The sequence below is a fragment of the Salmo trutta genome, chromosome 26 (assembly GCF_901001165.1).
Source record: "Salmo trutta chromosome 26, fSalTru1.1, whole genome shotgun sequence".
NCBI lineage: Eukaryota > Metazoa > Chordata > Actinopteri > Salmoniformes > Salmonidae > Salmo > Salmo trutta.
The window spans coordinates 39,554,300-39,623,621 of record NC_042982.1 but is presented as its reverse complement, the minus strand read 5'-3'; the positions used below and the strand labels follow the sequence as shown (position 1 = coordinate 39,623,621).

The 69,322-nt window shown below is 45.5% G+C and overlaps 1 protein-coding gene and 1 long non-coding RNA gene across 2 annotated transcripts; both read left to right on the top strand.

Moving 5' to 3' along the window:
- Positions 1 to 17,555: 17,555 nt before the first annotated feature.
- Positions 17,556 to 44,692, top strand: LOC115163751 (protein mono-ADP-ribosyltransferase TIPARP). Its single transcript, XM_029715910.1, has 7 exons — positions 17,556 to 17,884; positions 18,857 to 19,893; positions 34,649 to 34,835; positions 36,382 to 36,569; positions 40,914 to 41,195; positions 42,153 to 42,410; positions 43,801 to 44,692. Exons 2-7 carry the CDS (start codon positions 18,890 to 18,892, stop codon positions 43,988 to 43,990), a joined length of 2,109 nt encoding a protein of 702 aa, XP_029571770.1. The 5' UTR covers positions 17,556 to 17,884; positions 18,857 to 18,889; the 3' UTR covers positions 43,991 to 44,692.
- Positions 44,693 to 53,637: 8,945 nt separating this feature from the next.
- Positions 53,638 to 53,985, top strand: LOC115163992 (uncharacterized). The gene is made up of 2 exons (XR_003869856.1): positions 53,638 to 53,678; positions 53,713 to 53,985. It is a non-coding gene; the product is annotated as an uncharacterized LOC115163992 (long non-coding RNA).
- Positions 53,986 to 69,322: the final 15,337 nt, after the last annotated feature.

Below are 69,322 nucleotides of genomic sequence, written 5' to 3'. Positions count from 1 at the left end.
TTTCCCTCGATCCTGACTAGTCTCCCAGTCCCTCCTGCTGAAAAACATTCCCAAAGCATGATGCTGCCACCACCATGTTTCACTGTAGGGATAATGCCAGGTTTCCTCCAGACGTGACACTTGGCATTCAGGGCAAAGACTTCAATCTTGGTTTCATCAGACCAGAGAATCTTGTTTCTCATGGTCTGAGAGTCCTTTAGGTGCCTTTTGCCAAATTTCAAGTGGGCTGTCGTGCTTTTTACTGAGGAGTGGCTTCCATCTGGCCACTCTACCATAAAGGCCTGATTGGTGGAGTGCTGCAGAGATGGTTGTCCTTCTGGAAGGTTCTCCCATCTCCACAGAGAAACTCTGGAGCACTGTCAGAGTGACCATCGGGTTCCTAGTCACCTCCCTGACCAATGCCTTTCTCCCCGGATTGCTCAGTTTGGCCAGGTGGCCAGCTCTAGGAAGGGTCTTGGTTGTTCCAAACTTTTTCCAATTAAGAATGACGGAGGCCATTGTGTTCTTGTGGACCTTCAATGATGCAGAAATGTTTTGGTACCCTTCCCTAGATCTGTGCCTTGACACAATCCTGTCTCGGAGCTCTACGGATAATTCAAACTCATGGCTTGATATTTTCTCTGACATGCACTGTCAACTGTGGGACCTTATATAGACAAGTCATACATAGTCAACTGAATTTACCACAGGTGGACTCCAATCAAGTTGTAGAACCCATCTGAAATATGATCATTGGAAACAGGATGCACCTGAGTTCAATTTTGAGTCTCATAGCAAAGGGTCTGAATACTTATGTAAATAAGGAATTTCTTTCAGTTTTCAAAAAGTAAAAAAAAAGTTATTTCCTCTTCTGGCGCACAGCTTCAGGGTATTCCTTGTTGAGGAAGATATACGTTCCTCTCAAGTTCTTGGCTCTTTCCAGAACAGCTACCTTGTCCTTGAACCTCAGGAACTTGACCACTATCGGCCTGGGCCTATCACCTGGGCCAGTGGTGGGTTTTCCAGTCCTGTTGGCTCGCTCCACCTCAATCTTCCTGTGGTCCATCTTCAATTTCTCAGAGATCATTTCCCTCACTTTGTCCTCAGACTCCGTCCAGATCTCATGTGGAGATTCTGCAATTCCGTCCACAACCATGTTGTTCTGCCTTGATTGTCCCTTGAAATGTATTTATCCGTCATTGTTATTATGGATTCACTCACAGAACCGATGTCCTCTCTCAATGGCTTACAGATTGCTGTCATCTTGCCGTTCTCTTGTTTCAACTCATCAATCTGACCCTGGGAGAACTGCAAACTGTTCTTCAGGTCCTGGACCTCTCTGGTCAGATCATCCATTGTTTTATTAGTTGAATCCACCAGTATTTGGACAAAACACTTGAAGCAATTATTTTTGTTGTTGTAACAACTGCTTGTAGAACTATTTTTGTTTGTTTAAAATATCCTTCACGTGTGATAGAGAGACATCACTGTCCCCAACGGTACCTCCCCAGCTTTGGTCTTTGTCATGGTAACTAGCAATGTAGGTTATGCTGTTACTCCTCGCAGTTCCAGACAGGGCAGGTCATCAGGAAGATTCCAGACAGGGCAGGTCATCAGGAAGATTCCAGACAGGGCAGGTCATCAGGAAGATTCCAGACAGGGCAGGTCATCAGGAAGATTCCAGACAGGGCAGGTCATCAGGAGGATTCCAGACAGGGCAGGTCATCAGGAAGATTCCAGACAGGGCAGGTCATCAGGAAGATTCCAGACAGGGCAGGTCATCAGGAAGATTACAGACAGGGCAGGTTATCAGGAAGATTGAAAACAACAAACAGCAGGTATCTAGACAGCCATAAACCCGGGACAATCCGCGATGGGAGCCACAATGGCTAACTGCGACACGGGCTGTGTTCAAGCCCTAAAGAAAACCCTGCTAGCTTAACCTGTCTGGGAACGTGGGACGCTTGCGTCCCACCCTAGTCAACAGCCAGTGGAATTGCGTTGCGCGAAATACAAATACCTCTATATGCTATAACTTCAATTTCTCAAACATATGACTATTTTACACCATTTTATAGATACACCTCTCCTGAATCGAACCACGTTGTCCGATTTCAAAAAGGCTTTACAGCAAAAGCAAAACATTAGATTATGTTAGAAGAGTACCCTGCCCAAAAAAATCACACTGCCATTTTCAAAGCAACTAGCATGCATCACAAATACCCAAAACACAGCTAAATACAACACTAACCTTTGACAATCTTCATCAGATGACACTCCTAGGACATCATGTTACACAATACATGAATTTTTTGTTCGATAAAGTTCATATTTATATATAAAAACAGCATTTTACATCGGCGCGTGATGTTCAGAAAATATTTTCCCTCAAATGCTTCCGGTGAAACAGCACTACAATTTACAAAATTACTATTCGAAAACATTGTTAAAATGTAATATTGTCATTCAAAGAATTATAGATTAACATCTCGTGAATGCAACCGCATTGCCAGATTTAAAAATAACTTTACTGGGAAATCACACTTTGCAATAAACGACGTGGTATGCTCAGAAAAATAGGCTAGGCGATACATGTTAGCGCCATCTTGGAACCATCTAAAATCAAATATACTATTGTAAATATTCCCTTACCTTTGATTATCTTCATCAGAAGGCACTTCCAGGGATCCCAGGTCCACAACAAATGTAGTTTTGTTCGAAAAAGTTTAAAAGTTCAAAAATAATTTATGTCCCAATAGTTCCTTCTTATTAGCGCTTTCCAAAGGCTACTCATAATGTACGAGGCGTGCGGGACTTGTCGTCACGAATGTGCAAAAAATATATATTTACGTTCGTTCAAACATGTCAAACGTTGTATAACATAAATCTTTAGGGCCTTTTTCAACCAGAGCTTCAATAATATTCAAGGCGGACAATTTCATTGTCTTACTAAACGTTTCGGAACAAAAGGGTTCCCATGGGCGCCCACGTCATAGTAGTAATGGCCCTCCCCCTGTGACCAACTTCCCAAGCCTCTCTTTGGGTCAGTTTCTACCATAGAAGACTCAAACCACTTTGTAAAGACTGTTGACATCTAGTGAAAGCCTTAGGAAGTGCTAAATGATTAATAAGTCCCTGTGTGTTTCAATGGCAAGGCTTGAAAGTGATTCCACTTCCTGTTAGGATTTGTCTCAGGGTTTTGACTGCCATATGAGTTCTGTTATACTCACAGACACCATTCAAACAGTTCTAGAAACTTTAGAGTGTTTTCTATCCAAATCTACCAATTATATGCATATTCTAGTTACTGGGCAGGAGTAGTAAGCAGATTAAATCGGGTACGTTTTTTATCCGGCCGTGCAAATACTGCCCCCTATCCCCAACAGGTTTTAATAGACAGCTAGTTAGCAACTAGGCTAGCTACTACACCAAATAGCTCCTCAGACCTGGTCTTGGTCGGCAGGATCACTGGACATAGAATAGCAGTCCCAGTAACTGATGCCAACTGCGTCGCGGGATCCAAACTAAAAAGTTAGCTAGCTACTAAAAAACGTTCCAATACACTTTCAAAACAACAAACTTTTCAAAACAACAAACCAAGCTCTCCCTCGTTCCGCGTTCAACAGGAAGTGTTACACGTATGTATGAATGCATGCATATGCTATATGTGTTCCATGAGGGAATGCCAGCGGTGTATACGCGTGTGTCCCGATGACTGCGTGGTAATCAGAAGCGTGTTGCATGTGTGTGTGAGTGCTGGTGTGTGTGCCGCTGTTGGCCAGTGTTAAACAAGTGGTGCTTGTGATTGCAAGTGTGTGTGTGTGGGAAGAATGGAGCGTAGATGTTAGTGACTTAAGGCCTAGATGCTGAGTGGAAGACAGTAGCAGAGGAGGAGGGATTCTGGTGGCTGTCCTGTGTGTGACGGTGGTAAAGCTCTCTGAGTCATCTCCCACTGGTCACATACTGGGTTGAATCAAAGTTGTTTCCACGTCATTTAAATGAAATGACGTTGAACCAATGTGGACTAGACGTTGGATTGAAGTCTGTTCCCAGTGGGCTCTGACCTGCCGTTCTCCACACGGCTCACATCCACCGTGTGGTAGTAGCAGGGAAATGCTGGTGTGGAAATCAGGGGGCTGAAACAGGAGCTGTTCTCTACAGCTGTCAATCCCCCAGCACCACACAGCCCTGCCAGCTCTCCAGGGAGAGGAGGGAGAGACAGGCCTCAGCATGGCACGCAGCATGAGACTAGGTGCCCCCAGCACCACACAGCCCTGCCAGCTCTCCAGGGAGAGGAGGGAGAGACAGGCCTCAGCATGGCACGCAGCATGAGACTAGGTGCCCCCAGCACCACACAGCCCTGCCAGCTCTCCAGGGAGAGGAGGGAGAGACAGGCCTCAGCATGGCACGCAGCATGAGACTAGGTGCCCCCAGCACCACACAGCCCTGCCAGCTCTCCAGGGAGAGGAGGGAGAGACAGGCCTCAGCATGGCACGCAGCATGAGACTAGGTGCCCCCAGCACCACACAGCCCTGCCAGCTCTCCAGGGAGAGGAGGGAGAGACAGGCCTCAGCATGGCACGCAGCATGAGACTAGGTGCCCCCAGCACCACACAGCCCTGCCAGCTCTCCAGGGAGAGGAGGGAGAGACAGGCCTCAGCATGGCACGCAGCATGAGACTAGGTGCCCCCAGCACCACACAGCCCTGCCAGCTCTCCAGGGAGAGGAGGGAGAGACAGGCCTCAGCATGGCACGCAGCATGAGACTAGGTGCCCCCAGCACCACACAGCCCTGCCAGCTCTCCAGGGAGAGGAGGGAGAGACAGGCCTCAGCATGGCACGCAGCATGAGACTAGGTGCCCCCAGCACCACACAGCCCTGCCAGCTCTCCAGGGAGAGGAGGGAGAGACAGGCCTCAGCATGGCACGCAGCATGAGACTAGGTGCCCCCAGCACCACACAGCCCTGCCAGCTCTCCAGGGAGAGGAGGGAGAGACAGGCCTCAGCATGGCACGCAGCATGAGACTAGGACAAAGTGGGAAAGATTGGGACAGAGGGGGTCAGACTGGGACAGAGTGGGACAGACTGGGTGAGAGTGGGACGGACTGGGGGAGAGTGGGACGGACTGGTGGAAAGTGGGACGGACTGGGTCAGACTGGGGGAGAGTGGATGGACTGAGGCAGACTGGGTGAGAGTGGGACAGACTGGGACAGACTGGGACAGACTGGGGGAGAGTGGGACGGACTGGTGGAAAGTGGGACGGACTGGGTCAGACTGGGGGAGAGTGGATGGACTGGGGCAGACTGGGTGAGAGTGGGACGGACTGGGTCAGACTGGGGGAGAGTGGGACAGACTGGGACAGACTGGGGGAGAATGGATGGACTGGGTCAGACTGGGGGAGAGTGGATGGACTGGGTAATAGTGGGACAGACTGGGACAGAAGTGAGCAGAGAGAGAGACAGATAGATCAGCATTCAGCAGACATTTACCCAGCCCAAACCACGACTGACACCCATTGTAGAATGTGTCATGAAAATTATATCGTGTGTGTGTGTGTGTGTGTGTTTAATGGTAGTGGTCATTGGGATGGTCCGTATCACAGTGCTTTGAGTCATGTAGATTGATAGGAGACCCATTCAGAGAAGGACAGAGAGAAGGAACGAGAGAAGGAACGAGAGAAGGAACGAGAGAAGGAACGAGAGAAGGAACGAGAGAAGGAACGAGAGAAGGACAGAGAGAAGGACAGAGAGAAGGAACGAGAGAAGGAACGAGAGAAGGAACGAGAGAAGGAACGAGAGAAGGAACGAGAGAAGGACAGAGAGACGGACAGAGAGAAGGAACGAGAGAAGGAACGAGAGAAGGACAGAGAGAAGGAACGAGAGAAGGACAGAGAGAAGGAACGAGAGAAGGACAGAGAGAAGGACAGAGAGAAGGAACGAGAGAAGGAACGAGAGAAGGACAGAGAGAAGGAACGAGAGAAGGAACGAGAGAAGGAACGAGAGAAGGAACGAGAGAAGGACAGAGAGAAGAACAGAGAGAAGGAACGAGAGAAGGAACGAGAGAAGGACAGAGAGAAGGAACGAGAGAAGGAACGAGAGAAGGAACGAGAGAAGGAACGAGAGAAGGACAGAGAGAAGGACAGAGAGAAGGAACAGAGAGAAGGACAGAGAGAAGGAACGAGAGAAGGACAGAGAGAAGGAACGAGAGAAGGAACGAGAGAAGGACAGAGAGAAGGACAGAGAGAAGGACAGAGAGAAGGAACGAGAGAAGGAACGAGAGAAAGACAGAGAGAAGGACAGAGAGAAGGACAGAGAGAAGGACAGAGAGAAGGAACGAGAGAAGGACAGAGAGAAGGAACGAGAGAAGGAACGAGAGAAGGACAGAGAGAAGGACAGAGAGAAGGACAGAGAGAAGGACAAAGAGAAGGACAGAGAGAAGGAACGAGAGAAGGAACGAGAGAAGGAACGAGAGAAGGACAGAGAGAAGGAACGAGAGAAGGAACGAGAGAAGGAACAGAGAGAAGGACAGAGAGAAGGACAGAGAGAAGGACAGAGAGACGTAAGAAGAATGTGAATGTACAGGAAGGAGAGAAGAGAGTGCCAATTAAACCATTCTCTTCCGATATAAATCCATCAACATGACTGGATTCCAGACCAGTCCCGGAAATTCCTGGGATGACAAGTGGGCTGGTGAAATGCAGGACTACGGGTCTTAACGCAGACTGAAGGGAAACCGCATGCTAGTGAGGCTACCAAGAATTTAGACAGACACACACTGCCTTTTGCTCACACACACACACACACACACACACACACACACACACACACACACACACACACACACACAAAAACACATTCAAAAACCCTCTCTCACAGAACACACATGGTACACACACACACACACACACACAAAAACACATTCAAAAACCCTCTCTCACGGAACACACATGGTACACACACACACACACACACACCTACAGCTGTGCTCCAGATGGGTTAGTGACATAATAGTGGGGCGTGAGATCCTTCATGCCAGAGTGTAAGTGTTGTACAGTGTCTAACACAGCAGAAGCAGAAAGAGATCATGTTTTTTATTACCGCCTCCTCAAACGGGCGTGAAGCTACCCGCTTGTGTGTGTGATGTGTAATGTGTGTGTGTTATGTCCACTTGTTCTAATAACAGAAAACCGTGCAGCATCTATGTTCATGTCTAAAGATACATCACTTGATGAAATGATTGAATGACTTCCACATAAACCATTCTATCAAGCTCAGACTCTCTCCTCTTTACATTTGTCTGTTTCTTCCCTGAATATGGCACCACTGTTACTGTAACTACATCAGATCTCTGTATTTGCTTTCACAATGTCATACAGTGCCAGCAGGTGGGGCTGTTGTTTGATTTTATGGACTCTCCTCCTAATCATTTTGTTGTTGTATTTAACCAGGCAAGTCAGTTAAGAACAAATTCTTATTTACAATGATGGCCTACTGGGGAACAGTGGGTTAACTGCCTTGTTCAAGGGCAGAATGACAGATTTTTACCTTGTCAGCTCAGGGATTTGATCCAGCAACCTTTCAGTTACTGGCCCAACTCTCAAACCACTAGGCTACCTGCTGCCCCAATAAGAAGAAAGGACGAGGTAGACACTTGTCATTCATTATACATTTCACACCATTCATCCTGTTTCTCCTTGTTCTACTTATCGTTATAGGGTTCTGTGTTCCACTCAGGAAACAGTTCTACTCATCATTATAAGGTTCTGTGTTCCACTCAGGAACAGAAGGAGTTCTATTCATCATTATAAGGTTCTGTGTTCCACTCAGGAACAGAAGGAGTTCTACTCATCATTATAAGGTTCTGTGTTCCACTCAGGAACAGGAGTTCTACTCATCATTATAAGGTTCTGTGTTCCACTCAGGAAACAGAAGGAGTTCTATTCATCATTATAAGGTTCTGTGTTCCACTCAGGAAACAGAAGGAGTTCTACTCATCATTATAAGGTTCTGTGTTCCACTCAGGAACAGGAGTTCTACTCATCATTATAAGGTTCTGTGTTCCACTCATTAAACAGAAGGAGTTCTACTCATCATTATAAGGTTCTGTGTTCCACTCATTAAACAGATGGAGTTCTACTCATCATTATAAGGTTCTGTGTTCCACTCAGGAAACAGAAGGAGTTCTACTCATCATTATAAGGTTCTGTGTTCCACTCATTAAACAGAAGGAGTTCTACTCATCATTATAAGGTTCTGTGTTCCACTCAGGAAACAGAAGGAGTTCTACTCATCATTATAAGGTTCTGTGTTCCACTCAGGAAACAGAAGGAGTTCTACTCATCATTATAAGGTTCTGTGTTCCACTCAGGAAACAGAAGGAGTTCTACTCATCATTATAAGGTTCTGTGTTCCACTCAGGAAACAGAAGGAGTTCTACTCATCATTATAAGGTTCTGTGTTCCACTCAGGAACAGGAGTTCTACTCATCATTATAAGGTTCTGTGTTCCACTCAGGAACAGGAGTTCTACTCATCATTATAAGGTTCTGTGTTCCACTCAGGAAACAGAAGGAGTTCTACTCATCATTATAAGGTTCTGTGTTCCACTCAGGAACAGGAGTTCTACTCATCATTATAAGGTTCTGTGTTCCACTCAGGAAACAGAAGGAGTTCTATTCATCATTATAAGGTTCTGTGTTCCACTCAGGAAACAGAAGGAGTTCTATTCATCATTATAAGGTTCTGTGTTCCACTCAGGAAACAGAAGGAGTTCAACTCATCATTATAAGGTTCTGTGTTCCACTCAGGAACAGGAGTTCTACTCATCATTATAAGGTTCTGTGTTCCACTCAGGAACAGGAGTTCTACTCATCATTATAAGGTTCTGTGTTCCACTCATTAAACAGAAGGAGTTCTACTCATCATTATAAGGTTCTGTGTTCCACTCAGGAAACAGAAGGAGTTCTACTCATCATTATAAGGTTCTGTGTTCCACTCAGGAACAGGAGTTCTACTCATCATTATAAGGTTCTGTGTTCCACTCATTAAACAGAATGAGTTCTACTCATCATTATAAGGTTCTGTGTTCCACTCAGGAACAGAAGGAGTTATATTCATCATTATAAGGTTCTGTGTTCCACTCTGGAACAGAAGGAGTTCTACTCATCATTATAAGGTTCTGTGTTCCACTCAGGAACAGAAGGAGTTCTATTCATCATTATAAGGTTCTGTGTTCCACTCAGGAAACAGAAGGAGTTCTATTCATCATTATAAGGTTCTGTGTTCCACTCAGGAAACAGAAGGAGTTCTACTCATCATTATAAGGTTCTGTGTTCCACTCAGGAAACAGAAGGAGTTCTATTCATCATTATAAGGTTCTGTGTTCCACTCAGGAACAGAAGGAGTTCTATTCATCATTATAAGGTTCTGTGTTCCACTCAGGAAACAGAAGGAGTTCTATTCATCATTATAAGGTTCTGTGTTCCACTCAGGAAACAGAAGGAGTTCTACTCATCATTATAAGGTTCTGTGTTCCACTCAGGAACAGAAGGAGTTCTACTCATCATTATAAGGTTCTGTGTTCCACTCAGGAAACAGAAGGAGTTCTACTCATCATTATAAGGTTCTGTGTTCCACTCAGGAAACAGAAGGAGTTCTACTCATCATTATAAGGTTCTGTGTTCCACTCAGGAACAGAAGGAGTTCTATTCATCATTATAAGGTTCTGTGTTCCACTCAGGAAACAGAAGGAGTTCTATTCATCATTATAAGGTTCTGTGTTCCACTCAGGAACAGAAGGAGTTCTATTCATCATTATAAGGTTCTGTGTTCCACTCAGGAAACAGAAGGAGTTCTATTCATCATTATAAGGTTCTGTGTTCCACTCAGGAAACAGAAGGAGTTCTACTCATCATTATAAGGTTCTGTGTTCCACTCAGGAACAGAAGGAGTTCTACTCATCATTATAAGGTTCTGTGTTCCACTCAGGAAACAGAAGGAGTTCTACTCATCATTATAAGGTTCTGTGTTCCACTCAGGAAACAGAAGGAGTTCTACTCATCATTATAAGGTTCTGTGTTCCACTCAGGAAACAGAAGGAGTTCTACTCATCATTATAAGGTTCTGTGTTCCACTCAGGAACAGAAGGAGTTCTATTCATCATCATAAGGTTCTGTGTTCCACTCAGGAAACAGAAGGAGTTCTACTCATCATTATAAGGTTCTGTGTTCCACTCAGGAACAGAAGGAGTTCTATTCATCATCATAAGGTTCTGTGTTCCACTCAGGAAACAGAAGGAGTTCTACTCATCATTATAAGGTTCTGTGTTCCACTCAGGAACAGAAGGAGTTCTATTCATCATCATAAGGTTCTGTGTTCCACTCAGGAAACAGAAGGAGTGTTGTCATTCTATCTTTTGTCTACCCCTCCCTCCTTCTTTCCCTCTCTCTTTTTTCTTTGACTGTACCTGCTATCTATAAACTCATCCACCCCATCTCTCTCTCTCCCTCCTTTCCTTTCAGAGAAAACCCTTGTAAGCCTGAGAGACATCTGTTCTCTTTGTGTATCCTTCCTTTGAGGTTGACGGGGCGACAGCAAGAAATGAGAAGGAAACAGAGAAACCAAGAAATAGAAAGGGAGAAGAGTCTAACAGGTTGTCAGTCAGATATATATATATATATATAGAGAGAGAGAGAGAGAGACAGAGAGAGCGAGAGAGAGAGAGAGAGAGAGAGAGAGAGAGAGAGAGAGAGAGAGAGACAGAGAGAGACAGAGAGAGAGAGAGAGAGAGAGAGAGAGACAGACAGAGAGAGACAGAGAGAGAGAGAGAGAGAGAGAGAGAGAGAGAGAGAGAGACAGACAGAGAGAGACAGAGAGAGAGAGAGAGAGAGAGAGAGAGAGAGAGAGAGAGAGAGAGAGAGAGAGAGAGAGAGAGAGAGAGAGAGAGAGAGAGAGAGAGAGAGAGAGAGACAGAGAGAGAGAGACAGAGAGAGAGAGAGCGAGAGAGAGAGAGAGACAGAGAGAGAGAGAGAGAGAGAGAGAGAGAGAGAGAGCGAGAGAGCAGGTCAGTTTGATGACATGACATGTAAATGCAACTGTTCTTTCCTTTTCAGAGTGTGCTTCCTGGGAATCTCAATTTCCTGCTCAGTAAAGGTCCTAAGACAAGGGCGGAGTCTGTCTCCATAGTGATGATGTCATCCCGCCCTTCCCTTCGGTCATGGTTAACCCCACTGTGAACAGCACCCTGTAACTCAATTCCTCATTGTTTTAAAAAATCCCAGAATGGCCTGTGGTACTGTAATAACCCTCTGACTCCCCCCCGCAAGTGCTTTTGTAAACATTGCCGTGACAGGTTGGATTGAACCAGAGGAGAGCAGAGAGACTTGTCCCCTGATCTGCTGTGAGGTAACAGAGAGAGAGGGGGGGGAGAGAGAGAGAGAGAGAGAGAGTTGCCAAAAGAAAAAGGCAACCAGTGAAGAACAAACACCATTGTAAATAATATTTTCCCTTTTGCACTTTAACTATTTGCACATCAATATAACACTGTACATATCCATAATATGATATTTAAAATGTCTATATTCCTTTGAAACTTCGTGTAATGTTTTCTGTTAATTTGTGGTTGTTTTTTTCACTTTTGTTTATTATCTAGTTCACTTGCTTTGGCAACGTAAACATATGTTTCCTATGCCAATAAAGCCCTTTGAATTCAATTAAATTGACACAGAGAGAGAGAGAGAGAGAGAGAGAGAGAGAGAGAGAGAGAGAGAGAGAATCCCTTCCCTTGGCCCAGCAGAGCAGCCCAGAGAGGAGAAGTGGTGTATGTGGCATTCTGCTGTTCTCTGAGACCTGCTGGGCTGGTTTTTGTGGGGTCATTAAAATTCCAGCTCCCTTCTGCACCTTCACCTTCAGCACAGCTACAGCTCACAGCTACATGTTGGCTCTTGTCCACGAGCCGCCTCTCTCTGCTTCTGTCTCTCTCTCTCCCTCCCTCTTTCAAAGCTCAGCTCACTTTCTATGTATAATCCCACTCTCTCACTCTCTTTCTCTCAAATTCAATTTAGCTTTCTCCCTGTTTGTCTTTCACTCTCTTTGTCACTTTTCTGTTAATCTCTCTCATTTCCTGACCCATGTCTCTCTCTGCCCAACTCTATCTCTCTTTCCCCCTACCTAGTCTTTATCTCTTTCTCTCTATTCCCCAAACTAGTCTTTATCTTTCTCTCTCTCTCTCTCTCACAATCTTGTCTTTATCTCACACTTTCTTTTTCTCTCTTTTCTTGTTCTCCACTGAGGCATGTTCTCTGCTCTCTACAGATGTCACCTTCATTCAAATATCTGAGAAACAAACAGAAAAAAGTCAAACCTGCCTGTACTCCTCACAACACCATTTTACTAAACAACAACATCCCTCTGCAGGCAGCAATGGCTACGTGAAGTCTCTGTAGCTAGTAGAGTGGAGAGGAATGGTTGGTTGGCTTTGAAGAGGTCTTGAATGACCCTTTTATCAGCACATTCACCCAGTGTGTGTGTGTGTGTGTGTGTGTGTGTGTGTGTGTGTGTGTGTGTGTGTGTGTGTGTGTGTGTGTGTTCTAGTTCAAGAGCAGGACATTGTTCCTTACTTCCTGCCCTCTTAAGCCTTGTCCTTTTGTTTAGGGTGACCCTCATCCCCCACCTCCCCCTCACTCACCCCTTTAACCTTTCTACCCCCACCCCCCTCTACCCCCCTTTCTCTCCTTCTCTCTCTCTCTCTCTCTCTCTCTGTCTCCTCTCCTCTCCTCTCTCTCTCTCTCTCTCTCTCTCTATCTCTCTCTCTCTCTCAAATCAAAGGGCTTTATTGGCATGGGAAACATATGTTAACATTGCCAAAGCAAGTTAAATAGATAATAAACAAAAGTGAAATAAACAATCAGAAATTAACAGTAAACATTACACTCACAAAAGGTTCAAAGGAATAAAGACATTTCAAATGTCATATTGTGTCTATATACTGAGTTGTAATGATGTGTAAATACATACAAAAGGGAAAATAAATAAATATGGGTTGTATTTACAATGGTGTTTGTTCTTCACTGGTTGCCCTTTTCTTGTGGCAACAGGTCACACTGTGGTATTTCACCCAATAGATATGGGAGTTTATGAAAATTGGATTTGTTTTCGAATTCTTTGTGGGTCTGTGTAATCTGGGGGAATATGTGTCTCTAATATGGTCATACATTTGGCAGGAGGTTAGGAAGTGCTGGAAACGGCAGATTTTTTTGTGTAATATCTACATAGGTGTACAGACGCCCATTATCAGCAACCATCAGTCCTTTGTTCCAATGGCACGTTGTGTTAGCTAATACAAGTTTATCATTTTAAAAGGCTAATTGATCATTAGAAAACCCTTTTGCAATTATGTTAGCACAGCTGAAAACTGTAGTTCTGATTAAAGAAGCAATAAAATTGGCCTTCTTTAGACTAGTTGAGTATCTGGAGCATCAGCATTTGTGGGTTCGATTACAGGTTCAAAATGTCCAGAAACAAATAACTTTCTTCCGAAACTCGTCAGTTTATTCTTATTCTGAGAAATGAAGGCTATTCCATGAGAGAAATTGTCAAGAAACTGAAGATCTCGTACAACGCTGTGTACTACTCCCTTCCTAAACTGGCAGCTTCATTAAATAGTACCCGCAAAACACCAGTCTCAACGTCAACAGTGAAGAGGCGAATCCGAGATGCTGGCCTTCTAGGCAGAGTTCCTCTGTCCAGTGTCTGTGTACTTTTGCCCATCTTAATGTTTTATTTTTATTGGCCAGTCTGAGATATGGCTTTTTCATAGCAACTCTGCTTTTTCAACCATTGCTTTATTGCTCACAACCTGCGTGACAAAGTTCAGAATGACTCGAGGTAAGATAATGTTACCACCTGCCATGGCTGTTACTAGTGTAAACACTGTCGAAACAAACCGTAGCATCCTGGGTCAGACAAGGACACCTAAAGAGTTATGGACTACCGCATGAAACTTTAGACTTCTCAAATCAGATTATACCAAGGTAGGCTGTGCGAAGGGAAATTACAGTGCATTATAACAAAAGTGTTTCATCTTAATGATAGCAAGACTTCCACACCAATCGAAAACACATTAACCCAATAACAGTGTATTCGTTCTGGATAAGAGCATCAGTGCCTTCGGAAAGAATTCAGACCAGTTAACTTTTTCCACATTTTGTTGGTTTTGGTTACAGCCTTATTCTAAAATGTATTATTTTCCTCATAAATCAACACACAATACTCCATAATGACAAAGCAAAAAAAAAAATGTTTTGTAATGTTTGCTAATTTAAATTTAAAAAATAATGACTGAAATATCACATTTACATAAGTATTCAGACCCTTTACTCAGTACTTTGTTGAAGCACCTTTGGCAGCGATTACAGTCTTGAGTATTCTTGGGTATGACGCTACAAGCTTGGCACACAAGTATTTGTGGAGTTTTTCCCATTCTTCTCTGCAGATCCTCTCAAGCTCTGTCAGGTTGGATGGGGAGCGTTGCTGCACAGCTATTTTCAGGTCTCTCCAGAGATGTTCGATCGGGTTCAAGTCCGGGCTCTGGCTGGGCCACTCAGGGACATTCAGAGACTTGTCCTGAAACCACTCCTGCGTTGTCTTGGCAGTGTGCTTAGGGTCGTGGTCCTATTGGAAGGTGAACCTTCGCCCCAGTCTGTCCTGAACGCTCTGGAGGTTTTCATCAAGGATCTCTCTCTACTTTGCTCTGTTCATCTTTGCCTCAATCCTGACTAGTCTCCCAGTCCCTCCAAGCAGGCTGTCATGTGACTTTTACTGAGGAGTGGCTTCCGTCTGGTCACTCTACCATAAATGCCTGATTGGTGGAGTGCTGCAGAGATGGTTGTCCTTCTGGAAGTTTCTCCCATCTCCACAGTGGAACTCTACAGCTCTGTCAGAGTGACCATTGGGTTCTTGGTCACCTCCCTGACAAAGGCCCTTCTCCCCCGATTGCTCAGTTTGGCCAGGCAGCCAGCTCTAGAAAGAGTCTTGGTGGTTCCAAACTTCTTCCATTTAAGAATGATGGAGGCCACTGTGTTCTTGGGGACCTTCAATGCTGCAGAAATGTTTTGGTACCCCCTTTCCCAGATCTGTGCCTCGACACAATCCTGTCTCAGAGCTCTACTGACAATTCCTTCTACCTCAAGGCTTGTTTTTTGCTTTGACATGCACTGTCAACTGTGGGACCTTATATAGACAGGTGTGTGACTTTCCAAATCATGTCCAATCAATTGAATTGACCACAGGTGGACTCTAATCAAGTTGTAGAAACATCTCAAGGATGATCAATGGAAACAGGATGCACCTGAGCTCAATGTCAAGTCTCATAGTAAAGGGTCTGAATACTTATGTAAATAAGGTATTTCTGTTTTGAATTTTTAATACATTTGCAAAATTGTAAAAAAAAAAAACAACTGTTTTCGCTTTGTGATTATGGGGTATTGTGTGTAGATTGCTGAAGAATGTTTTTTATTTAATCCATTTTAGAATAAGGCTGTAACGTAACAAAATGTGGAAAAAATCAAGGGGTCTGAATAGGCCTTCCCTGTGGCTCAGTTGGTAGAGCATGGTGTTTGCAACGCCAGGGTTGTGGGTTCAATTCCCATGGGGGGCCAAGTACAAAAAAAAAAAATAATAAATAAATTATGAAATGTATGCATTTACTACTGTAAGTTGCTCTGGATAAGAGTGTCTGCGAAATGACTAAAATGTACTTTCCGAAAGCACTGTGTATATGTAAAAATGTACTTTCCAAAAGCACTGTATATGTAAAAATGTAAGTTGGGTGGGAGTTAGATGATCCCAGACCTGCTCATGAAAGGGAACACCTGGTATGTCAGATGTGTAGGCTGTCTATATAGAAATCATATCTGCATGTTATTTTTTTCATAAGCCTCATATAGACATGTCAGAACATGAACAATGGGAGGTTACGCATGTTGGTTTGGGTGGAATGCTGGAAACGTGCATGCCTAGGTGTGTAACCAGCCAATCATTCACTTGCGTCAGCTCCACGCAGTTAAAAGTTGAGACAGAGCTGTAATTTATGTATTATGGAATCTGTTGAAAGCATTGAAGGCATCGTTTATCTGGGCGGTTGTTTTACACGCTCTGTTAATTGTTGCCCTGTTCAGTGCAAGGTCGATGAATTCCAGTCTGAAGTGTGTGTGTAGTGTGTGTGTGAGAGAGAGTGAGAGAGAGAGAGTGAGAGAGAGACAGACGGACGGACGGACGGACAGACAGAGACAGCAAGAGAGACAGACAGAGAGAGGGACAGACAGAGCGTGTGTCTGTAGTATGTGTGTGGAAGGGGGGAGGAGTTAAGCTGTGGCGTGTGTGTGGCGTTTGGAGTAAACAAGGTTCACATTTTTTTTAAATATGTGGCAAGCATCAAAGCCAGGATTGCCCTTTCACCCTTTGTCATTTATGTTTACCAGGGCACTGGGGTGCAAACGATCACATCCCATCATTACCACGGCACAGTCCAGGAAGTTCAGCCATCAATGGACACGGGACTTCCACATGATAAAACATTGATTGTGTAGATAAAAGGCCATAGGCCTACAGACATCTACTGCTTTACTGGCCTATAGACTTACCTCTGAATGTGTGTTACATAAACAACCAATGTTTTACCTATTAGGCTATTATTGTATTTCTGTGTAATACTTCTATAGGCAACCTGTAGGTTTCGGCAGGATCATGGTGACTGTGTAGGGGCACTAAGTATGTGAATATGGTTTGGGGTTGGTCTGGAGAGGGGGCTAGAATTTAGCATTTTTCAAGCACCTGAAACAGCTTTTTTTCCTGTAATCTAGAGCCATAAATATTATGCTTATTTCTATGTAAAAAAAATATGTTTCTAGTTTTGCATATCTAAGTATATCTCTTCAGATGTCTGTATCCTCCTGATTGGTGGTTATATTGTTAAATAAACTAAATATGCTTCTCTGCATCTCTGCTCAAATCTGAGTAAAAGATTGAAAGTAATGTGACTTATTCAGTACATTTAGTAATTTCTTGATTTTCTAAAGTCTATCGACCTTGCCAGCATGCATGCCTGCTAAAATAGTTAGGCAAGATAGCTACTCTAACTTCATTAATAGCCTGAAATGTATTCTGGGTAGTTAGTTATGAGGTTGGGAGATTGGAAAGCTTTCTGGGCAAGCTAAAGCCTACTTCATAAAGTTGCTAGGTAGCTAGTAGTATTACAGAAGAAGAAAAAAATATAGTTAGTTTCATAGTTATTTTTTTTAAAAACAGGACAAATCTGAGGGGGCACGTCCCCCCTACTGGCTTGATGCCTCTGACTCTGTGTCCTGTCACAGGCCTATTTACTGCGTGTGTTTGTCCTACCATAATCCCCTTCGTCCTGTAGGTCTACTGGAAATGCTGTTTGAATATGCTAACAACCAGAAACCTTTCCAGTCAGTCAGTATCACAAAAACAAGGAGGGGGGAGACCACCCAAATCCCTGCACTTAGTAGACATATTTCTACTACTGGTCAGGCGCCTGACGAACACAGCAGAACTTCCTGCTTCCCCTCCCCCTATGACACACCAGTTTCGTTTTTTCCTCCTCTCTCTCTCTCTTCTCCTTTGATGCCAAATCCCATCCCTCGACCGGGTGAGGAGCGCCGTGAGTGGCTGAGCGGTCCTTGCAACAGCTGCGAGTTGCCTCTATCCAACACGGGAGTTGGCGGAATTGAGCTCAGTGCAGAACGACGAACAGCGGCTTTGTCACGCATTGCCCCAGCCCCGGACCAGCAGCCCAAACGCACATCGACATATCGCTACATTCATGACCGGACAGGGATTAAGTGGCGAAGGAGACCATTTCACAGAAGAGATTGAACGGATTTTACGCAGGTAGGAATATGATACGTGTGTGTCTGGACGCTTTGTATTCTAAACGGGCTCTGTGAAAGCAACGCTATAATAAATCACCCAGCCGGGACGTCTATGCAGCAGTATGTGTTGGAGATCGACTATATTGTAGCCTAGTTCTTTTGCGCAGCCCACCAGATCTTCATGGTTGCTGGAAGGGAATTTTTACATTTTATAAATGATATAGCAGTCTACTACGTTCTGTAGATCGGCTTTAGTGTAGTTCATCTCAAACATCCACCGTGTTTTCGCGGATAAAACCTACCGAAATGCGGGTATTAACATCGTATGCTAGGACCTATACGATTTATATAGATGTAGGCTTTTTGATGTGCGTTACAATTGGAAAATGCAGTGTCAGCATCGAGTCTTTGTGCTGTTCGACGCAGTCCCCCTCGTCTCTGTGTGTATCTGTAGGCCTACGTGCAAACTTGCTCGAGCAGCGATTTGTACCTGGCACGTATACCGTAGACCCCGTATATCTACCTCCGGTGATCAACATACTCTCTCGGGAACGTTTTGTTATCGTGCGACAATGATTGTATCGCGCTGTACAGTAGCTTATACGCACTGTAATTGCATCATGACGCTCGTCATTGACAGGAAAATAATATAATAAAACTGTTTCTAAGTTTGGGAGACTTTTCCCTATCTACTCAATCTTCTAGTTTGAAGAGTTATCAATGGTAAACATGATGAGTTTCCGTTTCACCAATTTTATCAGTTTAACATTACCCAGGAAAGTAAACGATGGGATTACGCATATTGTTTTACACCCAATAAAATGCAATGCTTATTGACTCTGTCAAGGGGCTGACTAACAGTTGATCTAATGACACATACCCAGGACCTTGGAAACCTATGAGGCATACATTTTAGGTATTATTTTCCATCTATGCTTATTTCTCTCACAAACTGTCTGTCTCTCATATCATTTCTCTATCTATCTTTCAGGACTGTCGGGTTTTAGGAGTGCCCCTGGTGACCATGGATAAAGCTTTGCATATTCTACAGAAACCGACAGACTCAACCGACAAGGTCCTTGGTGGTGGAACGGGAATACCTCTGGATATGAGTTTAGGGGACCGGGTATTCACGGAACAATCTATTAGACTTAGCAATAAAATCCCCTTAGTGAAGCCCTATTTCAAAAAGAAACACGGACAGAGGAAACTGGACTCAAAATGCCTCCGTTCGCGTCAGGACCCAATCCTGACCACATTACTGAGTACGGATGCTCTTGTTACCGGAGACGGAGTGTTTGTCCCCAGGAACCCTCCGCCAAGGACAGCTGGGAACCTGTGCACTGCTGTGGTGGTCAAACAGGCACGGATTGGTGGGCCTGTGTGCCGGAAAGAATCGTCAGCTACCGGTGTAACGGCTATGATTACCGGCGACACGGAAATGGCGGACGACGCCGCCGAGTTGGAGGAGACAGAAGGGGGGGTAACCAAGGTGCCGGTAAATCTCCAGCGCGTGACAATAGACTCTAACGAGCGCAGATTCCAGCTCAAACTTCACCCCCGGGCGCGCGATGTGGCGGCGGCGCCCCCCACACCTGATACCGCTCTAGTATCCCCTCCATGCCAGGGGGGCAACACGATGATTGACCTATTTGCTTCTAAAGCCTTGCGGGGGGCAAATTGCCTCACCATTAAAGACAGTAAGAAAGCCCCCAGTCTTCAGGCTGACAAAGGCGAGATATTTCAGGATAAAAGCGAAGAGGCCTCCCTGGACCTAGTTTTTGATCTGCTAACCCAGCTCCAGTATCACACGCACCAAGCCGACTCGGTTTCCATCTGTGTGGATTTCCTGCAGGGGTTGTGTGTGTACGGGAGTGACTGCGCTTACCACCATACTGTGCTGCCCTACCACTGGCAGATCTGCAGGAGTGATACTGAAAGCTGGCAAAGCGTTGCGGATGATTCACAGGATCAGTTGGAGAGGCTTTATTGCAATCCGGACAATGAACAAGTCAGGCTCAAGTTTCAGTAAGTGCTTTTATTTAGTTACAGTGGTTCCTCCTGGTTTATGTTCTATATGAATGTAGCCTAATAGAGCTGAGATTGTATTTACAGTTTTAAGACAGGAGTGCTTTGATATGAGAAAGGTATGGTGTTTGATATCTCAGTTTCAGTAGGTGTGTGCGGGTGGTGTGTTGTAATGGTTAACTGAGTCGTTTTGGTTCCCGACTTCCCCTATCTCAGTTCTTATTTGGGTGTCATTCTTATGGCACGTTGAGTTCCTGCAATAGTGTGTGTGCTCTTTCTGCTCCCAAACCAAGCCTTCTCATTGGTTGAAACAGCTCAAACCAGGAAGTGCTGTACCCATGGCAGCTTAGAGCTGGGAACTTGCATGACCTACTGCTGCCTGGTGCGGTCACTGACACACACGCACTGGCTGTCTCTCTCACGAACACACAAGCACACACAAACACACACAAGCACTTGGCACGCACTAGCAGACAGGCATACAAAGTGTGCTCTGATTCAAGCTATACACCCCACATTCACACAATGACACAGTTAGCTATGTCACCACACACACGCACCTCACAAGTTATTCAGGGAACTGAGGGGTTCGTTTATGTGTCTCTGTGTGTGACTGTGCGTGTTGTTGATTTTAGGTTTTAAAGTGAAACTACATGCAAACCTTCCCACCCACAGGATATGCACCTGTCCATGAGAACCCAAATGAAGTCAAGCTCTTATTTGAATATGCAACACACTCACATGGGTCTAAAGTTACTGTATTAGGTGTTGGTGATAGCAGCTTAGTATAGTACTGTCACTTTCCAAACATTATAAATGGCCAGTCTGTATACAGAGCCAAAATACCACAGTAACTACCAGTGTAGTCACCTAGAGAGTGGCTGTGTACCAGTGTAACCACCTAGAGAGTGGCTGTGCACCAGTGTAATCACCGAGAGTGGCTGTGTACCAGTGTAACCACCTAGAGAGTGGCTGTGTACCAGTGTAACCACCTAGAGAGTGGCTGTGTACCAGTGTAATCACCTAGAGAGTGACTGTGTACCAGTGTAGTCACCTAGAGAGTGACTGTGTACCAGTGTAGTCACCTAGAGAGTGGCTGTGTACCAGTGTAACCACCTAGAGAGTGGCTGTGTACCAGTGTAACCACCTAGAGAGTGGCTGTGTACCAGTGTAATCACCGAGAGTGACTGTGTACCAGTGTAGTCACCTAGAGAGTGACTGTGTACCAGTGTAGTCACCTAGAGAGTGGCTGTGTACCAGTGTAACCACCTAGAGAGTGGCTGTGTACCAGTGTAACCACCTAGAGAGTGGCTGTGTACCAGTGTAGTCACCTAGAGAGTGGCTGTGTACCAGTGTAGTCACCTAGAGAGTGGCTGTGTACCAGTGTAACCACCTAGAGAGTGGCTGTTTACCAGTGTAACCACCTAGAGAGTGGCTGTGTACCAGTGTAACCACCTAAAGAGTGGCTGTGTACCAGTGTAGTCACCTAGAGAGTGGCTGTGTACCAGTGTAGTCACCTAGAGAGTGGCTGTGTACCAGTGTAGTCACCTAGAGAGTGGCTGTGTACCAGTGTAGTCACCTAGAGAGTGGCTGTGTACCAGTGTAGTCACCTAGAGAGTGGCTGTGTACCAGTGTAGTCACCTAGAGAGTGGCTGTGTACCAGTGTAACCACCTAGAGAGTGGCTGTGTACCAGTGTAACCGCCTAGAGAGTGGCTGTGTACCAGTGTAGTCACCTAGAGAGGGGCTGTGTACCAGTGTAGTCACCTAGAGAGGGGCTGTGTACCAGTGTAGTCACCTAGAGAGTGGCTGTGTACCAGTGTAGTCACCTAGAGAGTGGCTGTGTACCAGTGTAGTCACCTAGAGAGTGGCTGTGTACCAGTGTAGTCACCTAGAGAGTGGCTGTGTACCAGTGTAGTCACCTAGAGAGTGGCTGTGTACCAGTGTAACCACCTAGAGAGTGGCTGTGTACCAGTGTAACCACCTAGAGAGTGGCTGTGTACCAGTGTAGTCACCTAGAGAGTGGCTGTGTACCAGTGTAGTCACCTAGAGAGTGGCTGTGTACCAGTGTAATCACCTAGAGAGTGGCTGTGTACCAGTGTATTCACCTAGAGAGTGGCTGTGTACCAGTGTAACCACCTAGAGAGTGGCTGTGTACCAGTGTAACCACCTAGAGAGTGGCTGTGTACCAGTGTAACCGCCTAGAGAGTGGCTGTGTACCAGTGTAGTCACCTAGAGAGTGGCTGTGTACCAGTGTAGTCACCTAGAGAGTGGCTGTGTACCAGTGTAGTCACCTAGAGAGTGGCTGTGTACCAGTGTAGTCACCTAGAGAGTGGCTGTGTACCAGTGTAGTCACCTAGAGAGTGGCTGTGTACCAGACTAGTAAACACAGTTAACTTCCCGGGGCTAGCCACCCTAGTCAACAGCCAGTGGAATCGCGTGCCGCGAAATACAAATACCACAAAAATGCTATAACTTCAATTTCTCAAACATATGACTATTTTACACCCTTTTAAAGATAAGACTCTCGTTAATCTAACCACATTGTCCGATTTTCAAAAGGCTTTCCAGCGAAAAGCAAAACATTAGATTATGTCAGGAGAGTAGCCTCCCAAAAATAATCACACAGCCATTTTCAAAGCAAGCATATATGTCACAAAAACCAAAACCACAGCTAAATGCAGCACTAACCTTTGATGATCTTCATCAGATGACACTCCTAGGGCATTATGTTATACAATACATGCATGTTTTGTTCAATCAAGTTCATATTTATATCAAAAACCAGCTTTTTACATTAGCATGTGATGTTCAGAACTAGCATACCCACCGAAAACGTCCGGTGAATTTACTAAATTACTCATGATAAACGTTCACAAAATACATAACAATTATTTTAAGAATTATAGATACTGAACTCCTTTATGCAATCGCGTGTCAGATTTTAAAATAGTTTTTCGGCGAAAGCACATTTTGCAATATTCTGAGTACATAGCTCGGCCATCACGGCTAGCTATTTTGGCACCCACCAAGTTTGGGACTCACTAAACTCAGAATTACTTTTAGAAAAATTGGATTACCTTTGCTGTTCTTCGTCAGAATGCACTCCCAGGACTTCTACTTCAACAACAAATGTTGTTTTGGTTCCAAATAATCCATAGTTATATTCAAATAGCTCTGTTTTGTTCGTGCGTTCAGGTCACTATCCGAAGGGTGACGCGCGAGTGCCTTTCGTGACAAAACAGAGCTGTTGTACTTTGCCCAGAGACAGCAGACACCCCATTCCACTTTCTGGCGGCTTTAGAGAGCCAATGGGAACCTTAGAAAGTGTCACGTTACACACAGATGCTGTATTTTCGATAGAGATGCAACAGAAGGACAACAAATTATCAGACAGGGCACTTCCTGTATGGAATCGTCTCAGGTTCTGGCCTGCCAAATTAGTTCTGTTATACTCACAGACACCATTCAAACAGTTTTAGAAACTTTAGAGTGTTTTCTATCCAAATCTACTAATTATATGCATATTCTCGTTTCTGGGCAAGAGTAGTAACCAGTTTAAATCGGGTACGTTTTTTATCCGGCCGTGCAAATACCTCCCCCTATCCCCAACAGGTTTTAACAAACCTTTTACATTTACATTTTTTACATTTTAGTCATTTAGCAGACGCTCTTATCCAGAGCGACTTACAGTAGTGAATGCATACATTTCATTTCATGCATTTAAAATTTTTTTTATTTATATATTTTTTTCTTACATTCGCTCAGAAAACCAAAGTAGACATTGTAACAGTCAGTATATAGACAGGTTGTAGGACTTGTATTTAAGTTTCAAATACTTCCCATTAGTCTTTTTTTAAAGGGTTTTTGTTTTCTTCTTTAATGCTTACTGTTGTGAAGTGTTAGACCATCCAATTTCAAACAACGGCCTCCAATACGCTCTCGGCATGGTCCTCACATGCTCAGAATTTTAATTCACATTTATGCAAGTAAAACGGTACTTAATTTCCCAGAGTCTATCAGATGTGGATCTGGAAGATCCCCCCCCTCCCCAATAAACACACACACAACCTGGGTGATGTTGTGTTGCCATAGTAACTGAATGCAGTTGATAACAGCTGTTATCTGAAGAGCAGCAGAGGACAAAACAAGCCAGGCCGTCAACATGGCAACAGACTTATTTGGCAGCCGCTTGTGTGTGTGTGTGTGTGTGTGTGTGTGTGTGTGTGTGTGTGTGTGTGTGTGTGTGTGTGTGTGTGTGTGTGTGTGTGTGTGTGTGTGTGTGTGTGTGTGTGTGTGTGTGTGTGTGTAAGGAACAAGCTCTCACAGTCTCACGTGAGAATTAAACGTTCGTCCATGTTTCTCACATGCCAAATTCGAAGTGTTTAATGTTAAGTTTAGGCATTAACTCTGAATGGTTAAGTTTAGGCATTAACTGAATGGTTAAGGTTTGCAATAGCTAAAGACAAAAATATCAAAAACAACTTCCTGTTGCTGCATTCGAACATGCAAACTTTTGAACCACAGCAATCCGCTATCCCGTCCACAACGCCCGAGCAGAACTGAAACCATCTTGAAGGTAACAGCGCACGTTGTTGCTCCTTAGTAGCCGGTTTCCACGTCATCTCCCGACGTCCTCAGACATGGGTGGACGTCGAATTATGACTTGTATCGCAGGTAGCCGGTTTCCTCTGTCTGGTGTGAGAGAGGACATGTGTGTGACTGTGAACATGGGAGAGGGAGTTAATAATTCCTTCTGTCTGTGTTTACCAGCTCAACATGTTTCTATGTCCTATACATTAGGTGAATGATTTGAGACTGTCTGTCTGTCAGTCAGTGCGTGTGATGCAGGACGAGTGGCCAGAGGTTGGGCTGTAAGTGTCCACTCAGCTCTCTTCCTCATCTCATCTCACCTCCTCCATTAGGGCTGGGCTACATATCAAATTCATTTGAATGTATGTTTAGTAGTTTTATTGTTTTAGTTATAACAATTGTGACGCAAGAGGAAGTGGTTTACACCAGGAAAAGTGACATCTTTTCATTGTGACTTCTGTCGGCTCCCCAGCGTCGAGGTTCGTGCCCTCTAATTGTCTCAGTCATGTTACTGGGCCGTTGACGAGCATTATGACTCTACAAGTAGAAATGGTCAGTTTGTCGGTACCAAGTCAGTACACAGCAGGGGCATCTTTTGTTCCTCGTACTGTGACAGTGACCCATCAGCAGTCCGATCTCTCTGTGTGTCTGATATAATAGAGGAACACTTAAAGGGATACTGCCAAGAATGCTTGTTCATTACTTTCATCTCCACCCGGCACAGCCAGAAGAGGACTGGCCACCCATCAGAGCCTGGTTCCTCTCTAGGTTTACTTTCATCTCCACCCGGCACAGTCAGAAGAGGACTGGCCACCCCTCAGAGCCTGGTTCCTCTCTAGGTTTACTTTCATCTCCACCCGGCACAGCCAGAAGAGGACTGTCCACCCCTCAGAGCCTGGTTCCTCTCTAGGTTTACTTTCATCTCCACCCGGCACAGTCAGAAGAGGACTGGCCACCCCACAGAGCCTGGTTCCTCTCTAGGTTTACTTTCATCTCCACCCGGCACAGCCAGAAGAGGACTGGCCACCCCTCAGAGCCTGGTTCCTCTCTAGGTTTACTTTCATCTCCACCCGGCACAGCCAGAAGAGGACTGGCCACCCCTCAGAGCCTGGTTCCTCTCTAGGTTTACTTTCATCTCCACCCAGCACAGCCAGAAGAGGACTGGCCACCCCTCATAGCCTGGTTCCTCTCTAGGTTTACTTTCATCTCCACCCAGCACAGCCAGAAGAGGACTGTCCACCCCTCAGAGCCTGGTTCCTCTCTAGGTTTACTTTCATCTCCACCCGGCACAGCCAGAAGAGGATTGTCCACCCCTCAGAGCCTGGTTCCTCTCTAGGTTTACTTTCATCTCCACCCGGCACAGCCAGAAGAGGACTGGCCACCCCTCATAGCCTGGTTCCTCTCTAGGTTTACTTTCATCTCCACCCGGCACAGCCAGAAGAGGACTGGCCACCCCTCAGAGCCTGGTTCCTCTCTAGGTTTACTTTCATCTCCACCCGGCACAGCCAGAAGAGGACTGTCCACCCCTCAGAGCCTGGTTCCTCTCTAGGTTTACTTTCATCTCCACCCGTTACAGCCAGAAGAGGACTGGCCACCCCTCAGAGCCTGGTTCCTCTCTAGGTTTACTTTCATCTCCACCCGTTACAGCCAGAAGAGGACTGGCCACCCCTCAGAGCCTGGTTCCTCTCTAGGTTTACTTTCATCTCCACCCGGCACAGCCAGAAGAGGACTGGCCACCCCTCAGAGCCTGGTTCCTCTCTAGGTTTACTTTCATCTCCACCCGGCACAGCCAGAAGAGGACTGGCCACCCCTCAGAGCCTGGTTACTCTCTAGGTTTACTAGGTTTTGGCCTTTCTAGGGAGTTTTTCCTAGCCACCGTGCTTCTACACCTGCATTACTTGCTGTTTGGGGTTTTAGGCTGGGTTTCTGTACAGCACTTTGATATATCAGCTGATGTAAGAAGGGCTATATAAATATATGTGATTGATTGACTTTGTCATTGCGCTAACGCTAGTTAGCATTTGCCCGCGAAACTACCGCTTAACTTCCTTCATACTGGACACAGACATAACAATGGTATCCAGGAGTTCATCTGACTCTGGGGACGTAGATAAAGGGCCTCATTTCCAACATCCCCAATATCCTTTATAATGATACCCCTCGTTTTTATGTCACAACTCTCGAAATGTAGAGCAGAGACCCTTCTAAAATGGGACTATCAAGGAATACGGTTGTGGAAAATGTTCTGGTCAGTTTCAGTCACGCGCAGCATGGTAGGTACCACATACCGCCACAGATTTAAATGCTAGCTGTCTAGTCTGTGTTTTTATAAATGTACATTGAGCATAAAAATACACATTTATATAAGGAATTGTTAACTCGTTCTCATTCTGAAAAAAGAAGCATCATCTTATCCAGGACACTGGATGTCAACATCTAAACAAAGTGACACTGGAGAATGACTTTTTTTGGTTTGGATTTGAGTTCAGACAGAAACTGCAGAGAGGTGTTTTTGATATGGGGGGGGGGGGGTCTGTCATGGTGGTATGAGACTATAGGTTAATACCCAGGAAGGAAGGACTCAACACTCATCCTCTTCTCTCAGGAGTCCTCAAGCCAGCTACAGTTACATAGAGAGAGGAACGGAATAGTCATCACTTAACACATGATTTGCTTTTTACCCTCATCCCCGTGACAGGAATATTTGATGTGTGTGTGTGTGTGTGAGAGCCTTTTGTTGGACAGGCAGTAAATGGTTCACACGTCATTAACTGACACAGAGTCACTGAGCACCAAGGACAGAGTGACCTGACACCAAGGGGTGGGTGATTTGCTTCTGTCCATCTGCACAACTGCCAGTGTGTGTGTGTCTGTGTGCTGTGTTCGTGTCTGTGTGCTGTGTTCGTGTGTCTGTGTGCTGTGTTCGTGTCTGTGTGCTGTGTGTGTGTCTGTGTGCCATTGTTTGTCAGAAAATATAATTTCTCAGACAATGTGTAGCCTGACCTGTGTGTGTGTGAATGTTTCCGTGTGTGTGTGTGTGTGAATGTTTCCTTGTGTGCTGTGTTCGTGTCTGTGTGCTGTGTGTGTGTGTGTGTGTGTGTGTGTGTGTGTGTGTGTCTGTGCCATTGTTTGTCAGAAAATATAATTTCTCAGACAATGTGTAGCCTGACCTGTGTGTGTGTGTGAATGTTTCCTTGTGTGTGTGTGTGTGTGTGTGAATGTTTCCTTGTGTGTGTGTGTGTGTGTGAATGTTTCCTTGCGTGTGTGTGTGTGTGTGTGTGAATGTTTCCTTGCGTGTGTGTGAATGTTTCCTTGCGTGTGTGTGCTTCCTTGCGTGTGTGTGGTGTGTGCTACTTGTGTGTGTTCGTGTGTGTGTGAGGAGATAACGTGTCAGACTGCCTATGAAGTGATTCACTGGGGCGAGGTCTGGGTTGCCCTGCCTTCCATTACTCAGCCTCTACCTTTAACTCTCTCTCTTTCTCTCTCTCTCTCTCTTTCTCTCTTTCTTTCTTTGTGGCCTGTGAGTGTTCGTGCCTGCAGGCTTCCGTACGCCTATTCTGAAGCAATTTCCTCTCCTATCCCTCCAGCATCTCTTGTTTTCTCTCTCCCTATCCTCACCCTGCCCCTCTGAAATGTTACCATTCATCAACCTCTCCCCACAAACTGGGTGATGGAGGGAAGGGAAGTGAAGTGTGTTGTGGCTTCTGGGAAACTGAACCAAATACAGGAGAAGGAACAGCGTTTAATCTCTTATATGAGGAAGTGAGGATGACCCAGTGTGTACACCTTGTCCTCCTCACCGAAGTGTCTTCTTGTATGTATGTGTCACTGGGGTATGTCTGTCATGGTGTGACTTCTGGAGCATCGACCTTGTGTGTGTGTGACTGCGTGTGAATTTATCTGGTTCTAGTCCGTGACGCTCCCGGGAGCGTGACTGATGCGGGCATGCAGGTGTGACCGTCAGAAAGTCCTGGGGTGTGTACAGGCGAGTGTGAGCTGCCTTAAATTGTGCTGATGTCTGTGGGTGAGAGAGGGATTGGTTTAGGGCTGGATGTAAAGGCCACCCTCTGTCTCTTTGTCTCCTCACACTCCCATGTCAGAGATCACAAACCCAAGCTGCCCCAGAGGTGTGTGTGTGACAGAGTAGGTGTCTGTCTGTCGTGGGTGTAGGTGTCTGTCTGTGTCAATCCAAACTTCAGTTGACTGTTCCCTGCATTCAAGGAAGTCTGTGTATCGTGTGTGTGTGACCTAATAGTTTCACCTGACAATAAAGCTTCCCCATAGTTGGCCAGGCGTTGCCCCTGTTACCGTGGTGATTCCAGTACTGCTCTGTGATTGGTCTGTTGGGACATCAAAGGGTGGTGTAACCATGACCTCCAAGATGTCACAGATCCAACTGAATCAAACTCCTCCTACTCACTCTGTACCTACCTCCCTCCATCTCTTTTCTCACACTCCTCTCTGTCTACACTCCTCTCTGTCTACACTCCTCTTTTCAACCCCATCTCTCTCACGCATTCTGTTCTTCTCTCACCCACCCCAGGGCTAAATTACTTTTTAGTCTTCTCAAATGAACAAACAGTTCTCAGCCACTCTCACTGTTCTCAGGGTATGACCTGAAATGAATTTGAGGTGTGTGTGTGTGTGTGTGTGTGTGTGTGTGTGTGTGTGTGTGTGTGTGTGTGTGTGTGTGTGTGTGTGTGACTGTTCAGTGAGGGTGTGTCTTTGCACCTCTGGAAAGCCCACATTTTTAAGCCAGCCTTTGAGTGCTGTCTCTTCCAAAAAGGGGTGTGTCTTTGGACTGTGTCTGGCATTTGATTGGCTCTCTTAATGAACTCCCAGACTCACTCTGTGCACTTAATTTATCCAGGGGAATTTTATTTTTTAGAATGAAGCTACGTATCTGGCCCAGAGAGAGAGGGGGAGGGCTGGAGGGAGACAGAGGAGAGAGAGAGAGGGGGGGAAGGGCTGGAGGGAGAGAGAGGAGGAGGAGGAGGAGGTGTGTGTGTGTGTATATATATGGTATATTGTAATTAACTTGTTATAAGCCGTTGTTTTCAGCTTGTAGCTGCTCTAGGTGTGTTATATAATCAGAAGGAGGAGGCTCTGTAGTGAAGGGTAGTGTGATGTCTGGAATGAGATGGGTGTTCTATTTGAAGGTCGTGTGTGTTTGTGGTGAGATGGAGTGTAGCGTGATTGGCTGTAGTTCCATTCTGCTCGTAAATGTGACAGTTCACACATTCCTCATGACTATTGTTTTACTAAAAATCTTTACCTAACCTTAACCCCAAAACACCAATTCCAACCCGAAACCCTCTAGAAATAGTATTTTTCCTTGTGGGGACTGGCAAAATGACTTCTAGTCCCCACAAGTATAGTTCAATCAAATCCTATTTTATTTGTCACATGCTTGGTAAACAACAGGTGTAGACCAACATGAAATGCTTAATGACGGGCCCTTCCCAACAATACAAGGAGAACATAAGCAAAGATGTCCACAAACTAGTCTTGGGCGGTATAGTGTATACTGGACTATTTGAAAAAAAGTTTTTTTATATTGTGAAAACGATTTATTCTTCAATAAATGTTAATATTTGTAGCAAATGTGTAAGTTAATATCAGCAGTCCATAACGTTCTATATCTAAGTACGAGTCTCTGTTGTGTGGTGTTAAAGTTGCGACAGTTCGTTTCTGGTATCAGAACAAAATAGTCAGCACATAGTAACTTCTGATTTAGCTGTACTTTAATTAATGCAAACACGTGTGTGGTAAATGGGTGGTCCGTATACGGTCTCGCTGTTTTACCTCGCAGGGCAGACAGAAGAAGAGGGCGTCACATTCTATTGTCCTCTCTTATATACTCTGACAGAGATAGTTCCCGCTCAATGCTGGCCTGTCAGAGGGAGGATGAGCGTGGTTTAAACTTGCTCCTCCTATCGTCGGCATGCAGGCTGGTCCCAGCCTCGTGACGCACTTCCTGTTGCCGGTTGTAGTTCTTCTTGTCTTCAGCAGTTGATTTATCCGTAGTTTATGTACTTAGCATAGCTTCCCCAGTATATTATATAAGTTATGCATACACTTAGCCAGTTCAAACCTAACAATGGCTCACGAGGTAATGAAGTTAAAATAGTTTTTAAACTTTTCTGCAATTCACTACTAAATGTTTGCCATCAAATATCTTATAATGGCTGTCTGCCAGAAGTCAAAGAGCTCTGGATGAGTTCTGTACAGCGGACATTTTTCTCCCTGTGCTTCCTGCTAGTGTGTTCTTTTCTCCTCTGTTCTTCTCCCATCTGGTCCGTGTACACATGCTGCTGTTCCTTCCCGAAAAGCATGGATCACAACTTTGTTCTTTTGCACAATTTCTCTTGTTCACTTTCGCTTGTAAATGTCCACACTCACCGAAAATGAAATACTAGCTATGCTTGTATAACTTTATGAGCTGGATTTGCCTTTCTTTGCAATTAGTTTGTTCGTTTTTGCTCGTTAGCATTTAGCGAACAGCATCTGTGATTTTGCTATTAGTTTGTGCAAATTTAGTTAGCATTCTGGTAATAGAGGCCCAATGGGCTTTTCTTGCGTTTTATTGCCCCCTGGTGTGCTATGCCGGTAATACCGTAAATCCAGGGATGAGACAAGGACGGTATGACGCTATGAACACATCTGTATACTGCCCAAGCCTAAAAAACACACAGCCCTGCCAGACGGCCATGCTCCCTTGTTAATGTTGTGTTGCAGGCAGAGACAGTTCTGAGAGAAAGATGAGAGGAGTCGAATGAGGGAAGACAGAGAGTGAAAGAACTGAGGGAGCAGAACAGAAGAGGAGAGAACAGAGAGAATGGAACATACTCTACTTTGACAATGCAGCCTGTTCCTGCCCCTCTCCTGTTCTCTCTCTGTATTTTTCTTCATCCTCTTTCTGTTCCTCTTCCTCCTTTCCTGGTGCCTTCTCTCACCTCTCATTAGTCATGTATTATCATGTATGTTGCTGGTCCAGTCATTTTTTAAATGTTTTATTCTTTTCCAAAATACCTGTGACAACTCTTTTTGTTAACGAACAATTTTTTTGTTCTTGCAAAGTGAACAAAAGCGTTTATTCTTTACCAGAACCTGAAATGACTTTAGCGTTAGCCATATGATAGAAATAGATAGATAGCAGGTGTCTTTAGCGTTAGCCATATGATAGAAATAGATAGATAGCAGGTGTCTTTAGCGTTAGCCATATGATAGAAATAGATAGATAGCAGGTGTCTTTAGCGTTAGCCATATGATAGAAATAGATAGATAGCAGGTGTCTTTAGCGTTAGCCATATGATAGAAATAGATAGATAGAAGGTGTCTTTAGCGTTACCCATATGATAGAAATAGATAGATAGCAGGTGTCTTTAGCGTTAGCCATATGATAGAAATAGATAGATAGCAGGTGTCTTTAGCGTTAGCCATATGATAGAAATAGATAGATAGCAGGTGTCTTTAGCGTTAGCCATATGATAGAAATAGATAGATAGCAGGTGTCTTGCTCGTCGTAAGAACTGGACCAAGGCGCAGCGTACGTAGAGTTCCACATCTTTATTATCAAGTGAAACTTCAACAAAACAATAAACGAACAACGAAACGTGACTACGTGGTGCACATGCACAAACACAAACCAAAACACCAACATAGACATTTTAAACTAGAACACCTCCTCGTCACACCCTGACCTACTACACCATAGAGAAACAAGGGCTGTCTATGTTCACGGCGTGACAGCAGGCTGGTGGTTGTGAAGCACGAGAGAGCAGTAGCGGATCCCCATTTCAGTTCCTCACACGGACCGCCACACTCCTAGTTAGTGTAAACAGAAACGGTAATCAATCTGTGTGAAATGTGTGTGTGAGAAATGTATTCGCGTTTCTGTAAAAACCAACGACTATGTTTTCAAGAACAGTGTAGCAATGTAGCCTGTGTGTGTGTGTCTCAGAAAACCGCTGACTGATTCGTTTATTGGGTAAAACTATGACTTGACACTTTTTTGGTAAAGTGTGTTTCACTTCTCTCAGCTGTCGTGAGTCAATGAACTGTAGAGTCATGTGTGGTGGTTGAGCTGGAGCTGGGCGTAGGACGGTGTGTTTGCGGGGCGTTTGTATTCATTTTGACAGATGATTCCTCTGCCTCTTTGTTTATAATTAAAACGGGATATTTTGGCTAGCATAGGTAGCTGAGCTGTGAACTATGTACTGGACAGTGGACTAGAGTCTAGTGGCTAGTTGAGCTGTGAAGGAAAATGTATCTTGTAAGCTACACATACCACACAGGTCACCAAAGGCGTCAGCATGCTTCAGGTCGGCTGGCCCCTAGCAGAACTCGGCTGGCCCCTAGCAGAACTCGGCTGGCCCCTAGCAGAACTCGGCTGGCCCCTAGCAGAACTCGGCTGGCCGAACCGATTGAGTTTGCTCTGCGTACTCCCTTAAAAGGCCTTTGCTTGAAAAACGAGAAAACCGTGGCAATAGTGCTGTTTGTCCATTTTGAGACACCATAGCCAGTATACACTTCCTCAAAATAGTCAGAATGAATCTAAGATAACTCAAGAAATCTGTCATTAATTTTGACGTTTTTGCTGAAGAAATCTTAGTCACGCAATTTTACATCTAACTAAGATGTTTGGGGAGGTATTTCTCAATAAAAAAATGTGCATGAAAACAGACTTTATTGAAGAATCCCTACTGTTGACCAATCACCGACGAAGGGGCTTAGACTTTGGCTCCGAACTTCAGCTTGCCTCCAGAAGAAATGTTGTGTGCCCGAACAGCTGAGAAAATCCAAAACAAAACAAACAATGTCACAAAATGTCATCATAATATATGCACAAAGTCTTCCGAACTGTTTCGGCTGGGAAGCATGCGGGAGCCTTAACTGTCCACACACAGTTTGTCACACCTCTCACACACACGCACAGCTTGTCACACCTCTCTGTCTCTGCCTGTCCAGACTCCTTTAACCTCAAATTCCATTAGTCTCCCAGCCACGATCAATCAGCCCATTAACACAGCCACAGCACAGCTAGCCTACAGTGTGTGTGTGTGTGTGTGTGTGTGTGTGTGCATGACATATTTATGTGTTTGCCTGCATGCATTGCTCATGCATGTGTAAGGGGCTTGTCTGACCCAGAAAAGGGCTTGCCAGGGGCCCGAGGGGTGCTAGTGGGTCGGTGGTAGGGGGGCGGGGCGGTAGGATTTGACCCAGACTAGCACAGACAAAGACAGAGGTCTCTCTCAATTCAATTCAAGGGGCTTTATTGACATGGGAAGCATATGTTGGTGTTGCTAAAGCAAGTGAAATAGATAATAAATAAATGTGAAATAAACAATAAAAATGAACAGTAAACATTACACTCGTAAAAGGTTCCAAAGAATAAAGACATTTCAAATGTCATATTATGGATATGTACGGTGTTATAATGATGTGCAAATAGTTAAAGTGAAAAAAGGGAAAATAAATAAACATAAATATGGGTTGTATTTACAATGGTGTTTGTAAATACAATAAAGCCCCTTGAATTGACCCCCACTGACCCTTTTCTTGTGGCAACAGGTCACACTGTGGTATTTCACCCAGTAGACATGGGAGTTTATCAAAATTGGATTTGTTTTCAAATTCAGTTTTTTTGGTGCATTTTTCAAGTGTGGGGCTCTATGGGGTCTGTTTGTGTTTGTGAACAGATTCCCAGGACCAGCTTGCTTAGGGGACTCTTCTCCAGGTTCATCTCTCTGTAGGTGATGGCTTTGTTATGGAAGGTTTGGAAATCGCTTCGTTTTAGGTGGTTGTAGAATTTAACATCTCTTTTCTGGATTTTGATCCTTAGCGGGTATCGGCCTTATTCTGCTCTGCATGCATTATTTGGGGTTTTACGTTGTACACAGAGGATATTTTTGCAGAATTCTGCATGCAGTCTCAATTTGGTGTATGTCCCATTTTGTGAGCAGACCCCAGATCTCTCTCTCTCTCGCTCTCTCGTGATCTATCATTACATAAGGCTGATCTTGACCTAGATAGCACATTTGCAGTTGACCGCAGTGTGTGATATCTGCCGGTTTTATGTGATGTTGCAAGATGAATGTGTCCGTCAAGTGATATTGGCCGTGTGTGTGGGGGGTACTGACCATGTGCTCTCTTCTCTCCTAGGAGTCGTGTGTTTTCCTTAGACTTCACTACGATGCGTGTATGTGACCTGGAGTTCGACCGTGTCAGACGGTTGACCACTCCCTCCAGCCCTTCCGCCCCGCCCCCAAACACAAACCCCACCCCTAACTGCCACACAGTGTGGAAATACTACTGCAGAGACAACTTCGGCTGGAGAGAATACTCTGAGGTGAGTGTGTGCGTGTGTCTGTGCGTGTGTCTGTGCGTGCGTGCGTGTTCAGAGCAGTGGTTGGAACCGAAAGTTTTTCTCTGAACAGAACCACGATTATTTTCATTCCGTTCCACTGTTCCGACCAGGAAAATACATTTCTGAACCGGTCAAACTCCAAAAAATGTATCGATTTATATCGTTCCTTTCTGTTTCCTCTTTTAACCTGTGAACCCTCCTTTCTGTTTCCTCTTTTAACCTTTGAACCCTCCTTTCTGTTTCCTTTTTTAACCTTTGAACCCTCCTTTCTGTTTCCTCTTTTAACCTTTGAACTCTCCTTTCTGTTTCCTTTTTTAACCTTTCTGTTTCCTCTTTTAACCTTTGAACTCTCCTTTCTGTTTCCTTTTTTAACCTTTCTGTTTCCTCTTTTAACCTTTGAACTCTCCTTTCTGTTTCCTCTTTTAACCTTTGAACCCTCCTTTCTGTTTCCTCTTAACCTTTGAACTCTCCTTTCTGTTTCCTCTTAACCTTTCTGTTTCCTCTTTTAACCTTTGAACTCTCCTTTCTGTTTCCTCTTTTAACCTTTGAACTCTCCTTTCTGTTTCCTCTTTTAACCTGTGAAATCTACCGTTTTTTTACATTTTAGTTCATTAAATGACTTCACCAATCCTTGCAGATAGAGCAACTTGCAAGCTAGTTGTTTACATGCATAATGCACAGACAAGTATATAGGGCATGAGTAATGAGAGAGGATGGAGGAGGAGGCATCCAGAAGCTCTGAGCGTCTTGATATAACCATCTTGTTATGACATGTATTATCTGAATTAGGCCCACAGAATTATGCCTAGGAGTGGTTTCTATGGAGGAACTTTGAACTTCCGAGAGTTGGACGGACCAACGCTAGCTAGCTAACAAGCTTATGTTTGCAGAGCGGCAGAAGAATTAAAATAAAAACAAGTCTTAACTTTTTGTAGTTAATAAATCCAATGTGAAACATGATAACTATAGTATTCTTAACTAGCATTGAAAAAGTGAATCCATTCTTCCCTAATTTCTGAATCATGCTTGTAACGTCAGTACAGCAGCCTATGGTTTGAAGGGGGGAGGGGCAGGTAGCCTAAACACACACTGGCAACCATTTTCAGCTGGTTTCTGAGTGACTGAGTGAGGACTTTGCATAGGCGCTTTGTTGCTTAGAAAACATTGCCCGGAACGTAAAATAACTTCATTAACCAGTTCCTATGCTTTTAAAATAACGATTCTGTTCCAGAACAGTATAGATCATTTTCATTCCGGTTCTATTCCCTGAACCGGTTCCAACTCATGGTACAGAGCTCTCTCTTTCTCCGTCTTTCGCTCTCTCCGCTCTCTCTCTCCATCTCTCTCCGTCTTTGTCTGTCTAAAGCAGATTCATGCCAAAAGTGTTAGTTAAACAATATTAGGTGGAACAACTTTGAATCACATTTTTATTCCTGATGAATAAATCACCACAACAAATAATATCTCCAATTAAAAGTCGATCCCTCCCTCCCCTCTCTTTCTCCCGCCCCCCTCCCCCTCCCTCTAGCCGGTAGTGCGTCTGATAGAGGAGGCTAGTGGTCGTGGTCTGAAGGAGGTCCGTTTCATCACCCTACAGAACCAGTACATCCTCAACATCAGAGAGGGCTTCCAGCAGAACGCTGTGTTCGGCTTCAGACGCCAGATCAAGAAGCGACCCCTCTTCCTGTCCTCCATGGTCCTCACGCCACATCTACAGTGAGTACAGGACTAACACTATACTAGTTTCAGATCTACTCCATTACTACAATACTATAACACTATACTAGTTTCAGATCTACTCCATTACTACTATACTATAACACTATACTAGTTTCAGATCTACTCCATTACTACAATACTATAACACTTATATAGTCCATTACTACTATACTATAACACTTATATAGTCCATTACTACAATACTATAACACTTATATAGTCCATTACTACAATACTATAACACTAATATAGTCCATTACTACTATACTATAACACTTATATAGTCCATTACTACAATACTATAACACTAATATAGTCCATTACTACTATAACACTAATATAGTCCATTACTACTATACTATAACACTTATATAGTCCATTACTACAATACTATAACACTAATATAGTCCATTACTACAATACTATAACACTTATATAGCCCATTACTACAATACTATAACACTAATATAGTCCATTACTACTATACTATAACACTAATATAGTCCATTACTACAATACTATAACACTTATTTAGTCCATTACTACTATAACACTAATATAGTCGATTAAATTTAGCACACACTCTTATCGAGAGCTCCCCATGAGCAATCTCCCACTTGGGTGTTGAAAAAGTCTGACAAAATGTGATTGTGAGGTGAACTGTCCTGTTAACATTTACATGGCCTGCTGCTACCGTAACAACTTGTCTTGTATGGATGGTACCAGGGCACTGCACACTGTGGTTGGACATGATGTGCCAGCACAGTGACCACACTCTCTCCTCTTACTTAGCTAATGTCACTGTGAAACAGTGTTCCATAGAGCCAGTCAGTCAGTCCTCCCTGGAAGTAGCAGTCAGTCAGTCAGTCCTCCCTGGAAGCAGCAGTCAGTCAGTCAGTCCTCCCTGGAAGCAGCAGTCAGTCAGTCAGTCCTCCCTGGAAGCAGCAGTCAGTCAGTCAGTCCTCCCTGGAAGCAGCAGTCAGTCAGTCAGTCCTCCCTGGAAGCAGCAGTCAGTCAGTCAGTCCTCCCTGGAAGCAGCAGTCAGTCAGTCAGTCCTCCCTGGAAGTAGCAGTCAGTCAGTCCTCCCTGGAAGTAGCAGTCAGTCAGTCCTCCCTGGAAGCAGCAGTCAGTCAGTCAGTCCTCCCTGGAAGCAGCAGTCAGTCAGTCCTCCCTGGAAGTAGCAGTCAGTCAGTCCTCCCTGGAAGCAGCAGTCAGTCCCTAGTGTAATGTGGCAAATGAATCTAACTACCAGAACACAGTGCTGCCCTGTCCCTGTCCCTGCCAGTCCCATCAGTCCAGTACTACTGCTACTGGGGGAGCTAGACTGTGCTGTTCCAGGTCTGTTCCAACCAGACCTGGAACAAACAGATGGAAAGAGAGAGAGAGAGAGAACAAGGAAGAGGGAGAGACAGAAGAAAAAGGGAACGGATGGAAAAGAAAATGGGGGAAAAAGAGAGGTGTAAATGACTTCCAGACAGGGGCAGCAGCATGACTGAACGAGTGTGAAACGTGACTGAGGAGTTGGAATGCGAGCAAAGGATTTGTCCCCTGGACTTGTTCATCTGTTTCCTTCTTTACATCTACGGCTGCTGCTTGACTGTTCTGTTCTCCTCTTCTCTAGTCACCAAGTGATGAGTCTCCTCTTCTCTAGTCACCATGTGATGAGTCTCCTCTTCTCTAGTCACCAAGTGATGAGTCTCCTCTTCTCTAGTCACCAAGTGATGAGTCTCCTCTTCTCTAGTCACCAAGTGATGAGAGAGTCTCTTCTTCTTTGGTCACGAGTCATGAGAGAGAGGAGCTTCTGCAGCTATCACATTCTCAGACAGTCATGCTGGTCTTGTGTGTGCGTTAGCTGTAAACAGTTGAACATGATATGATTAAAACATATGCAATCTTACTGTGTTTATTTTGAGTTCAGTGTGCGTGCCTGTGTGTGTGAGTGCTGCTGAGCACAGAGGTGGAAGTCATTAGCTTGATTGGCACTGTGGATCTTTATCTGCTTGCTAGTTATTTCTCACTTGGGCAAATACATCTCTCTCTCTCACGCACTCGTACACACACACACACACGTACGTACGTCTGTTCACCTTGTCTTAAACACATTCTCCCTTCAATGTTTCACTTCTTGCTTTCCATCTGTTGTCCTCTTTCCCTGCATCTATCCATCTCTTTATTCTCCCTCTTCCCTCGTGCTATCTGGTTCTTTCATTTCACATTCTCTCTCTCTCTTCCCTGTGATCTTCTCAGAACACATGGGGAATAAAGCATCTGATTTGTGGGGACAGATTTCAGCTTGACACTCAAACAGAGCGAGACAGAACTGAGATGAAAGATGAGAGACACAGGAGGGAGAGAAAGAAACTGTCACTGTGCTACAGAGAATGACACACACACAGACACCGAGATAAGGCTAATACCATTAAGACATGTAGTCTGAGCCAGAGAGAATAACATGACAGCGATCCTACAGTTAGTGACTAAAATGCCAGACAGGCCATCGCTTTTCTTTTCTCTCTGTGTGAGTTCTCTGACAGCCTCCTGATATGCTATTGCTTTGTGTTTTTCTCATCCTGTGTCAGCTCCTCATTTCTGAGAAGCTCATAGCCTTCTCCTTGGCTGCTGCTGCAGTAGAGTCGCCTGCTTCTAGCACTATGACATCATCATCGGTGACAGGGATCGTGTTGTTTCTAATGCAGGATGTGGTGGAGCTTCAGTTTTATTGGTTATTCACCATTAGCATAGGTTATTATGAAATAAAACATCATTGGATGATTCCGGATGTGGTTTATAATTCTAGAAGGGATCCATGTACAGTTTAAGTGGGAAGTTTACATACACTTAGGTTGCAGTCATTAAAACTCATTTTTCAACCGCTCCACAAATTTCTTGTTAACAAACTATAGTTTTGTCAAGTCGGTTAGGACATCTACTTTGTCATGACACACAATTTTTCCAACAATTGTTTACAGACAGATTATTTCACCTATAATTCACTGTATCACAATTCCAGTGAGTCAGAAGTTTACATACACTTAGTTGACTGTGCCTTTAAACAGCTTGGAAAATTCCAGAAAATGATGTCATGGCTTTAGAAGCTTCTAATAGGCTAATTGACATCATTTGAGTCAATTGGAGGTGTACCTGTGGATGTATTTCAAGGCCTACCTTCAAACTCAGTGCCTCTTTGCTTGACATCATGGGAAAATCAAAAGAAATCAGCCAAGATCTCAGAAAAAAATGTGTAGTCCTCCACAAGTCCGGTTCAACCTTGGGAGCAATTTCCAAACGGCTGAAGGTACCACGTTCATCTGTACAAACAATAGTACGCAAGTATAAACACCATGGGACCACGCAGCCGTCATACCGCTCAGGAAGGAGACGCGTTCTGTCTCCTAGAGATGAACGTTCTTTTCTGTGAAAAGTGCAAATCAATCCCAGAACAACAGCAAAGGACCTTGTGAAGATGTTTGAGGAAACAGGTACAAAAGTATCTATATCCTCAGTAAAACGAGTCCTATATTGACATAACCTGAAAGGCCGCTCAGCAAGGAAGAAGCCACTGCTCCAAAACCGTCATAAAAAAGCCAGACTATGGTTTGCAACTGCACATGGGGACAAAGATTGTACTGTTTGGATAAATGTCTGGTGCACTTCACAAAATAGATGCCACAATGAGGAAGGAAAAGTATGTGGATATATTGAAGCAACATCTCAAGACATCAGTCAGGAAGTTGAAGCTTGGTCGCAAATGGGTCTTCCAAATGGACAATGACCCCAAGCATACTTCCAAAGTTGTGTCAAAATGGCTTAAGGACAACAAAGTCAAGGTATTGGAGTGGCCATCACAAAGCCCTGACCTCAATCCTACTGAAATTGTGGGCAGAACTGAAAAAGCATGTGTGAGCAAGGAGGCCTACAAACCTGTTACAGTTGCACCAGCTCTGTCAGGAGGAATGGGCCAAAATTCACCCAACTTGTTGTGGGAAGCTTGCGGAAGGCTACCCAAAATGTTTGACATAAGTTATACAATTTAAAGGCAATGCTACCAAATACTAATTGAGTGTATGTAAACTTCTGACCCACTGGGAATGTGATGAAATAAATAAAAGCTGAAATAAATCATTCTCTCTACTATTATTCTGACATTTCACATTCTTAAAATAAAGTGGGGATCCTAACTGACCGAAAACAGGGAATTTTTACTAGGATTAGTAGTCTGTGATGTCAGGAATTGTGAAAACTGAGTTTAAATGTATTTGGCTAAGGTGTATGTAAACTTCTGACTTCAACTGTGTACTCCCAGATATGCTGTGTAACACTGTTTCTTCCTCTCTTTTCTAGGACTCTTGGTGGCCTCTCCTCCTTTTCCCCCTCCTCCTCCACTGTGGATCTGTCCGTTTCTCTCCCTCTCTCTCCGTCCTCCACCAACACTCCCAGCGTATTCCCAGAGACCTGGTTACCCATGACAACCAGCCAGGACTTCCTGCAGGTTCCGGTATCCTGTGACGACCGGAGCTATCGGACCGTCTACACCCTCTTCCACAAGACGGTGTCCGAAACCAAATTCCGCATCCTTAAGATACTCCGCGTCCAGAACCCTTTCCTCTGGGAGAAATACAAGAGGTGAGTTATCCCGTTATTACACAGGTTCACCTGTGTCCTCGTGGAGGTAAGGAGAGGGTTGACTTAGTAGTTAAGAGTTGTTAGTTGGTTATGACTGTCTGAATCAGAGCCCATTTGTTCCTGTAGATAGATGGCTGGTGTGCCTTGGCTGCTACACTGATCTTGCTTTAGACCAGACCTAAGAGAAAGACTGATGTCTGATCTGGCTTTAGACCAGACCTAAGAGAAAGACTGATGTCTGATCTGGCTTTAGACCAGACCTAAGAGAAAGACTGATGTCTGATCTCGCTTTTGGCCAGTCCTAAGAGAAAGACTGATGTCTGATCTGGCTTTAGACCAGACCTAAGAGAAAGACTGATGTCTGATCTCGCTTTTGGCCAGTCCTAAGGAAAAGCCGGATGTCTGTCTGCTGTGGCTCTGAATGTGCTGGAAAGGGTCTGTTCCAGGCGAAACGACTCTGATGCCAGAATGCACCAGAATGCTTTCAATTGGGGCCAAAGAGGTCATTGATGTTGTGGATATTGAGAGCAGTGTGCTAACCACTAGGCTAATCTAACTTCTTTAAGAGCTAAGCTCCCACGTTGGTTAGCCTTGTGTTTCAATATGACAGAAAGCCGGGCTGTGTACGTGTGTTCTGAACACGTACTGAGCTGCGCTCTCTCCATTAGTGTAACCCACTAGTGAAGGTGAGTTCAGAAGAACAGGAAGTGGTTCCTTGATTAATTGTTTTAAATACATCCGGTTGCCATAGATACGGCAGAAGGTGAGGATGAATCACGGTGGGTAGGTGTTGGTTGGTGGTGTGGGTGTGAGTGTTTCCTACTTGGTAGAAGCAGGGAATCAAATAGACTGGACTATAGAGTAAAACCTTAAAGCTGTTTCACTGTATCCTGTTCAAAGTGTAAAAATTCAATTACTAGACCTAAAGACATCATAACCCCCCCCTCCCCCTGACAGGAAGAAGGAGTACATGTCTCGTCGTCTCTCAGAGATGGACAGGATGCTGAGCGAGCGTCACCTGTTCCACGGCACCTCCACTGAGGTGGTGGAGGGCATCTGCAAACACAACTTTGACCCGCGTGTCAGTGGCAAACACGCCACCATGTTCGGACAAGGCTCCTACTTCGCCCGCAAAGCCGTCTACTCCCATAACTTCTCCAAGCGCTCTCCTAAAGGGATCCACTCCATGTTCCTGGCCAAAGTCCTCACTGGCAGGTTAGTAGTCTTTATGGGGATTACTATGTCCTCACTGGCAGGTTAGTAGTCTTTATGGGGATTACTATGTCCTCACTGGCAGGTTAGTAGTCTTTATGGGGATTACTATGTCCTCGCTGGCAGGTTAGTAGTCTTTATGGGGATTACTATGTCCTCACTGACAGGTTAGTAGTCTTTATGGGGATTACTATGTCCTCACTGGCAGGTTAGTTGTCTTTATGGGGATTACTATGTCCTCACTGACAGGTTAGTAGTCTTTATGGGGATTACTATGTCCTCACTGGCAGGTTAGTAGTCTTTATGGGGATTACTATGTCCTCACTGGCAGGTTAGTAGTCTTTATGGGGATTACTATGTCCTCACTGGCAGGTTAGTAGTCTTTATGGGGATTACTATGTCCTCACTGGCAGGTTAGTAGTCTTTATGGGGATTACTATGTCCTCACTGGCAGGTTAGTAGTCTTTATGGGGATTACTATGTCCTCACTGGCAGGTTAGTAGTCTTTATGGGGATTACTATGTCCTCACTGGCAGGTTAGTAGTCTTTATGGGGATTACTATGTCCTCACTGGCAGGTTAGTAGTCTTTATGGGGATTACTATGTCCTCACTGGCAGGTTAGTAGTCTTTATGGGGATTACTATGTCCTCACTGGCAGGTTAGTAGCCTTTATGGGGATTACTATGTCCTCACTGGCAGGTTAGTAGTCTTTATGGGGATTACTATGTCCTCACTGGCAGGTTAGTAGTCTTTATGGGGATTACTATGTCCTCACTGGCAGGTTAGTAGTCTTTATGGGGATTACTATGTCCTCACTGGCAGGTTAGTAGTCTTTATGGGGATTACTATGTCCTCACTGGCAGGTTAGTAGTCTTTATGGGGATTACTATGTCCTCACTGGCAGGTTAGTAGTCTTTATGGGGATTACTATGTCCTCACTGACAGGTTAGTAGTCTTTATGGGGATTACTATGTCCTCACTGGCAGGTTAGTAGTCTTTATGGGGATTACTATGTCCTCACTGGCAGGTTAGTAGTCTTTATGGGGATTACTATGTCCTCACTGGCAGGTTAGTAGTCTTTATGGGGATTACTATGTCCTCACTGGCAGGTTAGTAGTCTTTATGGGGCACAACACAGAAACACGTCACACAGCAGAGAAACACGTCACACAGCAGAGAAACACGTCACACAGCAGAGAAACACGTCACACAGCAGAGAAACACGTCACACAGCAGAGAAACACGTCACACAGCAGAGAAACACGTCACACAGCAGAGAAATGTGTTTTAAAGAAAACACTTCCTAACAACAATAACCTGGTGAGTCATCCATGATAGATCCATTTGGTGAGCACTGGCAGAACTTGTTGTTCCTCTTTCCTGTGTCTTCAGGTTTACAGTGGGGAATCCCTCCATGCGTCGGCCGCCCCCACTCAGCCCCCGGGACCCCTCCAGTGACCTGTACGACTCGTGTGTAGACAACTGGGTGGACCCCCAGATCTATGTTATTTTCAACGACGACCAGAGCTACCCCTACTTTATCATCCAGTACGAAGAGGTTCCCAGTACCGTGGCTATCTGACACGAGACCAGACTGAACCAAACCCAGTACTGTGACTATATGAGAACAGACCAGACTGAACCAAACCCAGTACTGTGACTATATGAGAACAGACCAGACCGAACCAAACCCAGTACTGTGGCTATATGAGAACAGACCAGACTGAACCAAACCCAGTACTGTGACTATATGAGAACAGACCAGACTGAACCAAACCCAGTACTGTGACTATATGAGAACAGACCAGACTGAACCAAACCCAGTACTACGACTATATGAGAACAGACCAGACTGAACCAAACCCAGTACTGTGACTATATGAGAACAGACCAGACTGAACCAAACCCAGTACTGTGACTATATGAGAACAGACCAGACCGAACCAAACCCAGTACTGTGGCTATATGAGAACAGACCAGACTGAACCAAACCCAGTACTGTGACTATATGAGAACAGACCAGACTGAACCAAACCCAGTACTGTGACTATATGAGAACAGACCAGACTGAACCAAACCCAGTACTACGACTATATGAGAACAGACCAGACTGAACCAAACCCAGTACTGTGACTATATGAGAACAGACCAGACTGAACCAAACCCAGTACTGTGGCTATATGAGAACAGACCAGACTGAACCAAACCCAGTACTGTGACTATATGAGAACAGACCAGACTGAAACAAACAAACCCAGTACTGTGGCTATATGAGAACAGACCAGACTGAACCAAATCAGAGAGACCCCGTACTTCACCATCAGTATGAGAAGTTAACCAGTACTGTCAATATCTGAGACCTGAACCCAGGAACCAAACAACCGAGGTTCTGGATATATTTACTGTGTTTTCTCCCAACACCCGTCATCCACAGCAGCTCCCGTCTGTATTCTGTTGGTTTGAAGCCCTGGCTTTTGGGGCAGCCATTCTGGGGCAGCCATTCTGGGGCCTCTTAAACTGGACTGTAGATGGAGTTTCATTTGGACCCAGAATAGATATTTGCCTTGGCGTCTGCCATTTTGGATTCACATCGGAATTGAGCAGTGGACAGTGTCACTGAGACTCAGTGTTGGAGTGACAACATAACGTTTCTGTTTAAAACCAAACCCCCTAACACCCCCAACTCTCTCTTTAAGACCTCTCTCTCTCTCTCTCTCTCTCTCTCTCTCTTTAAGACCTCTCTCTCTCTCTTTAAGATCTCTGTCTCTCTCTCTCTCTCTCTCTCTCTCTCTCTCTCTCTTTAAGACCTCTCTCTCTCTCTCTCTCTCTCTCTCTTTAAGACCTCTCTCTCTCTCTCTCTCTCTCTCTCTCTCTCTTTAAGACCTCTCTCTCTCTCTCTCTCTCTCTCTCTCTCTCTCTTTTAAGACCTCTCTCTCTCTCTCTCTCTCTTTAAGACCTCTCTCTCTCTCTCTCTCTTTAAGACCTCTCTCTCTTTAAGACCTCTCTCTCTCTCTCTCTCTTTAAGACCTCTCTCTCTCTCTCTCTCTTTAAGACCTCTCTCTCTCTCTTTAAGACCTCTCTCTCTCTCTCTTTAAGACCTCTCTCTCTCTCTCTTTAAGACCTCTCTCTCTCTCTCTCTCTCTCTGAGGGCAGACATGTTTGCTGAGACAAGCTGTACATATGTTCTCCTTGTTTATATTTGAACTGCGTGCCTTTTGTTCATAAAAATGTTTATTTATGTTAGTTAATGTAACATTGAGTAAATAAAGAATCTAAAAGTGAAAATCATAGAACTGTCCTGGGTGATTTATTGCCAAGTTTTATATTTCCTTGGCAGTTGACTGCTCTCTTTCTACAGCCTCAGCAACCTTTATGTAAGACCATAATGCTATTTGGTGTTAGTGTTAATACCGGAGATGCCGGTGTTTTGAGGATACATTTCGTAGAGGGCCGGCAAACTGTGTCAATCTATCCTCCAAACACCGGATTCGAGGATATTATCACTTTTATACAACGGGTTACCAACATTAAAATAATGATTGACATGTTTTCTTTTTTTTGTTGTTGTTGTAATTTTATGAATTTATTCATACTATTTCATCTTTCCACGAGATATAGTCCCGACACAAATCTAGGGTTTCTACCCAAGGCGGCTAGTCGTTTGTTCTATTGGTTAGCTGGCCAGAGCCCTGACCCAGTCATGTTATTGATATCTATGGACGTTCTAAATGTTCCGTTGCCAACGTTCTTATCCCTTGCTTGATAGCTAGCCAACTACAGCTAACACAGTCAGGTCAAACAGTGCAGACAGAATAACAACATAGTAACCGCATTTGCGTCTGTTTTTAAATTCATTTTGGATACATCCATAACAATGAGCTAATGAAGCGCGATATCACCTGGCATAAAAAATGTGCTCACTCGCCAGGACACTGTTCAGAGGCGCAAGCTAACTATACAGCTAACGTTAACACAATCATTTCAAACTGAAGCTGGAAAGACTGCAAACTAGCTGCATTTCGTTTAGTTTGAGCTGGGGTTTTTTCTTTCTTTGTATACAGTATATCCAGAAAAATGATTCTGACTTTGACTAGCTGACTTTGACTTTGACTAGCTGAAAAATGACTTTGACTAGCTGAGAAAAGCTGTCTGTCTCGTTCTTGTCACGACTTCCACCGAAGGTGGTTCCTCTCCATGTTCGGGCGGCGGTCGGCGTCGCCGGCCTACTAGCCATCACCGATCCTTTTTTTCCGTGAGGTGCTGCAGCGAGGGCGACCGGAGAAGGAGCCCTTTCCTGTACCAGCTGTGGTCATTGAGGGCACACTGCTGACTGGTGCTGGAGGAGCTCTTCTGGGAGTCGAGACGCCAGGCCGAGCACTGCTCGGACACCCTAGGTGAGTCGGCACCAGACTCACCCAGAGTCCCCTGTTGGTCACATGTATGTGTTGATTTCTTTTCCTGAGTTTTCCCCTCATTCCCGGCATAAGGCGCTAGTAGATTCAGGCGCAGCAGGGAATTTTATTGACCGCGATTTTGCGCATAGTTTAGGGATCCCCCTTGTTCAAATTGATAAACCCTTCCCAGTGCACGCCTTAGATAGCCGACCATTAGGGACAGGGCTAGTCAGGGAGGCCACGGCTCCACTGGGCATGGTTACGCAGGAGTGTCATGAGGAGAGAATTAGTTTCCTCCTCCTTGATTCTCCTGCATTTTCGGTGGTGCTGGGGATCCCCTGGTTGGCCTGTCACAACCCTAAGATTTTGTGGCAACAGAGGGCTCTAAAGGGGTGGTCAGATGAGTGCTCAGGCAGGTGTGTAGGGGTTTCCATCGGTGCAACGACGGTGGAGAGTCCAGACCAAGTCTCCACCTTGCGCATTCCCTCAGAATATGCCGGTTTGGCTATCGCCTTGTGTATAAAGAAGGCGACGCAATTACCACCTCATCGACGAGGGGATTGTGTGATAAATCTCCTGGTGGATGCTGCACTTCCCAGGAGTCACGTGTATCCCCTGTCACAGGAGAAGACGGTGGCTATGGAGACATATGTCTCTGAATCTCTGGGGCAGGGGTACATTCGGCCCTCCATATCACCTGCCTCCTCGAGTTTCTTTTTTGTGAAGGAGGATGGAGGTCTGCGTCCGTGCATTGACTATAGAGGTCTAAATTCCATCACGGTGGGGTACAGTTACCCGCTACCTCTCATTGCCACGGCGATTGAGTCATTTCACGGGGCACGCTTCTTCACAAACCTAGATCTCAGGAGCGCGTATAACTTGGTGCGTATCCGGGAGGGAGATGAGTGGAAGACAGCGTTTAGTACCACATCCGGCCATTATGAGTACCTCGTCATGCCGCACGGGTTGATGAATGCTCCAGCAGTCTTCCAATCCTTTGTAGACGAGATTCTCAGGGACCTAGATGGGCAGGGTGTGGTGGTTTATATCGATGACATTCTGGTCTATTCCGCGCCACACATGTGTCTCTGGTGCACAAGGTACTTGGGCGACTGGTGGAGCATGACCTGTATGTCAAGGCTGAGAAATGCTTGTTCTTCAAACAGGCTGTCTCCTTCCTAGGGTATTGCATTTCCACATCGGGGTTGGTGATGGAGTGTGACCACATTGCAGCCGTGCGTAATTGGCCGACTCTAACCACGGTAAAGGAGGTGCAGCGGTTTTTAGGATTTGCCAACTACTACCGGAGGTTTATCCGGGGTTTTGGGCAGGTGGCTGCTCCAATTACGTCACTGCTGAAGGGGGGGACCGGTGCGTCTGCGGTGGTCGGCTGAGATGGACAGAGCTTTTGGTCGCCTGAAGGCTCTGTTTACCTTGGCTCCCGTGCTGGCTCATCCGGATCCCTCTTTGGCATTCATAGTGGAGGTGGACCCGTCCGAGGCTGGGATTGGAGCCGTGCTCTCACAGCGCTCGGGTACGCCACCGAAGCTCCACCCCTGTGCTTTCTTTTCGAGGAAGCTCAGCCCGGCGGAGCGAAACTATGACATGGGGGGTCGGGAGTTGTTGGCTGTCGTCAAAGCTCTGGAGGTATGGAGACATTGGCTTGAGGGAGCTCAACACCCTTTGCTCATCTGGACTAGATGAGAACTAGAACAAGGTGTGTTATAGGTTACAGCTCCCCCCTTATTACCGTATTAACCCCTCGTTTCATGTGTCTCTCCTCAGGCCGGTGGTGGCTGGTCCGCTTCAAGAAGCTGAGGTGCGGCAGGTCCCTCCGCCCCCCCTGGACATCGAGGGGGCTCCGGCGTATGCAGTTCGGTCCATACTGGACTCGAGGGGTTGGGTGAGGGGCTTTTCAGTACCTTGTGGATTGGGAGGGTACGGCCCGAAGGAGAGATGCTGGGTGCCGGTGGAGGACGTATTAGACCCATCTTTGCTGAGGGAGTTTCACCGCCTCCATCCGGATCGCCTTGCGCCTCGTCCTCCGGGTCGTCCTCGAGGCTGGCGTCGGCGCGCTGCGGGAGCCGCGCGTCAGGAGGGGGGTACTGCTCGGCGGTCGGCGGCCTACTAGCCATCACCGATCCTTTTTTCCTTTCCGTTTGTTTTGTCTGTGGTTCTTTCACACCTGGTTTCATTTGCCTTAATTTCTGTGTGTATAATTACCCCTGTTGCCTGCCTAGGTTTGTGCGGGATTATTCATGTGATGTTGCTCGTTAAGGTTGTGCCTTATTTGTTTTCACGTATTATACCATGTGTGTATAAGTTTAGGAGCGTTGTTTTTTCCCCCCTCCTTCCGTGAGTACTGGTTTCTCTGTTGTCAAGGGCGTTTATTTTGGTATTGTACCTGACCTGTATGTTTGTGGACTTGCCTATTAAGTAACGCATCTCGGACAGCTCTGCTCTCCTGCACTTGACTCCTTCACCTACCTCTAAACACAAGCTCGTCACAGTTCTGACAGCAAGGTTTATACAAATTGCCGCTGTTGAAAACCAAATGCAAGTCTTAAAGTAAGGGGAGATGATGTCTAGATACTTTTTACCGAGGAGATCAACTTTCTCCATTTCCTGGTTGAATTGATGAGACAGTGTATTGCGCAGTGAGATGGAACAGGAAATGGGCATTTTACCCAATCAGCATCCAGGATAAGACCCACTCGTAAAAAAAAAAAAAATAGTATAATTATGCGTGATATTTGATACATTATAGCAGAAAACCATGATTATGGTTTCATGTGTCTGTCTGGTCACCCTGTTCTCATTTGAAGCATGTGGAGGCAAAATAATTTGCCTGTCAACCCCGTCCCACCCTTACTCCCAACACCAATCCCCCTTCTCTCTCTTCCTATGCTTTCCCTCGTCTGTCCCCTCCCTCTTCACTCCTCTTTTGCGTCTCTCCCCCCATTCCCCAGAGTGCCTGAGTTCTGAGGTTAATGGAGTCCAGAACTCCAGAGAGCGGGGCTGGCAGAGGAAGCAGCCTTCCCCAGCCTGGAGGCAGCGTGCTGAGGGAACAACAGCAGACCTCTTCCCCTCTCCTGGATCCCATCTAACCAAGCTCCTTGGCCAATCTTCCCTCTACTTGATTTATTTGAAGAACAAAAACATAAGTCTCAGTAGTGATGTGTTGCACCAGATTTATCTAACAGCTCATTTAAACCTGCAGTCCCTCTCTATTTATCACACTTTCTCTTGTTCTTTACATCACCCTTTCTGTTTCTCACATTCTACCCTACCCCCTCTCTGTTTCTCACATCCCCCCCTCTCTGTTTCTCACATCCCCCCCTCTCTGTTTCTCACATCCCCCCCTCTCTGTTTCTCACATCCCCCCCTCTCTGTTTCTCACATCCCCCCCTCTCTGTTTCTCACATCCCCCCCTCTCTGTTTCTCACATCCCCCCCTCTCTGTTTCTCACATCCCCCCCTCTCTGTTTCTCACACCCCCCATCTTTGTTTCTCACATTCTCCCACTCCCCCTCTCTCACCCCCCCCACCGTTTCATTTTTCTTTACAGCTCATGTTCTGCTGTAGCATCGCCTGTCCCTCATACACGCTCCTCTATATTCTCACAATCTCCCCCTCCCTCTCACTCTCTTTTGTTTTTTCTCTCCTCTGTCTCAGGTTACTGTGTCGTGTAAGTCTGTCGTGCTGAGCTCTGCTCTTCAGGCTGGAAAGGGGGAGGAGAAAGAGAAAGAAACTAAGGGAGGAGTTATTTTCTCTCTCTCTTCGTGCCTCCTTAAGCTGTGTGCCTGTCTGCTCTCCTTGTGTGCATGCAAGATTGTGCAGGTTGCCTTTTTTTCTCCCCCCCTCCTCTCTCCGCCTCCCTCCTCTCCTCCTCCCTTCCTCCTCTCTTCTCCCCCCCTCCTCTCTCCTCCTCTCCTCCTCTCCTCCTCCCCTCCTCCCTTCCTCCCCTCCCCTCCTCCCCTCCTCCCTTCCTCCTCTCTTCTCCTCCCCTTCCTCCTCTCTCCGCCTCCCTCCTCTCCTCCTCCCTCCCTCCTCTCCTCCTCCCCCCCTCCTCTCTCCGCCTCCCTCCTCTCCTCCTCCCTCCCTCCTCTCCCCCTCCCTCCCTCCTCTCCTCCTCCCCCCCTCCTCTCTCCTCCCTTCCTCCTCTCTTCTCCTCCCCTTCCTCTCTTCTCTGCTCTTCCCTTTTTCTGTCTTCTGCCTTTTTCTTCCTATTCTCCCTCGTTACTTTTCTATTCTTCAATTCTCTGACTCCTCTCTTCCCTATTTTTCTTCTTTCCCTTCCTTGTCCTCCCTCCTCTCTATTCCTCTCTCTCTCTCTTCCCCCACCCTCCTCTCTATTCCTCTCTCTCTATCTCTTCTCTATATTGTTCTCTCTCTCTCCGCTCCATCTCTCTATTCCTCCCCCCTTCCCTCTCTCTGCTATGGAAGTCATGCGGCGAGCACAGGCAGGCTGGGTTTGTTTGCCTGACTGCCCTCCAGGAATTATAGCTGGGACACAGAAACACTCCTTTATAAGCCCACAGGCTGTTGGAGCCACTGCAGAGAAGATAGGGGGAGAGGGGGAGAGGAGGAGGGAAGACCGAATGAGTGGAGCGATGAGGAGAGATCGAGAAGAGGATTATGACAAAGGAGGCTAATCGATTGAGGCCTGCTGAAGTGTGATACTGTACTAAACATTGATGACTTATTGATCCATCCAGACTGGATTAAAACTCGCTGGATCGTGGATTGTTTAGGAAGCCTGTCCTGCGTCCCTCTCTCTCTCCCTCCCGCCCTCTCTCAGGCGTACTAAACACTGCAGGCAACACTAGGGATATGAACTCACATACTGGTTTGCAGATAGTTATGTGAGACTGCAGTATAGGGTTCAGTGAATAATTAAGAATTTTGTTGTTGCTCCAGTGAACGGCATACTTCACCACTTCTCTCTCTCATACACACAAACACATCATTTCATTCTACTTGTACACACATATAACCAAATGATACTATATTCATGTATACACACACACGTCACACACACCTGTACTAAGTGACGTTTGCCTACAGCTCATTAAAACGCACAGTCTCAATTATTCAGTAGGTCTGAACAGGTTTTGTCTGGAGGAATAGAAAAAAGATGGAGGGATAGCGGTGAAGATGGAGGGATAGCGGTGAAGATGGAGGGATGGAGGGATAGAGGTGAAGATGGAGGGATGGAGGGATAGAGGTGAAGATGGAGGGATAGAGGTGAAGATGGAGGGATAGAGATGGAGGTGAAGATGGAGGGATAGAGGTGAAGATGGAGGGATAGAGATGGAGTTGAAGATGGAGGGATAGAGGTGAAGATGGAGGGATACCGGTGAAGATGGAGGGATGGAGGGATAGAGGTGAAGATGGAGGGATAGAGATGGAGGTGAAGATGGATGGATAGAGATGGAGGTGAAGATGGAGGGATAGAGGTGAAGATGGAAGAATAGAGGTGAAGATGGAGGGATAGAGGTGAAGATGGAGAGATGGAGGTGAAGATGGAGGAATAGAGGTGAAGATGGAGGGATGGAGGTGAAGATGGAGGGATAGAGATGGAGTTGAAGATGGAGGGATAGAGGTGAAGATGGAGGGATAGCGGTGAAGATGGAGGGATGGAGGGATAGAGGTGAAGATGGAGGGATAGAGATGGAGGTGAAGATGGATGGATAGAGATGGAGGTGAAGATGGAGGGATAGAGGTGAAGATGGAGGGATAGAGGTGAAGATGGAGGGATGGAGGTGAAGATGGAGGGATGGAGGTGAAGATGGAGGGATGGAGGTGAAGATGGAGGGATGGAGGTGAAGATGGAGGGATGGAGGAGAAGATGGAGGGATGGAGGAGGTGAAGATGGAGGGATGGAGGTGAAGATGGAGGGATAGAGGTGAAGATGGAAGAATAGAGGTGAAGATGGAAGAATAGAGGTGAAGATGGAGGGATAGAGGTGAAGATGGAGAGATGGAGGTGAAGATGGAGGAATAGAGGTGAAGATGGAGGGATGGAGGTGAAGATGGAGAGATGGAGGTGAAGATGGAGGGATAGAGGTGAAGGGATGGAGGTGAAGATGGAGGGATGGAGGTGAAGATGGAGGGATGGAGGTGAAGATAGAGGGATGGAGGTGAAGATGGAGGGATAGAGATGGAGGTGGAGGGGTAGAGGTGGAGGGATATGGGGTAGGGTTGGAGGTAGAGGGGTGGAGGGATGGGATGGAGGTGGAGGGATAAAGGTGGAGGGGTAGAGGTGGAGGGATATGGGGGTGGAGGGATAAAGGTGGAGGGGTGGAGGGTTAGAGGTGGAGGGATTGGGGTGGAGGGATGGAGGTGGGGGGGAAAGGGTTAGAGGTGGAGGGATTGGGGTGGAGGGATGGAGGTGGGGGGGAAAGGGTTAGAGGTGGAGGGTTAGAGGTGGAGGGATTGGGGTGGAGGGATGGAGGTGGGGGGGAAAGGGTTAGAGGTGGAGGGTTAGAGGTGGAGGGATTGGGGTGGAGGGATGGAGGTGGGGGGGAAAGGGTTAGAGGTGGAGGGTTAGAGGTGGAGGGATTGGGGTGGAGGTGGAGGGATATGGGGTGGAGGGATATGGGGTGGAGGTGGAGGGGTGGAGGTGGAGGGATGGAGATGGAGGGGTAGAGGGATGGGTGGAGAGGTGGAGGTGGAGGGATAAAGGTAGAGGGGTGGAGGGATATGGGGTGGAGGTAGAGGTGGGGGTGGAGGTAGAGGTGTGGAGGGGTAGAGGTGGAGGGATATGGGGGTGGAGGGGTAGAGGTGGAGGGGTGGAGGGGTAGAGGTAGAGTGATTGGGGTGGAGGGATATGGGGGTAGAGGGAAAGGGGTGGAGGTGGAGGGAAAGGGATGGAGGTGGAGGGGTGGAGGGAAACGGGTGGAGATGGAGGTGGAGGGGTAGAGGTGGAGAGATGAAGGGGCAGGGATAGGTGGAGTATCTTGAACCCTAAACCTATACAGAATAAAATGCAAGAAAGTTTTGGTCATGTAGGACATTTTGTCCTTTCCAGCATGTCCTTCTAGTGACTAGTGATGTTCAGGGCACATAGCTCCAAGCTGTACCCCATTCTGGCTTCAAGCTCCGGTCCACAGTGCTCTGTTTTAGTCACTCTCACACACACATTCACCCCTTTGTACCCTCCAACACACACACACACACACAGACACAGACATAGACACACACAGACATAGAGACACGGACACACACACACGTAGACACACACACGCATACAGTATATGCAAACACACACATGTCCTGCTTTAAGCTCAGGTCTATACTGCTCCCATGATGCCCAGCTGTAACCAATGAACATTCCAGTAGAGCCTTTTTTTCCCCTCTATCATTTCACATGTCTGCTCTGAGCCTTTAGGAGGACCAGCGGACAAATATGTGCAGGCTTGTGTCCGAACTTTGTTTGACCTTTTTATGGTGACCCAGTACTCGTGACTTTTTAGACCCCACACTGAGGAAGGAGGTGGGGGGTGGGATTAGACATAGCATGATTGTTCGACCTCCACCTCGCCTCTGGGTGTCTTTCTCTCTGTAACCTCTGAACTATTAGTCAACCTACTTGCTTATTGCCACGTCTGGCTGTGTAGTCTCTTGACTGTGACTGACGTTGTACGGCAGCTGGGTTTATCTTATATGACATTTATTGAGCACTCCTTGACAAATGACAAGATCTCCCTGAGCTTAGTCCTGTCTATGATGATGTCACTTCTCTCCTTTTAGTAAAGAACAGCATTAGTCTTACTGGGCGTGCTCTGTAGAGCTCCACCTTTTGTCTCTTTCATAAACCTTTACATACGTACCTAGTAAGTATTTCATTATCTCTTTTTAGTTACAGTATCTGTCTTTCCTCTCTCTCTCTCTCTCTCTCTGTCTCTCTCTCTGTCTCTCTTTCTCTCGAATTAAAGGGGTAGGAGGGGGAGGACTTTTAGAATTGAATGAATGGTAGGTTAGGGGGGGGAGTCTTCTAGGAATTGGTCCATTAGGAGTCAAAGCAGGTGGGAACGTTCAAACTGAACTCATCTGTTTAGAGCTCTGTTCCCTCAGCCTGGTGGAGATATTTAGTTCTGTTTTATCCAGATCTGTTCGCTCAGCCTGGTGGAGAGATCTAGTTCTGTTTTATCCAGATCTGTTCACTCAGCCTGCTGGATAGATCTAGTTCTGTTTTATCCAGATCTGTTCGCTCAGCCTGGTGGATAGATCTAGTTCTGTTTTATCCAGATCTGTTCGCTCAGCCTGGTGGAGAGATCTAGTTCTGTTTTATCCAGATCTGTTCACTCAGCCTGCTGGATAGATCTAGTTCTGTTTTATCCAGATCTGTTCGCTCAGCCTGGTGGAGAGATCTAGTTCTGTTTTATCCAGATCTGTTCACTCAGCCTCAGCCTTGTACAGTCCTGTTGATGTGGATCAGGGCATGTTCCCTCCTCTGCTTCCTGAAGTCAACAATCAACTCCTTTGTTTTGCTGAAGTTGAGGGAGAGGTTGTTGTCATGACACCAAGATGCCAGTTCACTTACCCCCTCCCTATAGGCTGACTTGTCATTGTCGGTTATCAGGCCTACAACTGTGGTGTCGTCATTAAAGTTGATGGTGGAGTTGGTGTGGTACAAAGCAACACAGTCGAGGGTGAACAGGGAGTACAGCAGAGGACAGAGGACACACCCCTGGGGGACCCCTGTGTTAAGAGTCAGTGTGGAGGAGGTGTTGTCATGCTGTGACCTGTCAAACTGAGAGCTGGAGAGAGAGGAGGCACATAACAGTGCTGGTGACTAAGAAAATGCACTCTGTTCACGCATGTGAGGGAAACAGTGATATATCAGGTGATATGCAGGTTTATTGCCTATTGCATTCACCAATCCAACCAGATCAGACCAGATCAGTGATGACCTCACAATAAAGAGGAAGGCTGGGTTCAGAAGTGCAATGGTGACTGTTCTGTTTTTAGCTGTGGGTCGTGCCACAGCCACATGGCTTCTGCCTTAATGATGCGCAGTGCATGACAAGTCAAGATCCCTCATCTCCCTGAAACATATGAATGGACCTCACTTGCCTGTTTGTTACAAATGAATAATTAACTGCAGGTTTCTAGTTGTGCTTTAACATAGTGAACCTTTGTACTCTCGGACTGAGGCTGGTTGAGGGTGAACATTCTGGAACCTGTAGAGTTCTACACTCTCTAAAAGGGTTGTTTGGCTGTCCCCATAGAAAAACCATTTGAATAACCCTTTTTGGTCCCAGCCTTTTAGTTCCAGGTAGAACCCTTTTGGGTTCTATGTTGAACCCTTTCCACAGAGGGTTCTACATAGAACCCAATAGGGTTCTACTTGGAACCAAATAGGGTTCTACATGGAATCAAAAAGGGTTCTCCTATGGGGACAGTAGTTGTGGATGAGAACGTTCTGCTGTGAGATCCCAGAACAAACCCCTCTCTCTGGGTGTTCCATAAACTGACATCTGGGGATTAGGAAGGGAGAGGTGGATGGATGGAGGGAGGAATGGATGAAGGGAGCTAGGGAGAGAGGAAGGAGTGGGAGGACTCAGGAAGTGGCAGGGTTGGTAGGGGCTCATTCCCAGTGTATACAGGTGGAATTAATGGGAAGCAACAGGAAAGGGCTAAATGTGTTTTACCTCCCTAAAGCCTAGAGGATTACAACACACACACACACTCTCTCTCTCTCTCTCTCTCTCTCTCTCTCTCTCTCTCTCTCTCTCTCTCACTCTCACTCTCACTCTCACTCTCACTCTCACTCTCACTCTCACTCTCACACTCTCTCACTCACACAATCTGATACAACTCTCTCTCACAAACATTACAAAGTAAATTCATTGTGACATTGATAATCTCACTTCAATATGCAAAACTAGGGCTAAGGACTGTACAGTATTGTGGTTTATGAATGGGAGAAGCAGCTATGCAATCCTTCTTTCCCCTGAGAGACCCCAGACTGCTTCTCACCACCTGAGACTGAGTCTTTATCACAGAGAAGGGAGGGAAGGAGGGAGGACTTCCAAAGCGTATCCAAAAACTAGAAAAGAAAAGGGGTAGAAACGAAAAGCCCTTATCCTGGAAGTATCTCAGGGCGAGGGTACGCTGAGGTGTTGCTTTGCCGGGGTGAGGAAAAATAGGGTTGGGGGAAGAAGAGAGGAAGGGTGGGGAGAAGGTGAGAGGAGGGGTGGGGAGGAGGGATGGGAAGGAGGGGAGAGAGAGTGGCACCCATTTCCTGTTCTAAAGAGCTGGGAGGTACTTGGATATGCTGGGTTCCCTGTGGGAGAGGGGCGGCATGGTGTGTGTGTGTGTGTGTGTGAGTACGTGCCACGCGGTGTGAGCTCTCATAGATGTGGAAAAAGAGGAACAGGATGCTCAACCCTTCAGGAATGCGTACAGCCCAGCTATACGTCTGCAAAACTCATCCCTCCCTCTTTCTCCCTATCTCTCTCTTGCCCTCTCTAGAGGGGGGGTGGGGGAGAGAGAGAAATAAAGAGAGATGGTGAGAATGAAAGCAAGAGATAAATAGGAAAGGAGAGCCAGTGGGACATAATGAATGGCTGGCTGGCTGGCTGGCAGGCAGGCAGGCAGGCAATAAGAGTTAGATATCTAACCATGGCCCTCCACCCCTCCAGTAGTTTCGATTAAAGAATAAGAGTCATTACCTCAGGTTTATCTATAGATAGCCTCAATCAGTCACACACACCCAGACATAGCCAACACAAAGTCTCACACAGCCTATGTATGCACACACTCAATCAGCCCACTTCCCTCTTCCCTCTCTCTTTCCCCATCCTCTATCTCTCTCCCAAACTCTGCCCTGCCCTTTCTCCTGTGTAAAACAGCTGTTCTCCATCCATTCAGCCCAACTCGGGGACAGACATCTGGCTGCAGCTGGGGCTCAGTTAACTCACTACAGAAGGACATCATTCCAGGGACCTGCAGTCACACTGTCAGTCAGTCAAGCCATACAATAATTAGTTATTTAAATGTTCAACCAATTAGTTAGCAAGTCAATCAGTGAGCTAAAAGCTATGAGTTAGCAAGTCAATCAGTGAGCTAAAAGCTATGAGTTAGCAAGTCAATCAGTGAGCTAAAGCTATGAGTTAGCAAGTCAATCAGTGAGCTAAAGCTATGACTTAGCAAGTCAATCAGTGAGCTAAAAGCTATGAGTTAGCAAGTCAATCAGTGAGCTAAAGCTATGAGTTAGCAAGTCAATCAGTGAGCTAAAGCTATGAGTTAGCAAGTCAATCAGTGAGCTAAAGCTATGAGTTAGCAAGTCAATCAGTGAGCTAAAGCTATGAGTTAGCAAGTCAATCAGGGAGCTAAAGCTATGAGTTAGCAAGTCAATCAGGGAGCTAAAGCTATGAGTTAGCAATTCAATCAGGGAGCTAAAGCTATGAGTTAGCAAGTCAATCAGTGAGCTAAAGCTATGAGTTAGCAAGTCAATCAGTGAGTTAAAGCTATGAGTTAGCCGACCGGTAATCAGTCACCTAATCAGCAAGTTTGGGGAGTAACTATTACATGTAATCACTTACTTTACCAGCAAAAATATTTTAATCAAACTACAAATACTTTTGAAAAAAGAGATGATTACTTCTTGGACTACTTAAAAATGTAGAAAGGATATTTGCGGGGAAAAATACATGATGACACCTTTCTGTTTTCTCAATGACATTCAATTCAGTATTGAAAAAAGGTGCATGACCACCAATCAGAGACCACTATGATGACACACCAAATGATGACCACCAATCAGAGACAACTGTGATGACACACCAAATGATGACCACCAATCAGGGACCACTATAATGACATACCAAATGATGACCACCAATCAGAGACCATCATGATGACACACCAAATGATGACCACCAATCAGAGACCACTATGATGACACACAAAATGATGACCACCAATCAGAGACCACTATGATGACACACCAAATGACGACCACCAATCAGAGACCACTATGATGACACACCAAATGATGACACACCAATCAGAGACCACTATGATGACACACCAATCAGAGACCACTATGATGACACACCAAATGATGACCACCAATCAGAGACCACTATGATGACACACCAAATGAGTTTGATGGATCCTTTTTGTCATCTTTTACTGCCTCATAAGGGGAAAATAATCCAAAAGTAACTGAAAGTAATCAGTTTGGGTAATCCAAAAGTTACGTTACTGATTACAATTTTGGACAGGTAACTAGTAACTTTAACAGATTACATTTAGAAAGTAACCTACTCAACCCTGCTAATACGTTACAAGTAAACAACTCATTCAGTTTCGGAAACATTGATTCTGATGAAGTCTGGTGAGAAAAAAAGTTGGAAATGGAGGCTACCAATGAGTAACCGTTAAGCCAATTAGCCGTTTCTCCAGTCATCCTATCAGTGAGTTCCCACAAGTCAGTCAGCTGCATCAGGTACTGTTGTTTTTCCTGTATCCATGGCAATAACCCCAGGGGGGGTCATGGTCCCTAATCATCCCATATAGTTTTGTCAGTTATAACGACTCGTCTGATAGGCCTGATGCACATTCGCATGGACTCACTTACGCAAGCGAGCACACAAACACACACACACCGTCACCCAATAAACAGGGTTGACGAGGTGCTGGAGGAGACAGGATATTTCGGTCGGCTCAGAGCAGCTCTGGAGTGTGTCCTACACAGACCCTAAACACGAGAGAGAGAGAGAGCTCTAAACTAGGCCCAGGGTTCTATACAAAGGGTTGTCTGTTCTGAACTTCCAGTACTCAGGATTTCCAGTTCCATCACCCCACCAGCAGATATGTTGCACTGAGGGGCTTCCATCACACCACATTCATACTAACCACTAAGTAGATACAAATGTATAACAAAATGAATTCACATTTTCTCTGCAGATTATAATAGATCTAAATATTACAGCGGTTTCAGCTTGTTTTCTAAGAGAGACACGATCAACCTATTTCTGCTGCTGAGATGTGGGAACAGGTGGGAGCCCCGCGGGTGTCCCTTTAGAGCTGAGAAGAACAACAACATTCTTCTTCTTCTTCTCTCTCCGTTCTGTTCACTGCTGCCGCCTGCGTAGTTGTGACTCTCAGAGGGTGAATGAAGGGAGATGGTAGGCAGGGTGTTGTCAAGGCAACCGGCGTGAGGGTCACCTCCACGAGCATGATCACTGATCACTGCTGTACATGCGTCACCGGAATTCCGTTGTTGGAACCTTTCACGACACAGGATTAGGAGTGGGAAAATAGGACTAGAATAAAGAACCACTGGCAACCAAACTAAATCAGCTCAGTCAACGGCTCAATCACACACTCAGTCACTTACTTACTCAATCTCTCTCAAATTCAGTCCGTTGCTTAATAACTCTCACTTAATTCAGTCACTCACATTTATAGTTTACACTGTTAAAAACAGGATTTGAAAATCATGCTAACACAAACTTGGTAATTAAACTACAGAGGATTCATGCGGGAAATACCATTATGGGTCGTGATATTAAGGGTCATAACATTAAGGGTCATAACATTATGGGTCATAACATTACATAGCATTATGGGTCACAACATTACATAACATTAAGGGTCATAACATTATGGGTCATGACATTACATAACATTATGGGTCATGACATTACATAACATTATGGGTCATGACATTACATAACATTATGGGTCATGACATTACATAACATTATGGGTCATAACATTACATAACATTATGGGTCATAACATTACATAACATTATGGGTCATGACATTACATAACATTATGGGTCATGACATTACATAACATTATGGGTCATGACATTACATAACATTATGGGTCATAACATTACATAACATTATGGGTCATGACATTACATAACATTATGGGTCATGACATTACATAACATTATGGGTCATAACATTACATAACATTATGGGTCATGACATTACATAACATTATGGGTCATGACATTACATAACATTATGGGTCATGACATTACATAACATTATGGGTCATGACATTACATAACATTATGGGTCATGACATTACATAACATTATGGGTCATAACATTATGGGTCAAAACATTACATAACATTATGGGTCATGACATTACATAACATTATGGGTCATGACATTACATAACATTATGGGTCATAACATTACATAACATTATGGGTCATAACATTATGGGTCAAAACATTACATAACATTATGGGTCACAACATTATGGGTCATAACAGAGTCATAGCGTTATGGTCATAACATTATCGTTCATAACATGACATAACTATAACGTTTCAGGTAAGACCCAAATGCAGATTGTGTTGAAGTAACAATGTTTATTACAGCAACAGCGGCAGGCAGGCAGGGGTCGATAATCCAGAGTGGTTTGGCAAAGATACAGAACAGCAGTCAGGGTCAGGTCAGGCAGAGGTCGGTAATCCAGAGTAGGGGCAAAGGCACAGGACGGCAGGCAGGGTCAGGGGCAGGCAGAGTGGTGAGGCAGGCGGGTTCAGAGTCAGGACAGGCAAGGGTCAAAACCAGGAGGGTGAGAAAAAGAGACTGGAAAAAGCAGGAGCTGAGACAAAAATGCTGGTTGACTTGACAAACAAGACGAACTGGCAAGATACAAACAGAGAACACCGGTATAAATACACAGGGGATAATGGGGAAGATGGGCGACACCTGGAAGGGGGTGGAGACAATCAGAAGGACAGGTGAAACAGATCAGGGCGTGACACGTAACATTATGAGTCATAACGTTATGTGTCATAACATTATGGGTCATAACATTGTGGGTCATAACGTTGCCCCTACTCAAGCTGCACACTGGACCATATTCCAACTAAACTACTGAAAGAGCTGCTTCCTGTGCTTGGCCCTCATATGTTGAACATAATGAACGGCTCCCTATCCACAGGATGTGTACCAAACTCACTAAAAGTGGCAGTAATAAAGCTTCTCTTGCAAAAGCCAAACCTGGATGCAGAAAATATAGAAAAAACTATCGGCCTATATCAAATCTCCCATTCCTCTCAATTTTTTAAAGAAAAGCTGTTGCGCAGCAACTCACTGCCTTCCTGAAGACAAACAATGTATACGAAACACTTCAGTCTGGTTTTAGACCCCATCATAGCACTGAGACTGGATTCGTGAAGTTGGTAAATTAGCTTTTAATGGCGTCAGACCAACGCTCTGCATCTGTCCTCGTGCTCCTAGACCTTAGTGCTGCTTTTGATACCATCGATCACCACATTCTTTTGGAGAGATTGGAAACCCAAATTGGTCTACACGGACAAGTTCTGGCCTGGTTTAGATCTTATCTGTTGGAAAGATATCAGTTTGTCTCTGTAGATGGTTTGTCCTCTGACAAATCAACTGTAGATTTAGGTGTTCCTCAAGGTTCTGTTTTAGGACCACTATTGTTTTCACTATATATTTTACCTCTTGGTAATGTCATTTGGAAACATAATGTTAACTTTCACTGCTATGAGGACGATTCACAGCTGTACATTTCAATGAAATATGGTGAAGCCCCAAAATTGCCCTCCCTGGAAGCCTGTGTTTCAGACAAAAGGAAGTGGATGGTGGCAAATGCTTTACTTTTAAACACGGACAAAACAGAGATGCTTGTTCTAGGTCCCAAGAAACAAAGAGATCTTCTGTTGCATCTGACAATTAATCTTGATGGTTGTACAGTCGTCTCAAATACAACTGTGAAGGACCTCGTCGTTACTCTGGACCCTGATCTCTCTTTTGACGAACATATCAAGACTGTTTCAAGGGCAGCTTTTTTTCCATCTACGTAACATTGCAACAATCAGAAACTTTCTGTCCAAAATGAATCCATGCTTTTGTCACTTCTATATTAGACTACTGCAATGCTCTACTTTCCGGCTACCTGGAATAAAGCACCAAATAAATTTCAGTTAGTGCTAAACACAGCTGCTAGAATCTTGACAAGAACCAAATAGCCTCTCTACACTGGCTTCCTGTTAAGGCTAGAGCTGAATTCAAGGTTTTACTGCTAACCTACAAAGCATTACATGGGCTTGCTCCTATCTATCTTTCCGATTTGGTCCTGCCGAACATACCTACACGTACACTACGGTCACAAGACACAGGTGTCACGTCCTGACCATAGTAAGATGTTATTTTCTATGGTAGAGTAGGTCAGCGCGTGACAGGGGGTGTTATTCTATGTGTTGTATTTCTATGTTCATGTTCTAGTTTTTGTATTTCTATGTTGGTTTTGTTTTGGGATGATCTACAATTAGAGGCAGCTGGTCCTCGTTGTATCTAATTGGAGATCATACTTAGGTAGGTTTTTTTTCCACCTGGTGTTGTGGGATCTTGTTTTTGCACAGCTCTGTAAAATCCTGCAGGACGTGACGTTCGTTTTCCGTTTGTTATTTTACTTTAGTGTTCTGAGTTAATAATAAATATTTATCATGAGCACTCAACACGCTGCACCTTGGTCTACTCCTTATGACGATCATCACAGCAGGCCTCCTTATTGTCCCTAGAATTTCGAGACAAACAGCTGGAGGCAGGGCTGTCTCCTATAGAGCTCAATTTTTATGGAATGGTCTGCCTATCCATGTGAGAGACGCAGACTCGGTCTCGACCTTTTAAGTCTTTATTGAAGACTCATCTCTTCAGTAGGTCCTATGATTGAGTGTAGTCTGGCCCAGGGACCAGGGGTGTGAAGGGCAATGGAAAGGCATTGGAGCGATGAACCACCCACCTGGCCAGTTCCCCTCTCTCCACTGGGATTCTCTGCCTCTAACCCTAATACAGGGGCTGAGTCACTGGCTTTCTGGTGCTCTTCCATGCCGTCCCTAGAAGGGGTGCGTCACTTGAGTGGGTTCCTGCCGTGTGGGAGAACTTCGTGGGCTATACTCGGCCTTGTCTCAGGGTAGTAAGTTGGTGGTTGAAGATATCCCTCTGGTGTGGGGGCTGAGCTTTGGCAAAGTGGGTGGGGTTATATCCTGCCTGGTTGGCCCTGTCTGGGGGTATAGTCGGACGGGGCCACAGTTTCTCCCGAACCTCTCCTGTCTCAGCCTCCAGTAATTACATTTACATTTACGTCATTTAGCAGACGCTCTTATCCAGAGCGACTTACAAATTGGTGCATTCACCATATGATATCCAGTGGAACAACCACTTTACAATAGTACATCTATATCTTTTTGGGGGAGGGGGGGAGGGTTAGAAGGATTACTTAATCCTATCCCAGGTATTCCTTAAAGAGGTGGGGTTTCAGGTGTCTCCGGAAGGTGGTGATTGACTCCGCTGTCCTGGCGTCATGAGGGAGCTTGTTCCACCATTGGGGTGCCAGAACAGCGAACAGTTTTGACTGGGCTGAGCGGGAACTGTGCTTCCGCAGAGGTAGGGAGGCGAGCAGGCCAGAGGTGGATGAACGCAGTACCCTTCTTTGGGTGTAGGGACTGATCAGAGCCTGAAGGTACGGAGGTGCCGTTCCCCTCACAGCTCCGTAGGCAAGCACCATGGTCTTGTAGCAGATGCGAGCTTCAACTGGAAGCCAGTGGAGTGTGCGGAGGAGTGGGGTGACGTGAGAGAACTTGGGAAGGTTGAACACCAGACGGGTTGCGGCGTTCTGGATGAGTTGTAGGGGTTTAATGGCACAGGCAGGGAGCCCCGCCAACAGCGAGTTGCAGTAATCCAGACGGAAGATGACAAGTGCCTGGATTAGGACCTGCGCCGCTTCCTGTGTGAGGCAGGGTCGTACTCTGCGAATGTTGTAGAGCATGTACCTACAGGATCGGGTCACCGCCTTGATGTTAGCGGAGAATGACAGGGTGTTGTCCAGGGTCACGCCAAGGCTCTTAGCACTCTGGGAGGAGGACACAATGGAGTTGTCAACCGTGATCGCGAGATCATGGAACGTGCAGTCCTTCCCCGGGAGGAAGAGCAGCTCCGTCTTGCCGAGGTTCAGCTTGAGGTGGTGATCCGTCATCCACACTGATATGTCTGCCAGACATGCAGAGATGCGATTCGCCACCTGGTTATCAGAAGGGGGAAAGGAGAAGATTAATTGTGTGTCGTCTGCGTAGCAATGATAGGAGAGACCATGTGAGGATATGACAGAGCCAAGTGACTTGGTGTATAGCGAGAATAGGAGAGGGTCTAGAACTGAGCCCTGGCGGACACCAGTGGTGAGAGCACGTGGTGCGGAGACGGATTCTCGCCTGGTAGGAGCGACCTGTCAGGTAGGACGCAATCCAAGAGTGAGCCGCGCCGGAGATGCCCAACTCGGAGAGGGTGGAGAGGAGGATCTGATGGTTCACAGTATCAAAGGCAGCAGATAGGTCTAGAAGGATGAGAGCAGAGGAGAGAGAGTTAGCTTTAGCAGTGCAGAGAGCATCCGTGACACAGAGAAGAGCAGTCTCAGTTGAATGACCAGTCTTGAAACCTGACTGATTTGGATCAAGAAGGTAATTCTGAGAGAGATAGCAAGAGAGCTGGCCAAGGACGGCACGCTCAAGAGTTTTGGAGAGAAAAGAAAGAAGGGATACTGGTCTGTAGTTGTTGACATCGGAGGGATCGAGTGTAGGTTTTTTGAGAACGGGTGCAACTCTCGCTCTTGAAGACGGAAGGGATGTAGCCAGCGGTCAAGGATGAGTTGATGAGCGAGGTGAGGTAAGGGAGAAGGTCTCCGGAAATGCTCTGGAGAAGAGAGGAGGGGATAGGGTCAAGCGGGCAGGTTGTTGGGCGGCTGCAATAGTTTGTCGGGGGCTAGGGTCAGTCTGTTATATCTGGAGTATTTCTCCTGTCTTTTCCGGTGTCCTGTGTGAATTTAAGTATGCTCCCTCTAACACTCTCACTCTCTCTCTCTCTCTCTCTCTCGCTCTCTCTTTTTTTTTCTCGGAGGACTTGAGTACTAGGACCATGCCTCAGGACTACCTGGCCTGATGATTCCTTGCTGTCCCCAGTCCACCTGGACGTGCTGCTGCTCCAGTTACAACTGTTCTGCCTGCGGCTATGGAACCGTGACCTGTTCACCGGACCTGCTGTTTTCGACTCTCTCTCTACCACACCTGCTGTCTCTAACTCTGAATGATCGGCTATGAAAAGCCAACTGATATTTACTCCTGAGGTGCTGAGTTGTTGCACCCTGAGGTGCTGACCTGTTGCACCCTCTACAATCACTGTGATTATTATTATCTGACCCTGCTGGGCATCTATGAACGTTTGAACATCTTCACCATGCACTATTATAATCTACATCGGCTGATGTAAAAAGAGCTTTATAAATACATTTGATTGATTATGGTCATATCATTATGTGTCATAGCATTTTGGGTCTTTCAATTTCTGGTGAGACTCCCTCTTCTTCCACTGTCTGTTATTGTGGCTTGTCTACTGCCCTCTCGGCACTTCTCCCTCTTTTCCCTCTATCCTCCCTCTATTCCTCCCTACAGTATTCCCTCTCTTCTCTGTGATGTCTACCCGGGGTCTGTGTGTCTACAGAGAACCCAGGGATAGTTTTACTGTCTGGGCGTTTCTACTGCTTCACATGCAAATGCAACAGAGATTCAAAACAAATGCTTAATTACTAGTTGGGAATAGAACTGAGCCAATGACCAAATAGTCAACTGAAAACCAATTTAGGGAGGAAGCAGAGGATGGTGGTGGAAAGTGGGAGGGAGGGAGTGGAAGACGGTTGTTGAGTGAGGGAGAGAACAAGAGAGCATAAAAACATCTACTTTTTAAGATGTGTGAATATGCACTTTCTCGTGTGAGGTGGTGAGGAAGTATTCAAGGCTCTGGCTTGTTGAGACTTTGTGTGTGCACGGTTGGGTAGGTTACTTTCTAAATGTAATCTGTTACAGTTACTAGTTACCTGTCCAAAATTGTAATCAGTAAATACATTTTTAGATTATCCAAACGCAGTAATGTAATCTGATTACTTTCAGTTACTTTTGGATTACTTTCCCCTTAAGAGCCATTAGAAGATGACAAAAAGATCCATGTGTCATCATAGTGGTCTCTGATTGGTGGTCATCATTTGGTGTGTCATCATAGTGGTCTCTGATTGGTGGTCATCATTTGGTGTGTCATCATAGTAGTCTCTGATTGGTGGTTATCATTTGGTGTGTCATCATAGAGGTCTCTGATTGGTGGTCAGACTCGCTCAGGTGGAACAAACGTAAACATAAATTTCAATGCTGAATTGAATGTCATTGAGAAAACAGAAAAGGTCATAACGCATTTTTTTTCTGCAAACATCCTTTCAAATTGTTTAAGTCATCCAAAAAGTAATCTAGTTTTTCAAAAGTATCTGAAATCGGATTATAATATTTTAGTTGGTAATGTAACTGCCTACAGTTGCAGTTTTGCTGTAATTATTTTACATGCATGTGTCAGTGCAGGCCTGTGTTTAAGGAACTAGGCCTGTGTTTAAGGAACAAGGCCTGTGTTTCAGGAACAAGGCCTGTGTTTCAGGAACTAGGCCTGTGTTTAAGGAACTAGGCCTGTGTTTAAGGAACTAGGCCTGTGTTTAAGGAACAAGGCCTGTGTTTAAGGAACTAGGCCTGTGTTTATGGAACAAGGCCTGTGTTTAAGGAACTAGGCCTGTGTTTAAGGAACAAGGCCTGTGTTTAAGGAACTAGGCCTGTGTTTAAGGAACAAGGCCTGTGTTTAAGGAACTAGGCCTGTGTTTAAGGAACAAGGCCTGTGTTTAAGGAACTAGGCCTGTGTTTAAGGAACTAGGCCTGTGTTTCAGGAACTAGGCCTGTGTTTAAGGAACAAGGCCTGTGTTTAAGGAACTAGGCCTTTGTGCAACCTTGACAAAGGGCAGAGTTGTTTTGGGCCAAATCAAACGCAAACACTTTGTCTAGCACGTGGCTAACTCATGCCTGGGATGCAAATCCACACTCAATGCACTCTGGGATTGCCAACAGGTGAGCTTCTATAACTGAGGCCCTATAGGAATGTAATGACATGGTTAAAGTATGGGAGGATTTTTTCTGATGAAGCCCATTGATGAAGGATGTAACTGTCAGGTATACTCCCTCTCCGGTCTCCAGGTCACCAGGCTACTCATTATTACGCACACCTGTCACCATCGTTACGCACACCTGCACGTCATCAGACTCACCTGGACTCCATCACCTCCCTGATTACCTGCCCTATGTCTGTCACTCTCTTTGGTTCCTTCCCCAGGCGTTATTGTTTCTGTTCCAGTGTTCATGTCGGTATGCTAACCGTGTTTCTTGTTTTGTTCATTTATTTATTAAATACACTCCATGAACTTGCTTCCCGACTCCCAGCGTACACGTTACAGTAACGTCAAGCTTTTAATTGTTTCAATAAAATAATGATTTTCAAATCTTGAGCAAGGAATTTTGTAAACAACCTCCCAATTCCAAACTGATTCCAAGGTCCTACCGTCTCCAAGGCCCTTGTGAACATCTGAAAGGATTACATTTGAGCCGACTTGAATTTGGTCATCTCTCTGTTGCTTGTTCCATTTGACATGTCTTCCTTTATTAATGGAAGCATGGAAAGACAAAACAATGGAGAGGAATTGAGAAACGTTAACATTGCGGGCATATCTCCAAGTCCCATTTGTTCAGTGGTAGTTGATTGGGTGGTGGCATGATTAGATACACAACCCACCAGCATGCCTGACTAGACCCTTATTCAGCCCCTTATCGCTGTTCTAAGAAGAGGGGAAGAAACCATCAGCACTGGTATACAGTACAACACAGGGTGGGTCTGTGTTTGGCTGGCCCTCTCAGTGTAGGTCTGTGATTGGCTGGTTATTGAAAGTAAGCCCTAGTTGTGGATAGACAGATTTCCTCCCTCTGTTTCAGCGGTGGAGAAGAATGACATTCATTTGTTCCTCTCTTGCCACAGCAGGGTGGTCCTTCTCTAGATAACATGTGATACTGATCAGATTGGGATGACTGGCTGGAGTACTGCCCAGTGAAATACACACAGACACACACACACACACCAGAATGAGAGAGAAATGAAGAGGTACTCCACCCTTCTCTTCTGCTGAAGAGTTGATGAACTGGCTAAAAACAAAAATACATTCAATTCAGATGTTTTCTTTGTGTGTTAGCTTTGTTTTTCAAATGGGATGAGATTAAAGGGAAATACATTTGAAATGATAACATCTCATTATCTCATGGTATTCTTTGAGAGAGAAGTCTGCTGAGTGAGATGTTTCACTATGTTTGTGAAGGACTGTGGGTGTTCCACAGTCAGCCAGCCCTGCCCTTTGCTCCTGTCATTTAAGTAAGTCATGTCTGATGTGATATCAGACTATTACACACCGTTCTGATGTGGTATCAGACTATTACACACCATTCTGATGTGATATCAGACTATTACACACCATTCTGATGTGGTATCAGAATGTTCTGATGTGATATCAGACTATTACACACCGTTCTGATGTGATATCAGACTATTGAACACCGTTCTGATGTGGTATCAGACTATTACACACCATTCTGATGTGATATC

Bases quoted from the DNA above. Each gene is read 5' to 3' on its own strand.
- LOC115163751 (XM_029715910.1), top strand. From the start codon at position 18,890: ATGGATAAAGCTTTGCATATTCTACAGAAACCGACAGACTCAACCGAC. The intron at 36,570-40,913 runs GTGAGTACAGGA...TCTCTTTTCTAG, and splicing joins GTCCTCACGCCACATCTACA to GACTCTTGGTGGCCTCTCCT. The intron at 41,196-42,152 runs GTGAGTTATCCC...TCCCCCTGACAG, and splicing joins CTCTGGGAGAAATACAAGAG to GAAGAAGGAGTACATGTCTC.